Source organism: Chiloscyllium punctatum, chromosome 50 (genome assembly GCF_047496795.1).
Source record: "Chiloscyllium punctatum isolate Juve2018m chromosome 50, sChiPun1.3, whole genome shotgun sequence".
In the NCBI taxonomy this organism is placed as follows: Eukaryota; Metazoa; Chordata; class Chondrichthyes; order Orectolobiformes; family Hemiscylliidae; genus Chiloscyllium; species Chiloscyllium punctatum.
This window is the reverse complement of record NC_092788.1, coordinates 48,551,780-48,621,284: the sequence shown is the minus strand read 5'-3', so window position 1 is coordinate 48,621,284 and position 69,505 is coordinate 48,551,780.

The following is a 69,505-nucleotide window of genomic DNA, read 5'->3' as shown; positions in this document are numbered from 1 at the left end:
TCAGTCTGCTCTTCCCTGGGTGTGTTACATTGTCAGAGTAGGGTCGGTCTGCCCTTCCCTGTGTGTTTTACATTGACAGAGTGGGGTCAGTCTGCTCTTTACAGAGTGTGTTACATTGACAGAGTGGGGTCAGTCTGTTCTTCCATGTGTGTGTTACATTGACAGAGTTGGGTCAGTCTGCTCTTCCCTGGGTGTGTTACATTGACAGAGTGGGGTCAGTCTGCTCTTCCCTGTGTGTTACATTGACAGAGTGGGGTCAGTCTGCTCTTCCCTGGGGGTGTTACTTTGATAGAATGGGGTCAGTCTGCTCTTCCCTGGGTGTGTTATATTGACAGAGTTGGGTCAGTCTGCTCTTCCCTGGGGGTGTTACATCGACAGAGTGGGGTGAGTCTGCTCTTCCCTGGGGGTGTTTTATTGACAGAGTGGGGCCAGTCTGCTCTTCCCTGGGTGTGTTACATTGACAGAGTTCGGTCAGTCTGCTCTTCCCTGGGTGTGTTACATTGAAACAGTGGGGTCAGTCTGCTCTTCCCTGCGTGTGTTACATTGACAGAGTGGGGCCAGTCTGCTCTTCCCTGGGTGTGTTATATTGACAGAGTGGGGTCAGTCTGCTCTTCACTGGGTGTGTTACATTGACAGAGTGGGGTCAGTCTGCTCTTCCCTGGGTGTGTTACATTGACACAGTGGGGTCAGTCTGCTCTTTCCTGGTAGTGTTACATTGACAGAGTGGGGTCAGTCTGCTCTTTCCTGGGTGGGTTACATTGACAGAGAGGGGTCAGTGTGCTATTCCCTGTCGGTGTTACATTGACAGAGTGGGGTCAGTCTGCTCTTCCCTGGGTGTGTTACATTGATAGAGTGGGGTCAGTCTGCTCTTTCCTGGGTGGGTTACGTTGACAGAGTGAGGTCAGTCTGCCCTTCCCTGGGTGTGTTACATTGACAGAGAAGGGTCAGTCTGCTCTTCCCTTTGTGAGTTTCATTGACAGAGTGGGGTCAGTCTGCTCATCCCTGGGTGTGTTACATTGACACAGTGGGGTCAGTCTGCTCTTTCCTGGTAGTGTTACATTGACAGAGTGGGGTCAGTCTGCTCTTTCCAGGGTGGGTTACATTGACAGAGTGGGGTCAGTCTGCTCTTCCCTGGGTGTGTTACATTGACAGAGTGGGGTCGGTCTGCTCTTCCCTGGGTGTGTTACATTGACAGAGGGGGGTCAGTCTGCCCTTCCCTGGGTGTGTTACACTGACAGATTGGGGTCAGTCTGCTCTTCCCTGGGTCTGTTACATTGACAGAGTGGGGTCAGTCTGCTCTTCCCTGGGTGTGTTACATTGACAGATTGTGCTCTGTCTGCTCTTCCCTGGGGGTCTTACATTGACAGAGTGGAGTCAGTCTGCTCTTCCCTGGGGGGTGTTACATTGAAAGAGTGCGGTCAGTCTGCTCTTCCCTGGGAGTGTTAAATTGACAGAGTGAGGTCAGTCTGCTCTTCCGTGGGTGTGTTACAGTGACAGAGTGGGGTCAGTCTGCTCTTCCCTGGGTGTGTTACTTTGCTAGAATGGGGTCAGTCTGCTCTTCCCTGGTGGTGTTTTATTGACAGAGTGGGGCCAGTCTGCTCTTCCCTGGGTGTGTTATATTGACAGAGTGGGGTGAGTCTGCTCTTCCCTGGGTGTGTTACATTGACAGAGTGGGGTCAGTCTGCTCTTTACAGAGTGTGTTACATTGACAGAGTGGGGTCAGTCTGTTCTTCCATGTGTGTGTTACATTGACAGAGTTGGGTCAGTCTGCTCTTCCCTGGGTGTGTTACATTGACAGAGTGGAGTCAGTCTGTTCTTCCATGTGTGTGTTACATTGACAGAGTTGGGTCAGTCTGCTCTTCCCTGGGGGTGTTACTTTGATAGAATGGGGTCAGTCTGCTCTTCCCTGGGTGTGATACATTGACAGAGAAGGGTCAGTCTGCTCTTCCCTGGGTGGGTTACATTGACAGAGTGGGGTGAGTCTGCCCTTCCCTGGGTGTTTTATATCGACAGAGTGGAATCAGTTTGCTCTTCCCTGGGTGTGTTACATTAACAGTGTGGGGTCAGTCTGCTCTTCCCTTTGTGAGTTTCATTGACAGAGTGGGGTCAGTCTGCTTCTCCCTGGGTGTGTTACATTGACACAGTGGGGTCAGTCTGCTCTTTCCTGGTAGTGTTACATTGACAGAGTGGGGTCAGTCTGCTCTTTCCAGGGTGGGTTACATTGACAGAGGGGGGTCAGTCTGCCCTTCCCTGGGTGTGTTACACTGACAGATTGGGGTCAGTCTGCTCTTCCCTGGGTCTGTTACATTGACAGAGTGGGGTTAGTCTGCTCTTCCCTGGGTGTGTTACATTGACAGAGTGTGCTCAGTCTGCTCTTCCCTGGGTCTGTTACATTGAAAGAGTGGGGTCAGTCTGCTCTTCCCTAGGGGTGTTAAATTGACAGAGTGAGGTCAGTCTGCTCTTCCGTGGGTGTGTTACAGTGACCAAGTGCGGTCAGTCTGCTCTTCCCTGGGTGTGTTACTTTGCTAGAATGCGGTCAGTCTGCTCTTCCCTGGGTGTGTTATATTGACAGAGTTGGGTCAGTCTGCTATTCCCTGGGGGTGTTACATCGACAGAGTGGGGTGAGTCTGCTCTTCCCTGGGGGTGTTTTATTGACAGAGTGGGGCCAGTCTGCTCTTCCCTGGGTGTGTTATATTGACAGAGTGGGGTCAGTCTGCTCTTCCCTGTGTGTGTTACATTGACAGAGCGGGGTCAGTCTGCTCTTCCCTGTGTGTGTTACATTGACAGAGTGGGGTCAGTCTGCTCTTTCCTGGGTGGGTTCCATTGACAGAGTGGGGTCAGTGTGCTCAAACCTGGGTCTGTTACATTGACAGAGTGGTGTCAGTCTGCTCTTTGCAGGGTGTGTTACATTGACAGAGTTAGGTTGGTCTGCCCTTCCCTGTGTGTGTTACGTTGACAGAGTGGGGTCAGTGTGCTCAAACCTGGGTGCGTTAAATTGACAGAGTGGGGTCAGTCAGCTCTTACCTGTGTGTGTTACATTGACAGAGTGGGGTCAGTCTGCTCTTTACAGGGTGTGTTACATTGACATAGCGGGGTCAGTCTGTTCTTCCATGGGTGTGTTTCATTGACAGAGTTGTGTCAGTCTGCTCTTCCCTGGGTGAGTTACATTAACAGAGTGGGGTCAGTCTGCACTTCCCTGTGTGTGTTACATTGAAAGAGTGGGGTCAGTCTGCTCTTCCCTGGGGGTGTTAAATTAACAGAATGGGGTCAGTCTGCCCTTCCCTGGATGTGTTGCATTCACAGAGAAGGTTTAGTCTGCTCTTCCCTGGGGGTGTTACATTGTCAGAGTAGGGTCGGTCTGCCCTTCCCTGTGTGTTTTACATTGACAGAGTGGGGTCAGTCTGCTCTTTACAGAGTGTGTTACATTGACAGAGTGGGGTCAGTCTGTTCTTCCATGTGTTTGTTACATTGAGAATGTTGGGTCAGTCTGCTCTTCCCTGGGTGTGTTACATTGACAGAGTGGGGTCAGTCTGCTCTTCCCTGTGTGTTACATTGACAGAGTGGGGTCAGTCTGCTCTTCCCTGGGGGTGTTACTTTGATAGAATGGGGTCAGTCTGCTCTTCCATGGGTGTGTTATATTGACAGAGTTGGGTCAGTCTGCTCTTCCCTGGGGGTGTTACATCGACAGAGTGGGGTGAGTCTGCTCTTCCCTGGGGGTGTTTTATTGACAGAGTGGGGTCAGTCTGTTCTTCCATGTGTTTGTTACATTGAGAATGTTGGGTCAGTCTGCTCTTCCCTGGGTGTGTTACATTGACACAGTGGGGTCAGTCTGCTCTTCCCTGGGTGTGTTATATTGTCAGAGTGGGGTCAGTCTGCTCTTCACTGGGTGTGTTACATTGACAGAGTGGGGTCAGTCTGCTCTTCCCTGGGTGTGTTACATTGACACAGTGGGGTCAGTCTGCTCTTTCCTGGTAGTGTTACATTGACAGAGTGGGGTCAGTCTGCTCTTTCCTGGGTGGGTTACATTGACAGAGAGGGATCAGTGTGCTATACCCTGGGTGTCTTAAATTGACAGAGTGGGGTAAGTCTGCTCTTCCCTGGGTGTGTTACATTGACAGATTGGGGTCAGTCTGCTCTTCCCTGGGTGTGTTACATTGACAGAGTGGGGTCAGTCTGCTCTTCCCTGGGTGTGTTACATTGATAGAGTGGGGTCAGTCTGCTCTTTCCTGGGTGGGTTACGTTGACAGAGTGGGGTCAGTCTGCCCTTCCCTGGGTGTGTTACATTGAAAGAGAAGGGTCAGTCTGCTCTTCCCTTTGTGAGTTTCATTGACAGAGTGGGGTCAGTCTGCTCATCCCTGGGTGTGTAACATTGACACAGTGGGGTTTAGTCTGCTCTTTCCTGGTAGTGTTACATTGACAGAGTGGGGTCAGTCTGCTCTTCCCTGGGTGTGTTACATTGACAGAGTGGGGTCGGTCTGCTCTTCCCTGGGCGTGTTACATTGACAGAGGGGGGTCGGTCTGCCCTTCCCTGGGTGTGTTACACTGACAGATTGGGGTCAGTCTGCTCTTCCCTGGGTCTGTTACATTGACAGAGTGGGGTCAGTCTGCTCTTCCCTGGGTGTGTTACATTGACAGAGTGTGCTCAGTCTGCTCTTCCCTGGGGGTCTTACATTGACAGAGTGGAGTCAGTCTGCTCTTCCCTGGGGGTGTTACATTGAAAGAGTGCGGTCAGTCTGCTCTTCCCTGGGGGTGTTAAATTGACAGAGTGAGGTCAGTCTGCTCTTCCGTGGGTGTGTTACAGTGACAGAGTGGGGTCAGTCTGCTCTTCCCTGGGTGTGTTACTTTGCTAGAATGGGGTCAGTCTGCTCTTCCCTGGGTGTGTTATATTGACAGAGTTGGGTCAGTCTGCTCTTCCCTGGGGGTGTTACATCGACAGAGTGAGGTCAGTCTGCTCTTCCGTGGGTGTGTTACAGTGACAGAGTGGGGTCAGTCTGCTCTTCCCTGTGTGTGTTACTTTGCTAGAATGGGGTCAGTCTGCTCTTCCCTGGGTGTGTTATATTGACAGAGTGGGGTCAGTCTGCTCTTCCCTGGGTGTGTTACATTGACAGAGTGGGGGTCAGTCTGCTCTTTACAGAGTGTGTTACATTGACAGAGTGGGGTCAGTCTGTTCTTCCATGTGTGTGTTACATTGACAGAGTTGGGTCAGTCTGCTCTTCCCTGGGTGTGTTACATTGACAGAGTGGAGTCAGTCTGCTCTTCCCTGGGGGTGTTACATCGACAGAGTGGGGTGAGTCTGCTCTTCCCTGGGGGTGTTTTATTGACAGAGTGGGGCCAGTCTGCTCTTCCCTGGGTGTGTTATATTGACAGAGTGGGGTCAGTCTGCTCTTCCCTGTGTGTGTTACATTGACAGAGTGGGGTCAGTCTGCTCTTTGCAGGGTGGGTTACATTGACAGAGTTAGGTTGGTCTGCCCTTCCCTGTGTGTGTTACGTTGACAGAGTGGGGTCAGTGTGCTCAAACCTGGGTGCGTTAAATTGACAGAGTGGGGTCAGTCAGCTCTTCCCTGTGTGTGTTACATTGACAGAGTGGGGTCAGTCTGCTCTTTACAGGGTGTGTTACATTGACATAGTGGGGTCAGTCTGTTCTTCCATGGGTGTGTTTCATTGACAGAGTTGTGTCAGTCTGCTCTTCCCTGGGTGAGTTACATTAACAGAGTGGGGTCAGTCTGCACTTCCCTGTGTGTGTTACATTGAAAGAGTGGGGTCAGTCTGCTCTTCCCTGGGGGTGTTAAATTAACAGAATGGGGTCAGTCCGCCCTTCCCTGGATGTGTTGCATTCACAGAGAAGGTTCAGTCTGCTCTTCCCTGGGTGTGTTACATTGTCAGAGTAGGGTCGGTCTGCCCTTCCCTGTGTGTTTTACATTGACAGAGTGGGGTCAGTCTGCTCTTTACAGAGTGTGTTACATTAACAGAGTGGGGTCAGTCTGTTCTTCCATGTGTTTGTTACATTGACAGAGTTGGGTCAGTCTGCTCTTCCCTGGGTGTGTTACATTGACAGAGTGGGGTCAGTCTGCTCTTCCCTGTGTGTTACATTGACAGAGTGGGGTCAGTCTGCTCTTCCCTGGGGGTGTTACTTTGATAGAATGGGGTCAGTCTGCTCTTCCATGGGTGTGTTATATTGACAGAGTTGGGTCAGTCTGCTCTTCCCTGGGGGTGTTACATCGACAGAGTGGGGTGAGTCTGCTCTTCCCTGGGGGTGTTTTATTGACAGAGTGGGGCCAGCCTGCTCTTCCCTGGGTGTGTTACATTGACAGAGTTCGGTCAGTCTGCTCTTCCCTGGGTGTGTTACATTGACACAGTGGGGTCAGTCTGCTCTTCACTGGGTGTGTTACATTGACAGAGTGGGGTCAGTCTGCTCTTCCCTGGGTGTGTTACATTGACACAGTGGGGTCAGTCTGCTCTTTCCGGTAGTGTTACATTGACAGAGTGGGGTCAGTCTGCTCTTTCCTGGGTGGGTTACATTGACAGAGAGGGGTCAGTCTGCTCTTCCCTGGGTGTGTTACATTGACAGAGTGGGGTCAGTCTGCTCTTCCCTGGGTGTGTTACATTGATAGAGTGGGGTCAGTCTGCTCTTTCCTGGGTGGGTTACGTTGACAGAGTGGGGTCAGTCTGCCCTTCCCTGGGTGTGTTACATTGACAGAGAAGGGTCAGTCTGCTCTTCCCTTTGTGAGTTTCATTGACAGAGTGGGGTCAGTCTGCTCATCCCTGGGTGTGTAACATTGACACAGTGGGGTCAGTCTGCTCTTTCCTGGTAGTGTTACATTGACAGAGTGGGGTCAGTCTGCTCTTCCCTGGGTGTGTTACATTGACAGAGTGGGGTCGGTCTGCTCTTCCCGGGGCGTGTTACATTGACAGAGGGGGGTCAGTCTGCCCTTCCCTGGGTGTGTTACACTGACAGATTGGGGTCAGTCTGCTCTTCCCTGGGTTTGTTACATTGACAGAGTGGGGTCAGTCTGCTCTTCCCTGGGTGTGTTACATTGACAGAGTGTGCTCAGTCTGCTCTTCCCTGGGGATCTTACATTGACAGAGTGGAGTCAGTCTGCTCTTCCCTGGGGGTGTTACATTGAAAGAGTGCGGTCAGTCTGCTCTTCCCTGGGGGTGTTAAATTGACAGAGTGAGGTCAGTCTGCTCTTCCGTGGGTGTGTTACAGTGACAGAGTGGGGTCAGTCTGCTCTTTCCTGGGTGTGTTACTTTGCTCGAATGGGGTCAGTCTGCTCTTCCCTGGGTGTGTTATATTGACAGAGTTGGGTCAGTCTGCTCTTCCCTGGGGGTGTTACATCGACAGAGTGGGGTGAGTCTGCTCTTCCCTGGTGGTGTTTTATTGACAGAGTGGGGCCAGTCTGCTCTTCTCTGGGTGTGTTATATTGACAGAGTGGGTTCAGTCTGCTCTTCCCTGGGTGTGTTACATTGACAGAGTGGGGTCAGTCTGCTCTTTACAGAGTGTGTTACATTGACAGAGTGGGGTCAGTCTGTTCTTCCATGTGTGTGTTACATTGACAGAGTTGGGTCAGTCTGCTCTTCCCTGGGTGTGTTACATTGACAGAGTGGAGTCAGTCTGCTCTTCCCTGTGTGTTACATTGACAGAGTGGGGTCAGTCTGCTCTTCCCTGGGGGTGTTACTTTGATAGAATGGGGTCAGTCTGCTCTTCCCTGGGTGTGATACATTGACAGAGAAGGGTTAGTCTGCTCTTCCCTGTGTGGGTTACATTGACAGAGTGGGGTGAGTCTGCTCTTCCCTGGGTGTTTTATATCGACAGAGTGGAATCAGTTTGCTCTTCCCTGGGTGTGTTACATTAACAGAGTGTGGTCAGTCTGCTCTTCCCTTTGTGAGTTTCATTGACAGAGTGGGGTCAGTCTGCTCTTCCCTGGGTGTGTTACATTGACACAGTGGGGTCAGTCTGCTCTTTCCTGGTAGTGTTACATTGACAGAGTGTGGTCAGTCTGCTCTTTCCAGGGTGGGTTACATTGACAGAGTGGGGTCAGTCTGCTCTTCCCTGGGTGTGTTACATTGACAGAGTGGGGTCGGTCTGCTCTTCCCTGGGTGTGTTACATTGACAGAGGGGGGTCAGTCTGCCCTTCCCTGGGTGTGTTACACTGACAGATTGGGGTCAGTCTGCTCTTCCCTGGGTCTGTTACATTGACAGAGTGGGGTCAGTCTGCTCTTCCCTGGGTCTGTTACATTGACAGAGTGTGCTCAGTCTGCTCTTCCCTGGGTCTGTTACATTGAAAGAGTGGGGTCAGTCTGCTCTTCCCTGGGGGTGTTAAATTGACAGAGTGAGGTCAGTCTGCTCTTCCGTGGGTGTGTTACAGTGACCAAGTGGGGTCAGTCTGCTCTTCCCTGGGTGTGTTACTTTGCTAGAATGCGGTCAGTCTGCTCTTCCCTGGGTGTGTTATATTGACAGTGTTGGGTCAGTCTGCTATTCCCTGGGGGTGTTACATCGACAGAGTGGGGTGAGTCTGCTCTTCCCTGGGGGTGTTTTATTGACAGAGTGGGGCCAGTCTGCTCTTCCCTGGGTGTGTTATATTGACAGAGTGGGGTCAGTCTGCTCTTCCCTGGGTGTGTTACATTGACAGAGCGGGGTCAGTCTGCTCTTCCCTGTGTGTGTAACATTGACAGAGTGGGGTCAGTCTGCTCTTCCCTGGGTGTGTTACATTGACAGAGTGGGGTCGGTCTGCTCTTCCCTGGGCGTGTTACATTGACAGAGGGGGGTCGGTCTGCCCTTCCCTGGGTGTGTTACACTGACAGATTGGGGTAAGTCTGCTCTTCCCTGGGCGTGTTACATTGACAGAGTGGGGTCAGTCTGCTCTTCCCTGGGTCTGTTACATTGACAGAGTGTGCTCAGTCTGCTCTTCCCTGGGGGTCTTACATTGACAGAGTGGAGTCAGTCTGCTCTTCCCTGGGGGTGTTACATTGAAAGAGTGCGGTCAGTCTGCTCTTCCCTGGGGGTGTTAAATTGACAGAGTGAGGTCAGTCTGCTCTTCCGTGGGTGTGTTACATTGACACAGTGGGGTCAGTCTGCTCTTCCCTGGGTGTGTTACATTGACAGAGTGGGGCCAGTCTGCTCTTCCCTGGGTGTGTTATATTGACAGAGTGGGGTCTGTCTGCTCTTCACTGGGTGTGTTACATTGACAGAGTGGGGTCAGTCTGCTCTTCCCTGGGTGTGTTACATTGACACAGTGGGGTCAGTCTGCTCTTTCCTGGTAGTGTTACATTGACAGAGTGGGGTCAGTCTGCTCTTTCCTGGGTGGGTTACATTGACAGAGAGGGGTCAGTGTGCTATTCCCTGGGTGTCTTAAATTGACAGAGTGGGGTAAGTCTGCTCTTCCCTGGGTGTGTTACATTGACAGATTGGGGTCAGTCTGCTCTTCCCTGGGTGTGTTACATTGACAGAGTGGGGTCAGTCTGCTCTTCCCTGGGTGTGTTACATTGAGAGAGTGGGGTCAGTTTGCTCTTTCCTGGGTGGGTTACGTTGACAGAGTGGGGTCAGTCTGCCCTTCCCTGGGTGTGTTACATTGACAGAGAAGGGTCAGTCTGCTCTTCCCTTTGTGAGTTTCATTGACAGAGTGGGGTCAGTCTGCTCATCCCTGGGTGTGTAACATTGACACAGTGGGGTCAGTCTGCTCTTTCCTGGTAGTGTTACATTGACAGAGTGGGGTCAGTCTGCTCTTCCCTGGGTGTGTTACATTGACAGAGTGGGGTCGGTCTGCTCTTCCCGGGGCGTGTTACATTGACAGAGGGGGGTCAGTCTGCCCTTCCCTGGGTGTGTTACACTGACAGATTGGGGTCAGTCTGCTCTTCCCTGGGTTTGTTACATTGACAGAGTGGGGTCAGTCTGCTCTTCCCTGGGTGTGTTACATTGACAGAGTGTGCTCAGTCTGCTCTTCCCTGGGGGTCTTACATTGACAGAGTGGAGTCAGTCTGCTCTTCCCTGGGGGTGTTACATTGAAAGAGTGCGGTCAGTCTGATCTTCCCTGGGGGTGTTAAATTGACAGAGTGAGGTCAGTCTGCTCTTCCGTGGGTGTGTTACAGTGACAGAGTGGGGTCAGTCTGCTCTTCCCTGGGTGTGTTACTTTGCTAGAATGGGGTCAGTCTGCTCTTCCCTGGGTGTGTTATATTGACAGAGTTGGGTCAGTCTGCTCTTCCCTGGGGGTGTTACATCGACAGAGTGGGGTGAGTCTGCTCTTCCCTGGTGGTGTTTTATTGACAGAGTGGGGCCAGTCTGCTCTTCTCTGGGTGTGTTATATTGACAGAGTGGGTTCAGTCTGCTCTTCCCTGGGTGTGTTACATTGACAGAGTGGGCTCAGTCTGCTCTTTACAGAGTGTGTTACATTGACAGAGTGGGGTCAGTCTGTTCTTCCATGTGTGTGTTACATTGACAGAGTTGGGTCAGTCTGCTCTTCCCTGGGTGTGTTACATTGACAGAGTGGAGTCAGTCTGCTCTTCCCTGTGTGTTACATTGACAGAGTGGGGTCAGTCTGCTCTTCCCTGGGGGTGTTACTTTGATAGAATGGGGTCAGTCTGCTCTTCCCTGGGTGTGATACATTGACAGAGAAGGGTCATCTGCTCTTCCCTGTGTGGGTTACATTGACAGAGTGGGGTGAGTCTGCTCTTCCCTGGGTGTTTTATATCGACAGAGTGGAATCAGTTTGCTCTTCCCTGGGTGTGTTACATTAACAGAGTGGGGTCAGTCTGCTCTTCCCTTTGTGAGTTTCATTGACAGAGTGGGGTCAGTCTGCTCTTCCCTGGGTGTGTTACATTGACACAGTGGGGTCAGTCTGCTCTTTCCTGGTAGTGTTACATTGACAGAGTGGGGTCAGTCTGCTCTTTCCAGGGTGGGTTACATTGACAGAGTGGGGTCAGTCTGCTCTTCCCTGGGTGTGTTACATTGACAGAGTGGGGTCGGTCTGCTCTTCCCTGGGTGTGTTACATTGACAGAGGGGGGTCAGTCTGCCCTTCCCTGGGTGTGTTACACTGACAGATTGGTGTCAGTCTGCTCTTCCCTGGGTCTGTTACATTGACAGAGTGGGGTCAGTCTGCTCTTCCCTGGGTGTGTTACATTGACAGAGTGTGCTCAGTCTGCTCTTCCCTGGGTCTGTTACATTGAAAGAGTGGGGTCAGTCTGCTCTTCCCTGGGGGTGTTAAATTGACAGAGTGAGGTCAGTCTGCTCTTCCGTGGGTGTGTTACAGTGACAGAGTGTGGTCAGTCTGCTCTTCCCTGGGTGTGTTACTTTGCTAGAATGCGGTCAGTCTGCTATTCCCTGGGGGTGTTACATCGACAGAGTGGGGTGAGTCTGCTCTTCCCTGGGGGTGTTTTTTTGACAGAGTGGGGCCAGTCTGCTCTTCCCTGGGTGTGTTATATTGACAGAGTGGGGTCAGTCTGCTCTTCCCTGGGTGTGTTACATTGACAGAGCGGGGTCAGTCTGCTCTTCGTTGTGTGTGTTACATTGACAGAGTGGGGTCAGTCTGCTCTTTCCTGGGTGAGTTACATTGACAGAGTGGGGTCAGTGTGCTCAAACCTGGGTCTGTTACATTGACAGACTGGGGTCAGTCTGCTCTTTGCAGGGTGTGTTACATTGACAGAGTTAGGTTGGTCTGCCCTTCCCTGTGTGTGTTACGTTGACAGAGTGGGGTCAGTGTGCTCAAACCTGGGTGCGTTAAATTGACAGAGTGGGGTCAGTCAGCTCTTCCCTGTGTGTGTTACATTGACAGAGTGGTGTCAGTCTGCTCTTTACAGGGTGTGTTACATTGACATAGTGGGGTCAGTCTGTTCTTCCATGGGTGTGTTACATTGACAGAGTTGTGTCAGTCTGCTCTTCCCTGGGTGAGTTACATTAACAGAGTGTGGTCAGACTGCACTTCCCTGTGTGTGTTACATTGAAAGAGTGGGGTCAGTCTGCTCTTCCCTGGGGGTGTTAAATTAACAGAATGGGGTCAGTCTGCCCTTCCCTGGATGTGTTGCATTCACAGAGAAGGGTCAGTCTGCTCTTCCCTGGGTGTGTTACATTGTCAGAGTAGGGTCGGTCTGCCCTTCCCTGTGTGTTTTACATTGACAGAGTGGGGTCAGTCTGCTCTTTACAGAGTGTGTTACATTGACAGAGTGGGGTCAGTCTGTTCTTACATGTGTTTGTTACATTGACAGAGTTGGGTCAGTCTGCTCTTCCCTGGGTGTGTTACATTGACAGAGTGGGGTCAGTCTGCTCTTCCCTGTGTGTTACATTGACAGAGTGGGGTCAGTCTGCTCTTCCCTTTGTGAGTTTCATTGACAGAGTGGGGTTAGTCTGCTCATCCCTGGGTGTGTAACATTGACACAGTGGGGTCAGTCTGCTCTTTCCTGGTAGTGTTACATTGACAGAGTGGGGTCAGTCTGCTCTTTCCAGGGTGGGTTACATTGACAGAGTGGGGTCAGTCTGCTCTTCCCTGGGTGTGTTACATTGACAGAGTGTGGTCGGTCTGCTCTTCCCTGGGCGTGTTACATTGACAGAGGGGGGTCAGTCTGCCCTTCCCTGGGTGTGTTACACTGACAGATTGGGGTCAGTCTGCTCTTCCCTGGGTCTGTTACATTGACAGAGTGGGGTCAGTCTGCTCTTCCCTGGGTCTGTTACATTGACAGAGTGGGGTCAGTCTGCTCTTCCCTGGGTGTGTTACATTGACAGAGTGTGCTCAGTCTGCTCTTCCCTGGGTCTGTTACATTGAAAGAGTGCGGTCAGTCTGCTCTTCCCTGGGGGTGTTAAATTGACAGAGTGAGGTCAGTCTGCTCTTCCGTGGGTGTGTTACAGTGACAGAGTGGGGTCAGTCTGCTCTTCCCTGGGTGTGTTACTTTGCTAGAATGGGGTCAGTCTGCTCTTCCGTGGGTGTGTTATATTGACAGAGTTGGGTCAGTCTGCAATTCCCTGGGTTGTCGCATCGACAGAGTGGGGTGAGTCTGCTCTTCCCTGGGAGTGTTTTATTGACAGAGTGGGGCCAGTCTGCTCTTTCCTCAGTGTGTTACATTGCCACAGTGGGGTCAGTCTGCTCTTTCCTGGTAGTGTTACATTGACAGAGTGGGGTCAGTCTGCTCTTTCCTGGGTGGGTTATATTGACAGAGTGGGGTCAGTCTGCTCTTCACTGGGTGTGTTACATTGACAGAGTGGGGTCAGTCTCCTCTTTTCTCGGTGTGTTACATTGACACAGTGGGGTCAGTCTGCTCTTTCCTGGTAGTGTTACATTGACAGAGTGGGGTCAGTCTGCTCTTTCCTGGGTGGGTTACATTGACAGAGAGGGGTCAGTGTGCTATTCCCTGGGTGTGTTACATTGACAGAGTGTGCTCAGTCTGCTCTTCCCTGGGGGTCTTACATTGACAGAGTGGAGTCAGTCTGCTCTTCCCTGGGATTGTTACATTGAAAGAGAGCGGTCAGTCTGCTCTTCGCTGGGGGTGTTAAATTAACAGAGTGAGGTCAGTCTGCTCTTCCCTGGGTGTGTTACTTTGCTAGAATGGGCTCAGTCTGCTCTTCCCTGGGTGTGTTATATTGACAGAGTTGGGTCAGTCTGCTATTCCCTGGGGGTGTTACATCGACAGAGTGGGGTGAGTCTGCTCTTCCCTGGGGGTGTTTTAATGACAGAGTGGGGCCAGTCTGCTCTTCCCTGGGTGTGTTATATTGACAGAGTGGGGTCAGTCTGCTCTTCTCTGGGTGTGTTACATTGTCAGATTGGGGTCAGAATGCTCTTTACAGAGTGTGTTACATTGGCAGGGTGGGGTCAGTCTGTTCTTCCATGTGTGTGTTACATTGACAGTGTTGGGTCAGTCTGCTCTTCCCTGGGTGTGTTACATTGACAGAGTGGAGTCAGTCTGCTCTTCCCTGTGTGTTACATTGACAAGTGGGGTCAGTCTGCTCTTCCCTGGGGGTGTTACTTTGATAGAATGGGGTCAGTCTGCTCTTCCCTGGGTGTGATACATTGACAGAGAAGGGTCAGTCTGCTCTTCCCTGGGTGGGTTACATTAACAGAGTGGGGTGAGTCTGCTCTTCCCTGGGTGTTTTATATCGACAGAGTGGAAACAGTTTGCTCTTCCCTGGGTGTGTTACATTAACAGAGTGGGGTCAGTCTGCTCTTCCCTTTGTGAGTTTCATTGACAGAGTGGGGTCAGTCTGCTCTTCCCTGGGTGTGTTACATTGACACAGTGGGGTCAGTCTGCTCTTTCCTGGTAGTGTTACATTGACAGAGTGGGGTCAGTCTGCTCTTTCCAGGGTGGGTTACATTGACAGAGTGGGGTCAGTGTGCTCTTCCCTGGGTGTGTTACATTGACAGAGTGGGGTCGGTCTGCTCTTCCCTGGGTGTGTTACATTGACAGAGGGGGGTCAGTCTGCCCTTCCTTGGGTGTGTTACACTGACAGATTGGGGTCAGTCTGCTCTTCCCTGGGTCTGTTACATTGACAGAGTGGGGTCAGTCTGCTCTTCCCTGGGTGTGTTACATTGACAGAGTGTGCTCAGTCTGCTCTTCCCTGGGTCTGTTACATTGACAGAGTGGGGTCAGTCTGCTCTTCCCTGGGGGTGTTAAATTGACAGAGTGAGGTCAGTCTGCTCTTCCGTGGGTGTGTTACAGTGACAGAGTGTGGTCAGTCTGCTCTTCCCTGGGTGTGTTACTTTGCTAGAATGGGGTCAGTCTGCTCTTCCCTGCGTGTGTTATATTGACAGAGTTGGGTCAGTCTGCTATTCCCTGGGGGTGTTACATCGACAGAGTGGGGTGAGTCTGCTCTTCCCTGGGGGTGTTTTATTGACAGAGTGGGGCCAGTCTGCTCTTCCCTGGGTGTGTTATATTGACAGAGTTGGGTCAGTCTGCTCTTCCCTGGGTGTGTTACATTGACAGAGTGGCGTCAGTCTGCTCTTCCCTGTGTGTGTTACATTGACAGAGTGGGGTCAGTCTGCTCTTTCCTGGGTGGGTTACATTGACAGAGTGGGGTCAGTGTGCTCAAACCTGGGTCTGTTACATTGACAGACTGGGGTCAGTCTGCTCTTTGCAGGGTGTGTTACATTGACAGAGTTAGGTTGGTCTGCCCTTCCCTGTGTGTGTTACGTTGACAGAGTGGGGTCAGTGTGCTCAATCCTGGGTGCGTTAAATTGACAGAGTGGGGTCAGTCAGCTCTTCCCTGTGTGTGTTACATTGACAGAGTGGGGTCAGTATGCTCTTTACAGGGTGTGTTACATTGACAGAGTTAGGTTGGTCTGCCCTTCCCTGTGTGTGTTATGTTGACAGAGTGGGGTCAGTGTGCTCAAACCTGGGTGCGTTAAATTGACAGAGTGGGGTCAGTCAGCTCTTCCATGTGTGTGTTACATTGACAGAGTGGTGTCAGTCTGCTCTTTACAGGGTGTGTTACATTGACATAGTGGGGTCAGTCTGTTCTTCCATGTGTGTGTTACATTGACAGAGTTGTGTCAGTCTGCTCATCCCTGGGTGAGTTACATTAACAGAGTGGGGTCAGTCTGCACTTCCCTGTGTGTGTAACATTGAAAGAGTGGGGTCAGTCTGCTCTTCCCTGGGGGTGTTAAATTAACAGAATGGGGTCAGTCTGCCCTTCCCTGGATGTGTTTCATTCACAGAGAAGGGTCAGTCTGCTCTTTACAGAGTGTGTTACATTGACAGAGTAGGGTCGGTCTGCCCTTCCCTGTGTGTTTTACATTGACAGAGTTGGGTCAGTCTTCTCTTCCCTGGGTGTGTTACATTGACAGAGTGGGGTCAGTCTGCTCTTCCCTGTGTGTTACATTGACAGAGTGGGGTCAGTCTGCTCTTCCCTGGGGGTGTTACTTTGATAGAATGGGGTCAGTCTGCTCTTCCCTGGGTGTGTTATATTGACAGAGTTGGATCAGTCTGCTCTTCCCTGGGGGTGTTACATCGACAGAGTGGGGTGAGTCTGCTCTTCCCTGGGGGTGTTTTATTGACAGAGTGGGGCCGGTCTGCTCTTCCCTGGGTGGGTTACATTGACAGAGTTCGGTCAGTCTGCTCTTCCCTGGGTGTGTTACATTGACACATTGGGGTCAGTCTGCTCTTCCCTGGGTGTGTTACATTGACAGAGTGGGGTCAGTCTGCTCTTCCCTGGGTGTGTTACATTGACAGGGTGGGGTCAGTCTGCTCTTCCCTGGGTGTGTTACATTGACAGGGTGGGGTCAGTCTGCTCTTTCCTGGTAGTGTTACATTGACAGAGTGGGGTCAGTCTGCTCTTTCCTGGGTGGGTTACATTGACAGAGTGTGGTCAGTCTGCTCTTCCCTGCGTGTGTTACATTGACAGAGTGTGGTCAGTCTGCTCTTCCCTGGGTGTGTTACATTGACAGGGTGGGGTCAGTCTGCTCTTTCCTGGTCGTGTTACATTGACAGAGTGGGGTCAGTCTGCTCTATCCTGGGTGGGTTACATTGACAGAGAGGGGTCAGTGTGCTATTCCCTGGGTGTCTTAATTTGACAGAGTGGGGTCAGTCTGCTCTTCCCTGGGTATGTTACATTGACAGAGTGGGGTCAGTCTGCTCTTCCCTTTTTGAGTTACATTGACAGAGTGTGGTCAGCCTGCTCTTCCCTGGGTGTGTTAGATTGAGAGAGTGGGGTCAGTCTGCACTTCCCTGCGTGTGTTACATTGACAGAGTGTGGTCAGTCTGCTCTTCCCTGGGTGTGTTACATTGACAGAGTGGAGTCAGTCTGCTCTTCACTGGGTGGGTTACATTGACAGAGTGGGGTCAGTCTGCTCTTCCCTTTGTGAGTTACATTGACAGACTGGGGTCAGTCTGCTCTGCCCTGGGTGTGTTACATTGACAGAGTGGGGTCAGTCTGCTCTTCCCTGGGTGTGTTACATTGACAGAGTGGGGTCAGTCGGCTATGCCCTGGTGATGTTACTTTGACAGAGTCTGGTCAGTCTGCACTTCCCTGCGTGCGTTACATTGACAGAGTGTGGTCAGTCTGCTCTTCCCTGGGTGTGTTACATTGACAGATTGGAGTCAGTCTGCTCTTCCCTTTGTGAGATACATTGACAGAGTGGGGTCAGTCTGCTCTTCCCTGAGTGAGTTACATTGACAGAATGGGGTCAGTCTGCTCTTCCCAGGGGGTGTTACATTGACAGAGTGGGTTAAGTCGTATCTTCCCTTGGTGAGTTACATTGACAGAGTGGGGTAAGTCTGCAGTTCACTGTGTGAGTAACTTTGCAGAAGAGTTCATTCTGCTCTTCTCTGGGTGTGTTACAGTGACAGAGTGGGGTTAGTCTGCTCTTCCCAGGGTGTGGTACATTGACAGATTGGGGTCAGTCTGCTCTTCCCAGGGTGTGTTACATTGACAGAGTGGGGTCAGTCTGCTCTTCCCTGGGTGTGTTACAATGACAGAGTGGGGTCAATGTGCACTTCACTGGGTGGGTTACATTGACAGAGTGGGGTAAGTCTGCAGTTCACTGTGTGAGTAACTTTGCAGAAGATGTCATTCTGCTCTTCTCTGGGTGTGTTACAGTGACAGAGTGGGGTCAGTCTGCTCTTCCCAGGGTGTGGTACATTGACAGATTGGGGTCAGTCTGCTCTTCCCAGGGTGTGTTACATTGACAGAGTGGGGTCAGTCTGCTCTTCCCTGGGTGTGTTACATTGACAGAGTGCGGTCAGTGTGCTCTTCCCTGGGTGCGTGACATTGACAGAGTGGGGTCAGTCTGCTCTTCCCTGGGTGTGTTACATTGACAGAGTGGGGTCAGTCTGCTCTTCCCTGGGTGCGTGACATTGACAGAGTGGGGTCAGTCTGCTCTTCCCTGGGTGTTTTACATTGACAGATTGGGGTCAGTCTGCTCTTCCCTTTGTGAGATACATTGACAGATTGGAGTCAGTCTGCTCTTCCCTTTGTGAGATACATTGACAGAGTGGGGTCAGTCTGCTCTTCCCAGGGGGTGTTACATTGACAGAGTGGGTTAAGTCGTATCTTCCCTTGGTGAGTTACATTGACAGAGTGGGGTAAGTCTGCAGTTCACTGTGTGAGTAACTTTGCAGAAGAGTTCATTCTGCTCTTCTCTGGGTGTGTTACAGTGACAGAGTGGGGTTAGTCTGCTCTTCCCAGGGTGTGGTACATTGACAGATTGGGGTCAGTCTGCTCTTCCCAGGGTGTGTTACATTGACAGAGTGGGGTCAGTCTGCTCTTCCCTGGGTGTGTTACAATGACAGAGTGGGGTCAATGTGCACTTCACTGGGTGGGTTACATTGACAGAGTGGGGTAAGTCTGCAGTTCACTGTGTGAGTAACTTTGCAGAAGATGTCATTCTGCTCTTCTCTGGGTGTGTTACAGTGACAGAGTGGGGTCAGTCTGCTCTTCCCAGGGTGTGGTACATTGACAGATTGGGGTCAGTCTGCTCTTCCCAGGGTGTGTTACATTGACAGAGTGGGGTCAGTCTGCTCTTCCCTGGGTGTGTTACATTGACAGAGTGCGGTCAGTGTGCTCTTCCCTGGGTGCGTGACATTGACAGAGTGGGGTCAGTCTGCTCTTCCCTGGGTGTGTTACATTGACAGAGTGGGGTCAGTCTGCTCTTCCCTGGGTGCGTGACATTGACAGAGTGGGGTCAGTCTGCTCTTCCCTGGGTGTTTTACATTGACAGATTGGGGTCAGTCTGCTCTTCCCTGGGTGTGTTACATTGACAGATTGGGGTCAGTCTGCTCTTCCCAGGGTTTGTTACATTGACACAGTGGGGTCAGTCTGCTCTTCCCTGGGTGTGTTACATTGACAGAGTGCGGTCAGTGTGCTCTTCCCTGGGTGCGTGACATTGAAAGAGTGTGGTCAGTCTGCTCTTCCCTGGGTGTGTTACATTGACAGAGTGGGGTCAGTCTGCTCTTCCCTGGGTGCGTGACATTGACAGAGTGGGGTCAGTCTGCTCTTACCTGGGTGTTTTACATTGACAGTTTGGGGTCAGTCTGCTCTTCCCTGGGTGTGTTACATTGACAGAGTGGGGTCAGTCTGCTCTTCCCTGGGTGCGTGACATTGACAGAGTGGGGTCAGTCTGCTCTTCCCTGGGTGTTTTACATTGACAGATTGGGGTCAGTCTGCTCTTCCCTGGGTGTGTTACATTGACAGATTGGGGTCAGTCTGCTCTTCCCAGGGTTTGTTACATTGACACAGTGGGGTCAGTCTGCTCTTCCCTGGGTGTGTTACATTGACAGAGTGCGGTCAGTGTGCTCTTCCCTGGGTGCGTGACATTGAAAGAGTGGGGTCAGTCTGCTCTTCCCTGGGTGTGATACATTGACAGAGTGGGGTCAGTCTGCTCTTCCCTGGGTGCGTGACATTGACAGAGTGGGGTCAGTCTGCTCTTCCCTGGGTGTTTTACATTGACAGATTGGGGACAGTCTGCTCTTCCCTGGGTGTGTTACATTGACAGAGTGAGGTCAGTCTTCTCTACCCTGGGTATATTACATTGACAGAGTGGGGTCAGTCTACTCTTCCCTGGGTGTCTTACATTGACAGAGTGGGGTCAGTCTGCTCTTCCCTGGGTGAGTTACATTGACAGAGTGGAGTCAGTCTGCTCTTCCCTGGGTGTGATATACTGACAGAGTGGGGTCAGTCTGCTCTTCCCTGGGTGATTTAAATTGACAGAGTGGGGTCATTCCGCTCTACCCTGGGTGCGTTACATTGACAGAGTGGGGTCAGTCTGCTCTTCCCTGGGTGTGTTACATTGACAGAGTGGGGTCAGTCTGCTCTTCCCAGTGTGTGTTACATTGACAGAGTTGGGTCAGTCTGATCTTCCCTGGGTTTATAACGTTGAGAGAAAGGGGTCAGTCTGCTCTTCCCTGGGTGTGTTACATTGCCAGAGTGGTTTCAGTCTGCTCTTCCCTGGGTGTGTTACATTGACAGAGAGAGGTCAGTCTGCTCTTCCCTGGGTCTGTTACATTGACAGAGTGGGGTAAATCTGCTCTTCCCTGGGTGTGTTACATTGACAGAGATGGGTCAGTCAGCTCTTCCCTGGGTGTGTTACATTGACAGTGCGCGGTCAGTCTGCTCTACCCTGGGTGCGTGACATTGACAGAGTGGGGTCAGTCTGCTCTTCCCTGGGTGTGTTACATTGACAGAGTGGGGTCAGTCTGCCCTTCCCTGGGTGTGTTACATTGACAGAGAGGGGTCAGTCTGCTCTTCCCTGGATGTGTTACATTGACAGTGTGGGGTCAGTCTGCTCTTCCCTGGGTGTGTTACATTGACACAGTGGGGTCAGTCTGCTCTTCCCTGGGTGCGTGACATTGACAGAGTGCGGTCAGTCTGCTCTTCCCTGGGTGCGTGACATTGACAGAGTGGGGTCTGTCTGCTCTTCCCTGGGTGCGTTATATTGACAGGGTGGGGTCAGTCTGCTCTTCCCCGGGTGTGTTACATTGATGGAGTGGGGTCAGTCTGCTCTTCCCTGGGTGTGTTACATTGAAAGAGTGGGGTCAGTCTGCTCTTCCCTGGGTGAGTTACACGGAGGGAGAGGGGTCAGTCTGCTCCTCCCTGGGTGTGTTACATTGACAGAGTGGGTCAGTCTGCTCTTCCCTGGCTGTGTTACAATGACAGAGTGGGGTCAGTCTGCTCTCCCCTGGGTGTGATACATTGACAGAGTGGGGTCAGTCTGCCCTTCCCTGGAAGTGTTACATTCACAGAGTGGGGTCAGTCTGCTCTTCCCTGGGTGTGTTACATTGACAGAGTGGGGTCTGTCTGCTCTTCCCTGGGTGCGTTATATTGACAGGGTGGGGTCAGTCTGCTCTTCCCCGGGTGTGTTACATTGATGGAGTGTGGTCAGTCTGCTCTTCCCTGGGTGTGTTACATTGAAAGAGTGGGGTCAGTCTGCTCTTCCCTGGGTGAGTTACACGGAGGGAGAGGGGTCAGTCTGCTCCTCCCTGGGTGTGTTACATTGACAGAGTGGGGTCAGTCTGCTCTTCCCTGGGTGTGTTACATTGACAGAGTGGGGACAGTCTGCTCTTCCCTGGGTGTGTTACATTGACAGAGTGAGGTCAGTCTGCTCTTCCCTGAGTGTGTTACTTTGACAGAGTGGGAAGAGTCTGCTCTTCCCTGAGTGTGTTACTTTGACAGAGTGGGGTCAGTCTTTTCTTCCCTAGGTGAGTTATATTGATATAGAGGGGTCACTCTGGTCTCCCCTGGGTGTGTTACATTGACAGAGTTGGGTGAGTCTGCTCTTCCCTGGGTCTGTGATAATGACCGAGTGGGGTCAGTCTGCTCTTCCCTGGGTGGTTTACATTGACTGAGTGCAGTCAGTCTGCTCTTCCCTGGGTGGGTTACATTGACAGAATGGGGTCAGTCTGCTTTTCCCTGGGTGAGTTACATGGAGGGAGAGGGGTCAGTCTGCTCTTCACTGGGTGGGTAACATTGACAGAGTGGGGTCAGTCCGCCCTTCCCTGGGTGTGTTACATTGACAGAGTGGGGTCAGTCTGCTCTTCCCTGGGTGTGTTACACTGACAGAGTGGGGTCAGTCTGCTCTTCCCTGGGTGGGTTACATTGTCAGAGTGGGGTCAGTCTGCTCTTCCCTGGGTGTGTTGCATTGACAGTGTAGGGTCAGTCTGCTCTTCCCTGGGTGAGTTACATTGACAGAGGGGGGTCAGTCTGCTCTTCCCAGGGTCTGTGATATTGACAGATTGGGGTCAGTCTGCTCTTCCCTGGGTGTGTTACATTGACAGAGTTGGGTCAGTCTGCTTTTCCCTGGGTGTGTTACATTGACAGTGTGGGGTCAGTCTATCTTCCCTGGGTGAGTTACATGGAGAGAGAGGGGTCAGTCTGCTCTCCCCTGGGTGTGTTGCATTGACAGAGTGGGGTCTGTCTGCTCTTCCCTGGGTGTGTTACATTGAAAGAGTGGGGTCAGTCTGCTATTCCCTGGGTGAGTTACACGGAGGGAGAGGGGTCAGTCTGGTCTTCCCTGGGTGTGTTACATTGACAGAGTGGGGTCAGTCTGCTCTTCCCTGGGTGTGTTACATTGACAGAGTGGGGACAGTCTGCTCTTCCCTGGGTGTGTTACATTGACAGAGTGGGGTAAGTCTGCTCTCCCCTGGGTGTCTGACATTGACAGAGTGGGGTCAGTCTGTTCTTCCCTGGGTGTGTTACATTGACAGAATGGGGTCAGTCTGCTCTCCCCTGGGTGTGTTACATTGACAGAGTGGGGTCAGTCTGCTCTTCCCTGGGTCTGTTACATTGACAGAGTGGGGTAAATCTGCTCTTCCCTGGTTGTGTTACATTGACAGAGAGGGGTCAGTCTGCTCTTCCCTGGGTGGTTTACATTGACCGAGTGCGGTCAGTCTGCTCTTCTCTGGATGTGTTACATTAAAAGTGTGGGGTCTGTCTGCTCTTCCCTGGGTGCGTGACATTGACAGAGTGGGGTCAGTCTGCTCTTCCCTGGGTGTGTTACATTGACAGAGTGGGGTCAGTCTGCTCTTCCCTGGGTGTGTTACATTGACAGAGTGGGGTTAGTCTGCTCTTCCCTGGGTATGTTACATTGACCGAGTGAGGTCAATCTTCTGTTCCCTGGGTGAGTTACATTGACAGAGAGGGGTCAGTCTGCTCTTCCCTGGCTGTGTTACAATGACCGAGTGGGGTCAGACTGCTCTTCCTTGGGTGAGTTACATTGACAGGGTGGGTTCAGTCTGCTCTCCCCTGGGTGTGATACATTGACAGAGTGGGGTCAGACTGCTATTCCCTGAGTATGTTACATTGACAGAGTGGGGTCAGTCTCCCTTCCCTGGAAGTGTTACATTCTCAGAGTGGGGTCAGTCTGCTCTTCCCTGGGTGTGTTACATTGACAGAGTGGGGTCTGTCTGCTCTTCCCTGGGTGCGTTATATTGACAGGTTGGGGTCAGTCTGCTCTTCCCCGGGTGTGTTACATTGATGGAGTGGGGTCAGTCTGCTCTTCCCTGGGTGTGTTACATTGAAAGAGTGGGGTCAGTCTGCTCTTCCCTGGGTGAGATACACGGAAGGAGAGGGGTCAGTCTACTCTTCCCTGGGTGTGTTACATTGACAGAGTGGGGTCAGTCTGCTCTTCCCTGGGTGTGTTACATTGACAGAGTGGGGACAGTCTGCTCTTCCCTGGGTGTGTTACATTGACAGAGTGAGGTCAGTCTGCTCTTCCCTGAGTGTGTTACTTTGACAGAGTGGGAAGAGTCTGCTCTTCCCTGAGTGTGTTACTTTGACAGAGTGGGGTCAGTCTGCTCTTCCCTGGGTGTGTTGCATTGACAGTGTAGGGTCAGTCTGCTCTTCCCTGGGTGTGTTACATTGACAGAGGGGGGTCAGTCTGCTCTTCCCAGGGTCTGTGATAATGACAGAGTGGGGTCAGTCTGCTCTTCCCTGGGTGGGTTACATTGACTGAGTGCAGTCAGTCTGCTCTTCCCTGCGTGGGTTACATTGACAGAATGGGGTCAGTCTGCTTTTCCCTGGGTGAGTTACATGGAGGGAGAGGGGTCCGTCTGCTCTTCACTGGGTGGGTTACATTGACAGAGTGGGGTCAGTCCGCTCTTCCCTGGGTGTGTTACATTGACAGAGTGGGGTCAGTCTGCTCTTCCCTGGGTGTGTTACACTGACAGAGTGGGGTCAGTCTGCTCTTCCCTGGGTGTGTTACATTGACAGAGTGGGGTCAGTCTGCTCTTCCCTGGGTGGGTTACATTGTCAGAGTGGGGTCAGTCTGCTCTTCCCTGGGTGTGTTGCATTGACAGTGTAGGGTCAGTCTGCTCTTCCCTGGGTGTGTTACATTGACAGAGGGGGGTCAGTCTGCTCTTCCCAGGGTCTGTGATATTGACAGAGTGGGGTCAGTCTGCTCTTCCCTGGGTGTGTTACATTGACAGAGTGGGGTCAGTCTGCTTTTCCCTGGGTGTGTTACATTGACAGGGTGGGGCCAGTCTATCTTCCCTGGGTGAGTTACATGGAGAGAGAGGGGTCAGTCTGCTCTCCCCTGGGTGTGTTGCATGAACAGAGTGGTGTCAGTCTGCTCTTCCCTGGGTGTGTTACATTGAAAGAGTGGGGTCAGTCTGCTATTCCCTGGGTGAGTTACACGGAGGGAGAGGGGTCAGTCTGGTCTTCACTGGGTGTGTTCCATTGACAGAGTGGGGTCAGTCTGCTCTTCCCTGGGTGTGTTACATTGACAGAGTGGGGACAGTCTGCTCTTCCCTGGGTGTGTTACATTGACAGAGTGAGGTCAGTCTGCTCTTCCCTGAGTGTGTTACATTGACAGAGAGGGGTCAGTCTGCTCTTCCCTGGCCGTGTTACAATGACAGAGTGGGGTCAGACAGCTCTTCCTTGGGTGTGTTACATTGACAGAGTGGGGTCAGTCTGCTCTTCCCGCGGTGTGTAACATTGACAGAGTGAGGTCAGTCTGCTCTTCCCTGGGTGAGTTACATTGACAGGGTTGGTTCAGTCTGCTCTCCCCTGGGTGTGATACATTGACAGAGTGGGGTCAGACTGCTATTCCCTGAGTTTGTTACATTGACAGAGTGGGGTGTGTCTGCTCTTCCCTGGGTGTGTTACATTGACAGGGTGGGGTCAGTCTGCTCTTCCCTGGGTGTGTTACATTGACAGAGTGGGGTCAGTCTGCTCTTCCCTGGGTGTGTTGCATTGACAGAGTGGGGTCAGTCTGATCTTCCCTGGGTGTGATACATTGACAGAGTGCGGTCAGACTGCTATTCCCTGAGTGGGTTACATTGACAGAGTGGGGTCAGTCTGTTCTTCCCTGGTTGTGTTACTTTGACAGAGTGGGGTCAGTCTGCTCTTCCCTGAGAGTCTCACATTGACAGAGTGCGGTCAGTCTGCTCTTCCCTGAGAGTGTCACATTGACAGAGTGGGGTCAGTCTGCTCTTCACTGAGAGTGTCACATTGACAGATTGGGGTCAGTCTGCTCTTCCCTGGGTGTGTTACTTTGACAGAGTGGGGTCAGTCTGCTCTTCCCTGAGAGTCTCACATTGACAGAGTGCGGTCAGTCTGCTCTTCCCTGAGAGTGTCACATTGACAGAGTGGGGTCAGTTTGCTCTTCACTGAGAGTGTCACATTGACAGATTGGGGTCAGTCTGCCCTTCCCTGGGTGTGTGACATTGACAGAGTGCGGTCAGTCTGCTCTTCCCTGGGTGAGTTACATGGAGGGAGAGGGGTCAGTCTGCTCTTCACTGGGTGGGTTACATTGACAGATTGGGGTCAGTCCGCTCTTCTCTGGGTGTTTTACATTGACAGAGTGGGGTCAGTCTGCTCTTCCCTGGTTGTGTTGCATTGACAGAGTGGGGTCAGTCTGCTCTTCCCTGGGTGTGTTACATTGACAGAGTGGGGTCAGTCTGCTCTTCCCTGGGTGGGTTACATTGTCAGAGTGGGGTCAGTCTGCTCTTCCCTGGGTGTGTTGCATTGACAGTGTAGGGTCAGTCTGCTCTTCCCTGGGTGTGTTACATTGACAGAGGGGGGTCAGTCTGCTCTTCCCAGGGTCTGTGATATTGACAGAGTGGGGTCAGTCTGCTCTTCCCTGGGTGTGTTACATTGACAGAGTGGGGTCAGTCTGCTTTTCCCTGGGTGTGTTACATTGACAGGTTGGGGCCAGTCTATCTTCCCTGGGTGAGTTACATGGAGAGAGAGGGGTCAGTCTGCTCTCCCCTGGGTGTGTTGCATGAACAGAGTGGGGTCAGTCTGCTCTTCCCTGGGTGTGTTACATTGAAAGAGTGGGGTCAGTCTGCTATTCCCTGGGTGAGTTACACGGAGGGAGAGGGGTCAGTCTGGTCTTCACTGGGTGTGTTCCATTGACAGAGTGGGGTCAGTCTGCTCTTCCCTGGGTGTGTTACATTGACAGAGTGGGGACAGTCTGCTCTTCCCTGGGTGTGTTACATTGACAGAGTGAGGTCAGTCTGCTCTTCCCTGAGTGTGTTACATTGACAGAGAGGGGTCAGTCTGCTCTTCCCTGGCCGTGTTACAATGACAGAGTGGGGTCAGACAGCTCTTCCTTGGGTGTGTTACATTGACAGAGTGGGGTCAGTCTGCTCTTCCCGCGGTGTGTAACATTGACAGAGTGAGGTCAGTCTGCTCTTCCCTGGGTGAGTTACATTGACAGGGTTGGTTCAGTCTGCTCTCCCCTGGGTGTGATACATTGACAGAGTGGGGTCAGACTGCTATTCCCTGAGTTTGTTACATTGACAGAGTGGGGTGTGTCTGCTCTTCCCTGGGTGTGTTACATTGACAGGGTGGGGTCAGTCTGCTCTTCCCTGGGTGTGTTACATTGACAGAGTGGGGTCAGTCTGCTCTTCCCTGGGTGTGTTGCATTGACAGAGTGGGGTCAGTCTGATCTTCCCTGGGTGTGATACATTGACAGAGTGCGGTCAGACTGCTATTCCCTGAGTGGGTTACATTGACAGAGTGGGGTCAGTCTGTTCGTCCCTGGTTGTGTTACTTTGACAGAGTGGGGTCAGTCTGCTCTTCCCTGAGAGTCTCACATTGACAGAGTGCGGTCAGTCTGCTCTTCCCTGAGAGTGTCACATTGACAGAGTGGGGTCAGTCTGCTCTTCACTGAGAGTGTCACATTGACAGATTGGGGTCAGTCTGCTCTTCCCTGGGTGTGTTACTTTGACAGAGTGGGGTCAGTCTGCTCTTCCCTGAGAGTCTCACATTGACAGAGTGCGGTCAGTCTGCTCTTCCCTGAGAGTGTCACATTGACAGAGTGGGGTCAGTTTGCTCTTCACTGAGAGTGTCACATTGACAGATTGGGGTCAGTCTGCCCTTCCCTGGGTGTGTGACATTGACAGAGTGCAGTCAGTCTGCTCTTCCCTGGGTGAGTTACATGGAGGGAGAGGGGTCAGTCTGCTCTTCACTGGGTGGGTTACATTGACAGATTGGGGTCAGTCCGCTCTTCTCTGGGTGTTTTACATTGACAGAGTGGGGTCAGTCTGCTCTTCACTGGTTGTGTTGCATTGACAGAGTGGGGTCAGTCTGCTCTTCCCTGGGTGTGTTACATTGACAGAGTGGGTTCAGTCTGCCCTTCCCTGGTTGTGTTACATTGACAGAGTGGGGTCAGTCTGCTCTTCCCTGGGTGGGTTACATTGAAAGAATGGGGTCAGTCTGCTTTTCCCTGGGTGAGTTACATGGAGGGAGAGGGGTCCGTCTGCTCTTCACTGGGTGGGTTACATTGACAGAGTGGGGTCAGTCCGCTCTTCCCTGGGTGTTTTACATTGACAGAGTGGGGTCAGTCTGCTCTTCCCTGGGTGTGTAACACTGACAGAGTGGGGTCAGTCTGCTCTTCCCTGGGTGGGTTACATTGTCAGAGTGGGGTCAGTCTGCTCTTCCCTGGGTGTGTTGCATTGACAGTGTAGGGTCAGTCAGCTCTTTCCTGGGTGTGTTACATTGACAGAGGGGGGTCAGTCTGCTCTTCACAGGGTCTGTGATATTGACAGAGTGGGGTCAGTCTGCTCTTCCCTGGGTGTGTTACATTGACAGAGTTGGGTCAGTCTGCTTTTCCCCGGGTGTGTTACATTGACAGGGTGGGGTCAGTCTATCTTCCCTGGGTGAGTTACATGGCGAGAGAGGGGTCAGTCTGCTCTCCCCTGGGTGTGTTGCATTGACAGAGTGGGGTCAGTCTGCTCTTCCCTGGGTGTGTTACATTGAAAGAGTGGGGTCAGTCTGCTATTCCCTGGGTGAGTTACACGGAGGGAGAGGGGTCAGTCTGGTCTTCCCTGGGTGTGTTACATTGACAGAGTGGGGTCAGTCTGCTCTTCCCTGGGTGTGTTACATTGACAGAGTGGGGACAGTCTGCTCTTCCCTGGGTGTGTTACATTGACAGAGTGGCGTAAGTCTGCTCTCCCCTGGGTGTCTGACATTGACATAGTGTGGTCAGTCTGTTCTTCCCTGGGTGTGTTACATTGACAGAATGGGGTCAGTCTGCTCTTCCCTGGGTGTGTTACATTGACAGAGTGGGGTCAGTCTGCTCTTCCCTGGGTCTGTTACATTGACAGAGTGTGGTAAATCATCTCTTCCCTGGGTGTGTTACATTGACAGAGAGATGTCAGTCTGCTCTTCCCTGGGTGGTTTACATTGACCGAGTGCGGTCAGTCTGCTCTTCTCTGGATGTGTTACATTGAATGTGTGGGGTCAGTCTGCTCTTCCCTGGGTGCGTGACATTGACAGAGTGGGGTCAGTCTGCTCTTCCCTGGGTGTGTTACATTGACAGAGTGTGGTCAGTCTGCTCTTCCCTGGGTGTGTTACATTGACAGAGTGGGGTTAGTCTGCTCTTCCCTGGGTATGTTACATTGACCGAGTGAGGTCAATCTTCTGTTCCCTGGGTGAGTTACATTGACAGAGAGGGGTCAGTCTGCTCTTCCCTGGCTGTGTTACAATGACAGAGTGGGGTCAGACTGCTCTTCCTTGGGTGTGTTACATTGACAGAGTGGGGTCAGTCTGCTCTTCCCGCGGTGTGTTACATTGACAGAGTGAGGTCAGTCTGCTCTTCCCTGGGTGAGTTACATTGACAGGGTGGGGTCAGTCTGCTCTCCCCTGGGTGTGATACATTGACAGAGTGGGGTCAGACTGCTATACCCTGAGTATGTTACATTGACAGAGTGGGGTCAGTCTCCCTTCCCTGAAAGTGTTACATTCACAGAGTGGGGTCAGTCTGCTCTTCCCTGGGTGTGTTACATTGACAGAGTGGGGTCTGTCTGCTCTTCCCTGGGTGTGTTATATTGACAGGGTGGGGTCAGTCTGCTCTTCCCCGGGTGTGTTACATTGATGGAGTGGGGTCAGTCTGCTCTTCCCTGGGTGTGTTACATTGAAAGAGTGGGGTCAGTCTGCTCTTCCCTGGGTCAGTTACACGGAGGGAGAGGGGTCAGTCTGCTCTTCCCTGGGTGTGTTATATTGACAGAGTGGGGTCAGTCTGCTCTTCCCTGGGTGTGTTACATTGACAGAGTGGGGACAGTCTGCTCTTCCCTGGGTGTGTTACATTGACAGAGTGAGGTCAGTCTGCTCTTCCCTGGGTGTGTTACACTGACAGAGTGGGGTCAGTCTGCTCTTCCCTGGGTGTGTTACATTGACAGAGTGGGGTCAGTCTGCTCTTCCCTGGGTGGGTTACATTGTCAGAGTGGGGTCAGTCAACTCTTTTCTGGTTGTGTTGCATTGACAGTGTAGGGTCAGTCTGCTCTTCCCTGGGTGTGTTACATTGACAGAGGGGGGTCAGTCTGCTCTTCCCAGGGTCTGTGATATTGACAGAGTGGGGTCAGTCTGCTCTTCCCTGGGTGTGTTACATTGACAGGGTGGGGCCAGTCTATCTTCCCTGGGTGAGTTACATGGAGAGAGAGGGGTCAGTCTGCTCTCCCCTGGGTTTGTTGCATTAACAGAGTGGGGTTTGTCTGCTCTTCCCTGGGTGTGTTACATTGACAGAGGGGGGTCCGTCTGCTCTTCACTGGGTGTGTTACATTGACAGAGTGGGGTCAGTCTGCTTTTCCCTGGGTGTGTTACATTGACAGGGTGGGGCCAGTCTATCTTCCCTGGGTGAGTTACATGGAGAGAGAGGGGTCAGTCTGCTCTCCCCTGGGTTTGTTGCATTAACAGAGTGGGGTTTGTCTGCTCTTCCCTGGGTGTGTTACATTGAAAGAGTGGGGTCAGTCTGCTATTCCCTGGGTGAGTTACACGGAGGGAGAGGGGTCAGTCTGGTCTTCCCTGGGAGTGTTCCATTGACAGAGTGGGGTCAGTCTGCTCTTCCCTGGGTGTGTTACATTGACAGAGTGGGGACAGTCTGCTCTTCCCTGGCCGTGTTACAATGACAGAGTGGGGTCAGACTGCTCTTCCTTGGGTGTGTTACATTGTCAGAGTGGGGTCAGTCTGCTCTTCCCGCGGTGTGTAACATTGACAGAGTGAGATCAGTCTGCTCTTCCCTGGGTGAGTTACATTGACATTGTTGGTTCAGTCTGCTCTCCCCTGGGTGTGATACATTGACAGAGTGGGGTCAGACTGCTTTTCCCTGAGTATGTTACATTGACAGAGTGGGGTGTGTCTGCTCTTCCCTGGGTGTGTTACATTGACAGAGTGGGGTCAGTCTGCTCTTCCCTGGTGTGTTGCATTGACAGAGTGGGGTCAGTCTGATCTTCCCTGGGTATGTTGCATTGACAGAGTGGGGTCAGTCTGCTCTTCCCTGGTTGGGTTACATTGACAGAGTGGGGTCAGTCTGTTCTTCCCTGGGTGTGTTACTTTGACAGAGTGGGGTCAGTCTGCTCTTCCCTGAGAGTCTCACATTGACAGAGTGCGGTCAGTCTGCTCTTCCCTGAGAGTGTCACATTGACAGAGTGGGGTCAGTCTGCTCTTCACTGAGAGTGTCACATTGACAGATTGGGGTTTGTCTGCTCTTCCCTGGGTGTGTTACATTGACAGAGTGCGCTCAGTCTGCTCTTCCCTGGGTGAGTTACATGGAGGGGGATGGGTCAGTCTGCTCTTCACTGGGTGGGTTACATTGACAGAGTGGGGTCAGTCCGCTCTTCCCTGGGTGTGTTACATTGACAGTGTGGGGTCAGTCTGCTCTTCCCTGGGTGGGTTACATTGTCAGAGTGGGGTCAGTCTGCTCTTCCCTGGGTGTGTTGCATTGACAGTGTAGGGTCAGTCTGCTCTTCCCTGGGTGTGTTACATTGACAGAGGGGGGTCAGTCTGCTCTCCCCAGGGTCTGTGATATTGACAGAGTGGGGTCAGTCTGCTCTTCCCTGGGTGTGTTACATGGACAGAGTGGGGTCAGTCTGCTTTTCCCTGGGTGTGTTACATTGACAGGGTGGGGCCAGTCTATCTTCCCTGGGTGAGTTACATGGAGAGAGAGGTGTCAGTCTGCTCTCCCCTGGGTGTGTTGCATGAACAGAGTGGGGTCAGTCTGCTCTTCCCTGGGTGTGTTACATTGAAAGAGTGGGGTCTGTCTGCTATTCCCTGGGTGAGCTACACGGAGGGAGAGGGGTCAGTCTGGTCTTCACTGGGTGTGTTCCATTGACAGAGTTGGGTCAGTCTGCTCTTCCCTGGGTGTGTTACATTGACAGAGTGGGGACAGTCTGCTCTTCCCTGGGTGTGTTACATTGACAGAGTGAGGTCAGTCTGCTCTTCCCTGAGTGTGTTACATTGACAGAGAGTGGTCAGTCTGCTCTTCCCTGGCCGTGTTACAATGACAGAGTGGGGTCAGACAGCTCTTCCTTGGGTGTGTTACATTGACAGAGTGGGGTCAGTCTGCTCTTCCCGCGGTGTGTAACATTGACAGAGTGAGGTCAGTCTGCTCTTCCCTGGGTGAGTTACATTGACAGGGTTGGTTCAGTCTGCTCTCCCCTGGGTGTGATACATTGACAGAGTGGGGTCAGACTGCTATTCCCTGAGTATGTTACATTGACAGAGTGGGGTGTGTCTGCTCTTCCCTGGGTGTGTTACATTGACAGGGTGGGGTCAGTCTGCTCTTCCCTGGGTGTGTTACATTGACAGAGTGGGGTCAGTCTGCTCTTCCCTGGGTGTGTTGCATTGACAGAGTGGGGTCAGTCTGATCTTCCCTGGGTGTGATACATTGACAGAGTGCGGTCAGACTGCTATTCCCTGAGTGGGTTACATTGACAGAGTGGGGTCAGTCTGTTCTTCCCTGGTTGTGTTACTTTGACAGAGTGGGGTCAGTCTGCTCTTCCCTGAGAGTCTCACATTGACAGAGTGCGGTCAGTCTGCTCTTCCCTGAGAGTGTCACATTGACAGAGTGGGGTCAGTCTGCTCTTCACTGAGAGTGTCACATTGACAGATTGGGGTCAGTCTGCTCTTCCCTGGGTGTGTTACTTTGACAGAGTGGTGTCAGTCTGCTCTTCCCTGAGAGTCTCACATTGACAGAGTGCGGTCAGTCTGCTCTTCCCTGAGAGTGTCACATTGACAGAGTGGGGTCAGTTTGCTCTTCACTGAGAGTGTCACATTGACAGATTGGGGTCAGTCTGCCCTTCCCTGGGTGTGTGACATTGACAGAGTGCGGTCAGTCTGCTCTTCCCTGGGTGAGTTACATGGAGGGAGAGGGGTCAGTCTGCTCTTCACTGGGTGGGTTAAATTGACAGATTGGGGTCAGTCCGCTCTTCTCTGGGTGTTTTACATTGACAGAGTGGGGTCAGTCTGCTCTTCCCTGGTTGTGTTGCATTGACAGAGTGGGGTCAGTCTGCTCTTCCCTGGGTGTGTTACATTGACAAAGTGGGTTCAGTCTGCCCTTCCCTGGTTGTGTTACATTGACAGAGTGGGGTCAGTCTGCTCTTCCCTGGGTGGTTTACATTGAAAGAATGGGGTCAGTCTGCTTTTCCCTGGGTGAGTTACATGGAGGGAGAGGGGTCCGTCTGCTCTTCACTGGGTGGGTTACATTGACAGAGTGGGGTCAGTCCGCTCTTCCCTGGGTGTTTTACATTGACAGAGTGGGGTCAGTCTGCTCTTCCCTGGGTGTGTAACACTGACAGAGTGGGGTCAGTCTGCTCTTCCCTGGGTGGGTTACATTGTCAGAGTGGGGTCAGTCTGCTCTTCCCTGGGTGTGTTGCATTGACAGTGTAGGGTCAGTCAGCTCTTTCCTGGGTGTGTTACATTGACAGAGGGGGGTCAGTCTGCTCTTCCCAGGGTCTGTGATATTGACAGAGTGGGGTCAGTCTGCTCTTCCCTGGGTGTGTTACATTGACAGAGTTGGGTCAGTCTGCTTTTCCCCGGGTGTGTTACATTGACAGGGTGGGGTCAGTCTATCTTCCCTGGGTGAGTTACATGGCGAGAGAGGGTTCAGTCTGCTCTCCCCTGGGTGTGTTGCATTGACAGAGTGGGGTCAGTCTGCTCTTCCCTGGGTGTGTTACATTGAAAGAGTGGGGTCAGTCTGCTATTCCCTGGGTGAGTTACATTGACAGAGTGGGGTCAGTCTGCTCTTCCCTGGGTCTGTTACATTGACAGAGTGGGGTAAATCTGCTCTTCCCTGGGTGTGTTACATTGACAGAGAGATGTCAGTCTGCTCTTCCCTGGGTGGTTTACATTGACCGAGTGCGGTCAGTCTGCTCTTCTCTGGATGTGTTACATTGAATGTGTGGGGTCAGTCTGCTCTTCCCTGGGTGCGTGACATTGACAGAGTGGGGTCAGTCTGCTCTTCCCTGGGTGTGTTACATTGACAGAGTGGGGTCAGACTGCTCTTCCCTGGGTGTGTTACATTGACAGAGTGGGGTTAGTCTGCTCTTCCCTGGGTATGTTACATTGACCGAGTGAGGTCAATCTTCTGTTCCCTGGGTGAGTTACATTGACAGAGAGGGGTCAGTCTGCTCTTCCCTGGCTGTGTTACAATGACAGAGTGGGGTCAGACTGCTCTTCCCTGCGTGGGTTACATTGACAGAGTGGGGTCAGTCTGCTCTTCCCGCGGTGTGTTACATTGACAGAGTGAGGTCAGTCTGCTCTTCCCTGGGTGAGTTACATTGACAGGGTGGGGTCAGTCTGCTCTCCCCTGGGTGTGATACATTGACAGAGTGGGGTCAGACTGCTATACCCTGAGTATGTTACATTGACAGAGTGGGGTCAGTCTCCCTTCCCTGGAAGTGTTACATTCACAGAGTGGGGTCAGTCTGCTCTTCCCTGGGTGGGTTACATTGTCAGAGTGGGGTCAGTCTGCTCTTCCCTGGGTGTGTTGCATTGACAGTGTAGGGTCAGTCTGCTCTTCCCTGGGTGTGTTACATTGACAGAGGGGGGTCAGTCTGCTCTTCCCAGGGTCTGTGATATTGACAGAGTGGGGTCAGTCTGCTCTTCCCTGGGTGTGTTACATTGACAGAGTGGGGTCAGTCTGCTTTTCCCTGGGTGTGTTACATTGACAGGTTGGGGCCAGTCTATCTTCCCTGGGTGAGTTACATGGAGAGAGAGGGGTCAGTCTGCTCTCCCCTGGGTGTGTTGCATGAACAGAGTGGGGTCAGTCTGCTCTTCCCTGGGTGTGTTACATTGAAAGAGTGGGGTCAGTCTGCTATTCCCTGGGTGAGTTACACGGAGGGAGAGGGGTCAGTCTGGTCTTCACTGGGTGTGTTCCATTGACAGAGTGGGGTCAGTCTGCTCTTCCCTGGGTGTGTTACATTGACAGAGTGGGGACAGTCTGCTCTTCCCTGGGTGTGTTACATTGACAGAGTGAGGTCAGTCTGCTCTTCCCTGAGTGTGTTACATTGACAGAGAGGGGTCAGTCTGCTCTTCCCTGGCCGTGTTACAATGACAGAGTGGGGTCAGACAGCTCTTCCTTGGGTGTGTTACATTGACAGAGTGGGGTCAGTCTGCTCTTCCCGCGGTGTGTAACATTGACAGAGTGAGGTCAGTCTGCTCTTCCCTGGGTGAGTTACATTGACAGGGTTGGTTCAGTCTGCTCTCCCCTGGGTGTGATACATTGACAGAGTGGGGTCAGACTGCTATTCCCTGAGTTTGTTACATTGACAGAGTGGGGTGTGTCTGCTCTTCCCTGGGTGTGTTACATTGACAGGGTGGGGTCAGTCTGCTCTTCCCTGGGTGTGTTACATTGACAGAGTGGGGTCAGTCTGCTCTTCCCTGGGTGTGTTGCATTGACAGAGTGGGGTCAGTCTGATCTTCCCTGGGTGTGATACATTGACAGAGTGCGGTCAGACTGCTATTCCCTGAGTGGGTTACATTGACAGAGTGGGGTCAGTCTGTTCGTCCCTGGTTGTGTTACTTTGACAGAGTGGGGTCAGTCTGCTCTTCCCTGAGAGTCTCACATTGACAGAGTGCGGTCAGTCTGCTCTTCCCTGAGAGTGTCACATTGACAGAGTGGGGTCAGTCTGCTCTTCACTGAGAGTGTCACATTGACAGATTGGGGTCAGTCTGCTCTTCCCTGGGTGTGTTACTTTGACAGAGTGGGGTCAGTCTGCTCTTCCCTGAGAGTCTCACATTGACAGAGTGCGGTCAGTCTGCTCTTCCCTGAGAGTGTCACATTGACAGAGTGGGGTCAGTTTGCTCTTCACTGAGAGTGTCACATTGACAGATTGGGGTCAGTCTGCCCTTCCCTGGGTGTGTGACATTGACAGAGTGCAGTCAGTCTGCTCTTCCCTGGGTGAGTTACATGGAGGGAGAGGGGTCAGTCTGCTCTTCACTGGGTGGGTTACATTGACAGATTGGGGTCAGTCCGCTCTTCTCTGGGTGTTTTACATTGACAGAGTGGGGTCAGTCTGCTCTTCACTGGTTGTGTTGCATTGACAGAGTGGGGTCAGTCTGCTCTTCCCTGGGTGTGTTACATTGACAGAGTGGGTTCAGTCTGCCCTTCCCTGGTTGTGTTACATTGACAGAGTGGGGTCAGTCTGCTCTTCCCTGGGTGGGTTACATTGAAAGAATGGGGTCAGTCTGCTTTTCCCTGGGTGAGTTACATGGAGGGAGAGGGGTCCGTCTGCTCTTCACTGGGTGGGTTACATTGACAGAGTGGGGTCAGTCCGCTCTTCCCTGGGTGTTTTACATTGACAGAGTGGGGTCAGTCTGCTCTTCCCTGGGTGTGTAACACTGACAGAGTGGGGTCAGTCTGCTCTTCCCTGGGTGGGTTACATTGTCAGAGTGGGGTCAGTCTGCTCTTCCCTGGGTGTGTTGCATTGACAGTGTAGGGTCAGTCAGCTCTTTCCTGGGTGTGTTACATTGACAGAGGGGGGTCAGTCTGCTCTTCACAGGGTCTGTGATATTGACAGAGTGGGGTCAGTCTGCTCTTCCCTGGGTGTGTTACATTGACAGAGTTGGGTCAGTCTGCTTTTCCCCGGGTGTGTTACATTGACAGGGTGGGGTCAGTCTATCTTCCCTGGGTGAGTTACATGGCGAGAGAGGGGTCAGTCTGCTCTCCCCTGGGTGTGTTGCATTGACAGAGTGGGGTCAGTCTGCTCTTCCCTGGGTGTGTTACATTGAAAGAGTGGGGTCAGTCTGCTATTCCCTGGGTGAGTTACACGGAGGGAGAGGGGTCAGTCTGGTCTTCCCTGGGTGTGTTACATTGACAGAGTGGGGTCAGTCTGCTCTTCCCTGGGTGTGTTACATTGACAGAGTGGGGACAGTCTGCTCTTCCCTGGGTGTGTTACATTGACAGAGTGGCGTAAGTCTGCTCTCCCCTGGGTGTCTGACATTGACATAGTGTGGTCAGTCTGTTCTTCCCTGGGTGTGTTACATTGACAGAATGGGGTCAGTCTGCTCTTCCCTGGGTGTGTTACATTGACAGAGTGGGGTCAGTCTGCTCTTCCCTGGGTCTGTTACATTGACAGAGTGTGGTAAATCATCTCTTCCCTGGGTGTGTTACATTGACAGAGAGATGTCAGTCTGCTCTTCCCTGGGTGGTTTACATTGACCGAGTGCGGTCAGTCTGCTCTTCTCTGGATGTGTTACATTGAATGTGTGGGGTCAGTCTGCTCTTCCCTGGGTGCGTGACATTGACAGAGTGGGGTCAGTCTGCTCTTCCCTGGGTGTGTTACATTGACAGAGTGTGGTCAGTCTGCTCTTCCCTGGGTGTGTTACATTGACAGAGTGGGGTTAGTCTGCTCTTCCCTGGGTATGTTACATTGACCGAGTGAGGTCAATCTTCTGTTCCCTGGGTGAGTTACATTGACAGAGAGGGGTCAGTCTGCTCTTCCCTGGCTGTGTTACAATGACAGAGTGGGGTCAGACTGCTCTTCCTTGGGTGTGTTACATTGACAGAGTGGGGTCAGTCTGCTCTTCCCGCGGTGTGTTACATTGACAGAGTGAGGTCAGTCTGCTCTTCCCTGGGTGAGTTACATTGACAGGGTGGGGTCAGTCTGCTCTCCCCTGGGTGTGATACATTGACAGAGTGGGGTCAGACTGCTATACCCTGAGTATGTTACATTGACAGAGTGGGGTCAGTCTCCCTTCCCTGAAAGTGTTACATTCACAGAGTGGGGTCAGTCTGCTCTTCCCTGGGTGTGTTACATTGACAGAGTGGGGTCTGTCTGCTCTTCCCTGGGTGTGTTATATTGACAGGGTGGGGTCAGTCTGCTCTTCCCCGGGTGTGTTACATTGATGGAGTGGGGTCAGTCTGCTCTTCCCTGGGTGTGTTACATTGAAAGAGTGGGGTCAGTCTGCTCTTCCCTGGGTCAGTTACACGGAGGGAGAGGGGTCAGTCTGCTCTTCCCTGGGTGTGTTATATTGACAGAGTGGGGTCAGTCTGCTCTTCCCTGGGTGTGTTACATTGACAGAGTGGGGACAGTCTGCTCTTCCCTGGGTGTGTTACATTGACAGAGTGAGGTCAGTCTGCTCTTCCCTGGGTGTGTTACACTGACAGAGTGGGGTCAGTCTGCTCTTCCCTGGGTGTGTTACATTGACAGAGTGGGGTCAGTCTGCTCTTCCCTGGGTGGGTTACATTGTCAGAGTGGGGTCAGTCAACTCTTTTCTGGTTGTGTTGCATTGACAGTGTAGGGTCAGTCTGCTCTTCCCTGGGTGTGTTACATTGACAGAGGGGGGTCAGTCTGCTCTTCCCAGGGTCTGTGATATTGACAGAGTGGGGTCAGTCTGCTCTTCCCTGGGTGTGTTACATTGACAGGGTGGGGCCAGTCTATCTTCCCTGGGTGAGTTACATGGAGAGAGAGGGGTCAGTCTGCTCTCCCCTGGGTTTGTTGCATTAACAGAGTGGGGTTTGTCTGCTCTTCCCTGGGTGTGTTACATTGACAGAGGGGGGTCCGTCTGCTCTTCACTGGGTGTGTTACATTGACAGAGTGGGGTCAGTCTGCTTTTCCCTGGGTGTGTTACATTGACAGGGTGGGGCCAGTCTATCTTCCCTGGGTGAGTTACATGGAGAGAGAGGGGTCAGTCTGCTCTCCCCTGGGTTTGTTGCATTAACAGAGTGGGGTTTGTCTGCTCTTCCCTGGGTGTGTTACATTGAAAGAGTGGGGTCAGTCTGCTATTCCCTGGGTGAGTTACACGGAGGGAGAGGGGTCAGTCTGGTCTTCCCTGGGAGTGTTCCATTGACAGAGTGGGGTCAGTCTGCTCTTCCCTGGGTGTGTTACATTGACAGAGTGGGGACAGTCTGCTCTTCCCTGGCCGTGTTACAATGACAGAGTGGGGTCAGACTGCTCTTCCTTGGGTGTGTTACATTGTCAGAGTGGGGTCAGTCTGCTCTTCCCGCGGTGTGTAACATTGACAGAGTGAGATCAGTCTGCTCTTCCCTGGGTGAGTTACATTGACATTGTTGGTTCAGTCTGCTCTCCCCTGGGTGTGATACATTGACAGAGTGGGGTCAGACTGCTTTTCCCTGAGTATGTTACATTGACAGAGTGGGGTGTGTCTGCTCTTCCCTGGGTGTGTTACATTGACAGAGTGGGGTCAGTCTGCTCTTCCCTGGTGTGTTGCATTGACAGAGTGGGGTCAGTCTGATCTTCCCTGGGTATGTTGCATTGACAGAGTGGGGTCAGTCTGCTCTTCCCTGGTTGGGTTACATTGACAGAGTGGGGTCAGTCTGTTCTTCCCTGGGTGTGTTACTTTGACAGAGTGGGGTCAGTCTGCTCTTCCCTGAGAGTCTCACATTGACAGAGTGCGGTCAGTCTGCTCTTCCCTGAGAGTGTCACATTGACAGAGTGGGGTCAGTCTGCTCTTCACTGAGAGTGTCACATTGACAGATTGGGGTTTGTCTGCTCTTCCCTGGGTGTGTTACATTGACAGAGTGCGCTCAGTCTGCTCTTCCCTGGGTGAGTTACATGGAGGGGGATGGGTCAGTCTGCTCTTCACTGGGTGGGTTACATTGACAGAGTGGGGTCAGTCCGCTCTTCCCTGGGTGTGTTACATTGACAGTGTGGGGTCAGTCTGCTCTTCCCTGGGTGGGTTACATTGTCAGAGTGGGGTCAGTCTGCTCTTCCCTGGGTGTGTTGCATTGACAGTGTAGGGTCAGTCTGCTCTTCCCTGGGTGTGTTACATTGACAGAGGGGGGTCAGTCTGCTCTCCCCAGGGTCTGTGATATTGACAGAGTGGGGTCAGTCTGCTCTTCCCTGGGTGTGTTACATGGACAGAGTGGGGTCAGTCTGCTTTTCCCTGGGTGTGTTACATTGACAGGGTGGGGCCAGTCTATCTTCCCTGGGTGAGTTACATGGAGAGAGAGGTGTCAGTCTGCTCTCCCCTGGGTGTGTTGCATGAACAGAGTGGGGTCAGTCTGCTCTTCCCTGGGTGTGTTACATTGAAAGAGTGGGGTCTGTCTGCTATTCCCTGGGTGAGCTACACGGAGGGAGAGGGGTCAGTCTGGTCTTCACTGGGTGTGTTCCATTGACAGAGTTGGGTCAGTCTGCTCTTCCCTGGGTGTGTTACATTGACAGAGTGGGGACAGTCTGCTCTTCCCTGGGTGTGTTACATTGACAGAGTGAGGTCAGTCTGCTCTTCCCTGAGTGTGTTACATTGACAGAGAGTGGTCAGTCTGCTCTTCCCTGGCCGTGTTACAATGACAGAGTGGGGTCAGACAGCTCTTCCTTGGGTGTGTTACATTGACAGAGTGGGGTCAGTCTGCTCTTCCCGCGGTGTGTAACATTGACAGAGTGAGGTCAGTCTGCTCTTCCCTGGGTGAGTTACATTGACAGGGTTGGTTCAGTCTGCTCTCCCCTGGGTGTGATACATTGACAGAGTGGGGTCAGACTGCTATTCCCTGAGTATGTTACATTGACAGAGTGGGGTGTGTCTGCTCTTCCCTGGGTGTGTTACATTGACAGGGTGGGGTCAGTCTGCTCTTCCCTGGGTGTGTTACATTGACAGAGTGGGGTCAGTCTGCTCTTCCCTGGGTGTGTTGCATTGACAGAGTGGGGTCAGTCTGATCTTCCCTGGGTGTGATACATTGACAGAGTGCGGTCAGACTGCTATTCCCTGAGTGGGTTACATTGACAGAGTGGGGTCAGTCTGTTCTTCCCTGGTTGTGTTACTTTGACAGAGTGGGGTCAGTCTGCTCTTCCCTGAGAGTCTCACATTGACAGAGTGCGGTCAGTCTGCTCTTCCCTGAGAGTGTCACATTGACAGAGTGGGGTCAGTCTGCTCTTCACTGAGAGTGTCACATTGACAGATTGGGGTCAGTCTGCTCTTCCCTGGGTGTGTTACTTTGACAGAGTGGTGTCAGTCTGCTCTTCCCTGAGAGTCTCACATTGACAGAGTGCGGTCAGTCTGCTCTTCCCTGAGAGTGTCACATTGACAGAGTGGGGTCAGTTTGCTCTTCACTGAGAGTGTCACATTGACAGATTGGGGTCAGTCTGCCCTTCCCTGGGTGTGTGACATTGACAGAGTGCGGTCAGTCTGCTCTTCCCTGGGTGAGTTACATGGAGGGAGAGGGGTCAGTCTGCTCTTCACTGGGTGGGTTAAATTGACAGATTGGGGTCAGTCCGCTCTTCTCTGGGTGTTTTACATTGACAGAGTGGGGTCAGTCTGCTCTTCCCTGGTTGTGTTGCATTGACAGAGTGGGGTCAGTCTGCTCTTCCCTGGGTGTGTTACATTGACAAAGTGGGTTCAGTCTGCCCTTCCCTGGTTGTGTTACATTGACAGAGTGGGGTCAGTCTGCTCTTCCCTGGGTGGTTTACATTGAAAGAATGGGGTCAGTCTGCTTTTCCCTGGGTGAGTTACATGGAGGGAGAGGGGTCCGTCTGCTCTTCACTGGGTGGGTTACATTGACAGAGTGGGGTCAGTCCGCTCTTCCCTGGGTGTTTTACATTGACAGAGTGGGGTCAGTCTGCTCTTCCCTGGGTGTGTAACACTGACAGAGTGGGGTCAGTCTGCTCTTCCCTGGGTGGGTTACATTGTCAGAGTGGGGTCAGTCTGCTCTTCCCTGGGTGTGTTGCATTGACAGTGTAGGGTCAGTCAGCTCTTTCCTGGGTGTGTTACATTGACAGAGGGGGGTCAGTCTGCTCTTCCCAGGGTCTGTGATATTGACAGAGTGGGGTCAGTCTGCTCTTCCCTGGGTGTGTTACATTGACAGAGTTGGGTCAGTCTGCTTTTCCCCGGGTGTGTTACATTGACAGGGTGGGGTCAGTCTATCTTCCCTGGGTGAGTTACATGGCGAGAGAGGGTTCAGTCTGCTCTCCCCTGGGTGTGTTGCATTGACAGAGTGGGGTCAGTCTGCTCTTCCCTGGGTGTGTTACATTGAAAGAGTGGGGTCAGTCTGCTATTCCCTGGGTGAGTTACATTGACAGAGTGGGGTCAGTCTGCTCTTCCCTGGGTCTGTTACATTGACAGAGTGGGGTAAATCTGCTCTTCCCTGGGTGTGTTACATTGACAGAGAGATGTCAGTCTGCTCTTCCCTGGGTGGTTTACATTGACCGAGTGCGGTCAGTCTGCTCTTCTCTGGATGTGTTACATTGAATGTGTGGGGTCAGTCTGCTCTTCCCTGGGTGCGTGACATTGACAGAGTGGGGTCAGTCTGCTCTTCCCTGGGTGTGTTACATTGACAGAGTGGGGTCAGACTGCTCTTCCCTGGGTGTGTTACATTGACAGAGTGGGGTTAGTCTGCTCTTCCCTGGGTATGTTACATTGACCGAGTGAGGTCAATCTTCTGTTCCCTGGGTGAGTTACATTGACAGAGAGGGGTCAGTCTGCTCTTCCCTGGCTGTGTTACAATGACAGAGTGGGGTCAGACTGCTCTTCCTTGGGTGTGTTACATTGACAGAGTGGGGTCAGTCTGCTCTTCCCGCGGTGTGTTACATTGACAGAGTGAGGTCAGTCTGCTCTTCCCTGGGTGAGTTACATTGACAGGGTGGGGTCAGTCTGCTCTCCCCTGGGTGTGATACATTGACAGAGTGGGGTCAGACTGCTATACCCTGAGTATGTTACATTGACAGAGTGGGGTCAGTCTCCCTTCCCTGGAAGTGTTACATTCACAGAGTGGGGTCAGTCTGCTCTTCCCTGGGTGTGTTACATTGACAGAGTGGGGTCTGTCTGCTCTTCCCTGGGTGTGTTATATTGACAGGGTGGGGTCAGTCTGCTCTTCCCCGGGTGTGTTACATTGATGGAGTGGGGTCAGTCTGCTCTTCCCTGGGTGTGTTACATTGAAAGAGTGGGGTCAGTCTGCTCTTCCCTGGGTCAGTTACACGGAGGGAGAGGGGTCAGTCTGCTCTTCCCTGGGTGTGTTATATTGACAGAGTGGGGTCAGTCTGCTCTTCCCTGGGTGTGTTACATTGACAGAGTGGGGACAGTCTGCTCTTCCCTGGGTGTGTTACATTGACAGCGTGAGGTCAGTCTGCTCTTCCCTGAGTGTGTTACTTTGACAGAGTGGGAAGAGTCTGCTCTTCCCTGAGTGTGTTACTTTGACAGAGTGGGGTCAGTCTGCTCTTCCCTAGGTGAGTTACATTGATATAGAGGGGTCACTCTGGTCTCCCCTGGGTGTGTTACATTGACAGAGTTGGGTGAGTCTGCTCTTCCCTGGGTCTGTGATAATGACAGAGTGGGGTCAGTCTGCTCTTGCCTGGGTGGGTTACATTGACTGAGTGCAGTCAGTCTGCTCTTCCCTGGGTGGGTTACATTGACAGAATGGGGTCAGTCTGCTTTTCCCTGGGTGAGTTACATGGAGGGAGAGGGGTCCGTCTGCTCTTCACTGGGTGTGTTACATTGACAGAGTGGGGTCAGTCTGCTTTTCCCTGGGTGTGTTACATTGACAGGGTGGGGCCAGTCTATCTTCCTTGGGTGAGTTACATGGAGAGAGAGGGGTCAGTCTGCTCTCCCCTGGGTTTGTTGCATTAACAGAGTAGGGTTTGTCTGCTCTTCCCTGGGTGTGTTACATTGAAAGAGTGGGGTCAGTCTGCTATTCCCTGGGTGAGTTACACGGAGGGAGAGGGGTCAGTCTGGTCTTCCCTGGGTGTGTTCCATGGACAGAGTGGGGTCAGTCTGCTCTTCCCTGGGTGTGTTACATTGACAGAGTGGGGACAGTCTGCTCTTCCCTGGGTGTGTTACATTGACAGAGTGAGGTCAGTCTGCTCTTCCCTGAGTGTGTTACATTGACAGAGAGGGGTCAGTCTGCTCTTCCCTGGCCGTGTTACAATGACAGAGTGGGGTCAGACTGCTCTTCCTTGGGTGTGTTACATTGTCAGAGTGGGGTCAGTCTGCTCTTCCCGCGGTGTGTAACATTGACAGAGTGAGGTCAGTCTGCTCTTCCCTGGGTGAGTTACATTGACATTGTTGGTTCAGCCTGCTCTCCCCTGGGTGTGATACATTGACAGAGTGGGGTCAGACTGCTATTCCCTGAGTATGTTACATTGACAGAGTGGGGTGTGTCTGCTCTTCCCTGGGTGTGTTACATTGACAGAGTGGGGTCAGTCTGCTCTTCCCTGGTGTGTTGCATTGACAGAGTGGGGTCAGTCTGATCTTCCCTGGGTATGTTGCATTGACAGAGTGGGGTCAGTCTGCTCTTCCCTGGGTGGGTTACATTGACAGAGTGGGGTCAGTCTGTTCTTCCCTGGGTGTGTTACTTTGACAGAGTGGGGTCAGTCTGCTCTTCCCTGAGAGTCTCACATTGACAGAGTGCGGTCAGTCTGCTCTTCCCTGAGAGTGTCACATTGACAGAGTGGGGTCAGTCTGCTCTTCACTGAGAGTGTCACATTGACAGATTGGGGTTAGTCTGCTCTTCCCTGGGTGTGTTACATTGACAGAGTGCGGTCAGTCTGCTCTTCCCTGGGTGAGTTACATGGAGGGGGAGGGGTCAGTCTGCTCTTCACTGGGTGGGTTACATTGACAGAGTGGGGTCAGTCCGCTCTTCCCTGGGTGTGTTACATTGACAGTGTGGGGTCAGTCTGCTCTTCCCTGGGTGTGTTACATTCACAGAGTGGGGTCAGTCTGCTCTTCCCGCGGTGTGTTACATTGACAGAGTGAGGTCAGTCTGATCTTCCCTGGGTGAGTTACATTGACAGGGTGGGGTCATTTTCCCATCCCCTGGGTGTGATACATTGACAGAGTGCGGTCAGACTGCTATTCCCTGAGTATGTTACATTGACAGAGTGGGGTCAGTCTGCTCTTCCCTGGGTGGGTTACATTGTCAGAGTGGCGTCAGTCTGCTCTTCCCTGGGTGTGTTGCATTGACAGTGGAGGTTCAGTCTGCTCTTCCCTGGGTGTGTTGCATTGACAGAGTGGGGTCAGTCTGATCTTCCCTGGGTATGTTGCATTGACAGAGTGGGGTCAGTCTGCTCTTCCCTGGGTGTGTTACTTTGACAGAGTGGGGTCAGTCTGCTCTTCCCTGAGAGTCTCACATTGACAGAGTGCGGTCAGTCTGCTCTTCCCTGAGAGTGTCACATTGACAGATTGGGGTCAGTTTGCTCTTCACTGAGAGGGTCACATTGACAGATTGGGGTCAGTCTGCCCTTCCCTGGGCGTGTGACATTGACAGAGTGCGGTCAGTCTGCTCTTCCCTGAGTGAGTTCCATGGAGGGAGAGGGGTCAGTCTGCTCTTCACTGGGTGGGTTACATTGACAGATTGGGGTCAGTCCGCTCTTCTCTGGGTGTTTTACATTGACAGAGTGGGGTCAGTCTGCTCTTCTCTGGGTCTGTTACTTTGACAGAGTGGGGTCAGTCTGCTCTTCCCTGGGTGTGTTACATTGACAGAGTGGGGTCAGTCTGCTCTTCCCTGGTTGTGTTGCATTGACAGAGTGGGGTCAGTCTGCTCTTCCCTGGGTGTGTTTCATTGACAGAGTGGGTTCAGTCTGCCCTTCCCTGGTTGTGTTACATTGACAGAGTGGGGTCAGTCTGCTCTTCCCTGGGTGTGTTACATTGTCAGAGTGGGGTCTGTCTGCTCTTCCCTGGGTGCGTTACATTGACAGGGTGTGGTCAGTCTGCTCTTCCCCGGGTGTGTTACATTGATGGAGTGGTGTCAGTCTGCTCTTCTCTGGGTGTGTTACATTGAAAGAGTGGGGTCAGTCTGCTCTTCCATGGGTGAGTTACACGGAGGGAGAGGGGTCAGTCTGCTCTTCCCTGGGTGTGTTACATTGACAAAGTGGGGACAGTCTGCTCTTCCCTGGGTGTGTTACATTTTCAGAGTGAGGTCAGTCTGCTCTTCCCTGGGTGCGTGACATTGACAGAGTGGGGTCAGTCTGCTCTTCCCTGGGTGTGTTACATTGAAAGAATGGGGTTAGTCTGCTCTTCCCTGGGTATGTTACATTGACCGAGTGAGGTCAATCTTCTGTTCCCTGGGTGAGTTACATTGACAGAGAGGGGTCAATCTGCTCTTCCCTGGCTGTGTTACAATGACAGAGTGGGGTCAGACTGCTCTTCCTTGGGTGTGTTACATTGACAGAGTGGGGTCTGTCTGCTCTTCCCGCGGTGTGTAACATTGACAGAGTGAGGTCAGTCTGCTCTTCCCTGGGTGAGTTACATGGAGAGAGAGGGGTCGGTCTGCTCTCCCCTGGGTGTGTTGCATTAACAGAGTGGGGTCAGTCTGCTCTTCCCTGGGTGTGTTACATTGAAAGAGTGGGGTCAGTCTGCTATTCCCTGGGTGAGTTACACGGAGGGAGAGGGGTCAGTCTGGTCTTCCCTGGGTGTGTTCCATTGACAGAGTGGGGTCAGTCTGCTCTTCCCTGGGTGTGTTACATTGACAGAGTGGGGACAGTCTGCTCTTCCCTGGGTGTGTTACATTGACAGAGTGAGGTCAGTCTCCTCTTCCCTGAGTGTGTTACATTGACAGAGAGGGGTCAGTCTGCTCTTCCCTGGCCGTGTTACAATGACAGAGTGGGGTCAGACTGCTCTTCCTTGGGTGTGTTACATTGACAGAGTGGGGTCAGTCTGCTCTTCCCGCGGTGTGTAACATTGACAGAGTGAGGTCAGTCTGCTCTTCCCTGGGTGAGTTACATTGAAAGGGTTGGTTCAGTTTGCTCTCCCCTGGGTGTGATACATTGACAGAGTGGGGTCAGACTGCTATTCCCTGAGTATGTTACATTGACAGAGTGGGGTGTGTCTGCTCTTCCCTGGGTGTGTTACATTGACAGGGTGGGGTCAGTCTGCTCTTCCCTGGGTGTGTTACATTGACAGAGTGGGGTCAGTCTGCTCTTCCCTGGGTGTATTGCATTGACAGAGTGGGGTCAGTCTGATCTTCCCTGGGTATGTTGCATTGACAGAGTGGGGTCAGTCTGCTCTTCTCTGGGTGGGTTACATTGACAGAGTGGGGTCAGTCTGTTCTTCCCTGGGTGTGTTACTTTGACAGAGTGGTGTCAGTCTGCTCTTCCCTGAGAGTGTCACATTGACAGAGTGGGGTCAGTCTGCTCTTCACTGAGAGTGTCACATTGACAGATTGGGGTCAGTCTGCTCTTCCCTGGGTGTGTTACATTGACAGAGTGCGGTCAGTCTGCTCTTCCCTGGGTGAGTTACATGGAGGGAGAGGGGTCAGTCTGCTCTTCACTGGGTGGGTTACATTGACAGAGTGGGGTCAGTCCGCTCTCCTCTCGTGTGTTACTTTGACAGTGTGGGGTCAGTCTGCTCTTCCCTGGGTGTGTTACTTTGACAGAGTGGGAAGAGTCTGCTCTTCCCTGAGTGTGTTACTTTGACAGAGTGAGGTCAGTCTGTTCTTCCCTAAGTGAGTTACATTGATATAGAGGGGTCACTCTGGTCTCCCCTGGGTGTGTTACATTGACAGAGTTGGGTGAGTCTGCTCTTCCCTGGGTCTGTGATAATGACAGAGTGGGGTCAGTCTGCTCTTCCCTGGGTGGGTTACATTGACTGAGTGCAGTCAGTCTGCTCTTCCCTGGGTGGGTTACATTGACAGAATGGGGTCAGTCTGCTTTTCCCTGGGTGAGTTACATGGAGGGAGAGGGGTCCGTCTGCTCTTCACTGGGTGGGTTACATTGACAGAGTGGGGTCAGTCCGCTCTTCCCTGGGTGTGTTACATTGACAGAGTGGGGTCAGTCTGCTCTTCCCTGGGTATATTACACTGACAGAGTGGGGTCAGTCTGCTCTTCCCTGGGTGTGTTACATTGACAGAGTGGGGTCAGTCTGCTCTTCCCTGGGTGGGTTACATTGTCAGAGTGGGGTCAGTCTGCTCTTCCCTGGGTGTGTTGCATTGACAGAGTGGGGTCAGTCTGCTTTTCCCTGGGTGTGTTACATTGACAGGGTGGGGCCAGTCTATCTTCCCTGGGTGAGTTACATGGAGAGAGAGGGGTCGGTCTGCTCTCCCCTGGGTGTGTTGCATTAACAGAGTGGGGTCAGTCTGCTCTTCCCTGGGTGTGTTACATTGAAAGAGTGGGGTCAGTCTGCTATTCCCTGGGTGAGTTACACGGAGGGAGAGGGGTCAGTCTGGTCTTCCCTGGGTGTGTTCCATTGACAGAGTGGGGTCAGTCTGCTCTTCCCTGGGTGTGTTACATTGACAGAGTGGTGACAGTCTGCTCTTCCCTGGGTGTGTTACATTGACAGAGTGAGGTCAGTCTGCTCTTCCCTGAGTGTGTTACATTGATAGAGAGGGGTCAGTCTGCTCTTCCCTGGCCGTGTTACAATGACAGAGTGGGGTCAGACTGCTCTTCCTTGGGTGTGTTACATTGACAGAGTGGGGTCAGTCTGCTCTTCCCGCGGTGTGTAACATTGACAGAGTGAGGACAGTCTGCTCTACCCTGGGTGAGTTACATTGACAGGGTTAATTCAGTCTGCTCTCCCCTGGGTGTGATACATTGACAGAGTGGGGTCAGTCTGCTCTTCCCTGGGTGTGTTGCATTGACAGAGTGGGGTCAGTCTGCTCTTCCCTGGGTGTGTTACATTGAAAGAGTGGGGTCAGTCTGCTATTCCCTGGGTGAGTTACACGGAGGGAGAGGGGTCAGTCTGGTCTTCCCTGGGTGTGTTCCATTGACAGAGTGGGGTCAGTCTGCTCTTCCCTGGGTGTGTTACATTGACAGAGTGGGGACAGTCTGCTCTTCCCTGGGTGTGTTACATTGACAGAGTGAGGTCAGTCTCCTCTTCCCTGAGTGTGTTACATTGACAGAGAGGGGTCAGTCTGCTCTTCCCTGGCCGTGTTACAATGACAGAGTGGGGTCAGACTGCTCTTCCTTGGGTGTGTTACATTGACAGAGTGGGGTCAGTCTGCTCTTCCCGCGGTGTGTAACATTGACAGAGTGAGGTCAGTCTGCTCTTCCCTGGGTGAGTTACATTGAAAGGGTTGGTTCAGTTTGCTCTCGCTTGGGTGTGATACATTGACAGAGTGGGGTCAGACTGCTATTCCCTGAGTATGTTACATTGACAGAGTGGGGTGTGTCTGCTCTTCCCTGGGTGTGTTACATTGACAGGGTGGGGTCAGTCTGCTCTTCCCTGGGTGTGTTACATTGACAGAGTGGGGTCAGTCTGCTCTTCCCTGGGTGTATTGCATTGACAGAGTGGGGTCAGTCTGATCTTCACTGAGAGTGTCACATTGACAGATTGGGGTCAGTCTGCTCTTCCCTGGGTGTGTTACATTGACAGAGTGCGGTCAGTCTGCTCTTCCCTGGGTGAGTTACATGGAGGGAGAGGGGTCAGTCTGCTCTTCACTGGGTGGGTTACATTGACAGAGTGGGGTCAGTCCGCTCTCCTCTCGTGTGTTACTTTGACAGTGTGGGGTCAGTCTGCTCTTCCCTGGGTGTGTTACTTTGACAGAGTGGGAAGAGTCTGCTCTTCCCTGAGTGTGTTACTTTGACAGAGTGAGGTCAGTCTGTTCTTCCCTAAGTGAGTTACATTGATATAGAGGGGTCACTCTGGTCTCCCCTGGGTGTGTTACATTGACAGAGTTGGGTGAGTCTGCTCTTCCCTGGGTCTGTGATAATGACAGAGTGGGGTCAGTCTGCTCTTCCCTGGGTGGGTTACATTGACTGAGTGCAGTCAGTCTGCTCTTCCCTGGGTGGGTTACATTGACAGAATGGGGTCAGTCTGCTTTTCCCTGGGTGAGTTACATGGAGGGAGAGGGGTCCGTCTGCTCTTCACTGGGTGGGTTACATTGACAGAGTGGGGTCAGTCCGCTCTTCCCCTTTTTGTGTTACATTGACAGAGTGGGGTCAGTCTGCTCTTCCCTGGGTATATTACACTGACAGAGTGGGGTCAGTCTGCTCTTCCCTGGGTGTGTTACATTGACAGAGTGGGGTCAGTCTGCTCTTCCCTGGGTGGGTTACATTGTCAGAGTGGGGTCAGTCTGCTCTTCCCTGGGTGTGTTGCATTGACAGAGTGGGGTCAGTCTGCTTTTCCCTGGGTGTGTTACATTGACAGGGTGGGGCCAGTCTATCTTCCCTGGGTGAGTTACATGGAGAGAGAGGGGTCGGTCTGCTCTCCCCTGGGTGTGTTGCATTCACAGAGTGGGGTCAGTCTGCTCTTCCCTGGGTGTGTTACATTGAAAGAGTGGGGTCAGTCTGCTATTCCCTGGGTGAGTTACACGGAGGGAGAGGGGTCAGTCTGGTCTTCCCTGGGTGTGTTCCATTGACAGAGTGGGGTCAGTCTGCTCTTCCCTGGGTGTGTTACATTGACAGAGTGGTGACAGTCTGCTCTTCCCTGGGTGTGTTACATTGACAGAGTGAGGTCAGTCTGCTCTTCCCTGAGTGTGTTACATTGATAGAGAGGGGTCAGTCTGCTCTTCCCTGGCCGTGTTACAATGACAGAGTGGGGTCAGACTGCTCTTCCTTGGGTGTGTTACATTGACAGAGTGGGGTCAGTCTGCTCTTCCCGCGGTGTGTAACATTGACAGAGTGAGGACAGTCTGCTCTTCCCTGGGTGAGTTACATTGACAGGGTTAATTCAGTCTGCTCTCCCCTGGGTGTGATACATTGACAGAGTGGGGTCAGTCTGCTCTTCCCTGGGTGTGTTGCATTGACAGAGTGGGGTCAGTCTGATCTTCACTGAGAGTGTCACATTGACAGATTGGGGTCAGTCTGCTCTTCCCTGGGTGTGTTACATTGACAGAGTGCGGTCAGTCTGCTCTTCCCTGGGTGAGTTACATGGAGGGAGAGGGGTCAGTCTGCTCTTCACTGGGTGGGTTACATTGACAGAGTGGGGTCAGTCCGCTCTCCTCTCGTGTGTTACTTTGACAGTGTGGGGTCAGTCTGCTCTTCCCTGGGTGTGTTACTTTGACAGAGTGGGAAGAGTCTGCTCTTCCCTGAGTGTGTTACTTTGACAGAGTGAGGTCAGTCTGTTCTTCCCTAAGTGAGTTACATTGATATAGAGGGGTCACTCTGGTCTCCCCTGGGTGTGTTACATTGACAGAGTTGGGTGAGTCTGCTCTTCCCTGGGTCTGTGATAATGACAGAGTGGGGTCAGTCTGCTCTTCCCTGGGTGGGTTACATTGACTGAGTGCAGTCAGTCTGCTCTTCCCTGGGTGGGTTACATTGACAGAATGGGGTCAGTCTGCTTTTCCCTGGGTGAGTTACATGGAGGGAGAGGGGTCCGTCTGCTCTTCACTGGGTGGGTTACATTGACAGAGTGGGGTCAGTCCGCTCTTCCCCTTTTTGTGTTACATTGACAGAGTGGGGTCAGTCTGCTCTTCCCTGGGTATATTACACTGACAGAGTGGGGTCAGTCTGCTCTTCCCTGGGTGTGTTACATTGACAGAGTGGGGTCAGTCTGCTCTTCCCTGGGTGGGTTACATTGTCAGAGTGGGGTCAGTCTGCTCTTCCCTGGGTGTGTTGCATTGACAGAGTGGGGTCAGTCTGCTTTTCCCTGGGTGTGTTACATTGACAGGGTGGGGCCAGTCTATCTTCCCTGGGTGAGTTACATGGAGAGAGAGGGGTCGGTCTGCTCTCCCCTGGGTGTGTTGCATTCACAGAGTGGGGTCAGTCTGCTCTTCCCTGGGTGTGTTACATTGAAAGAGTGGGGTCAGTCTGCTATTCCCTGGGTGAGTTACACGGAGGGAGAGGGGTCAGTCTGGTCTTCCCTGGGTGTGTTCCATTGACAGAGTGGGGTCAGTCTGCTCTTCTCTGGGTGGGTTACATTGACAGAGTGGGGTCACTCTGTTCTTCCCTGGGTGTGTTACTTTGACAGAGTGGGGTCAGTCTGCTCTTCCCTGAGAGTCTCACATTGACAGAGTGCGGTCTGTCTGCTCTTCCCTGAGAGTGTCACATTGACAGAGTGGGGTCAGTCTGCTCTTCACTGAGAGTGTCACATTGACAGATTGGGGTCAGTCTGCTCTTCCCTGGGTGTGTTACAATGACAGAGTGCGGTCAGTCTGCTCTTCCCTGGGTGAGTTACATGGAGGGGGAGGGGTCAGTCTGCTCTTCACTGGGTGGGTTACATTGACAGAGTGGGGTCAGTCCGCTCTTCTCTGGGTGTGTTACTTTGACAGTGTGGGGTCAGTCTGCTCTTCCCTGGGTGTGTTACACTGACAGAGTGGGGTCAGTCTGCTCTTCCCTGGGTGTGTTACATTCAGAGAGTGGGGTCAGTCTGCTCTTCCAGCGGTGTGATACATTGACAGAGTGAGGTCAGTCTGCTCTTCCCTGGGTGAGTTACATTGACAGGGTGGGGTCAATCTGCTCTCCCCTGGGTGTGATACATTGACAGAGTGCGGTCAGACTGCTATTCCCTGAGTATGTTACATTGACAGAGTGGGGTCAGTCTGCTCTTCCCTGGGTGGATTACATTGTCAGAGTGGCGTCAGTCTGCTCTTCCCTGGGTGTGTTGCATTGACAGTGTAGGGTCAGTCTGCTCTTCCCTGGGTGTGTTGCATTGACAGAGTGGGGTCAGTCTGATCTTCCCTGGGTATGTTGCATTGACAGAGTGGGGTCAGTCTGCTCTTCCCTGGGTGTGTTACTTTGATTGAGTGGGGTCAGTCTGCTCTTCCCTGAGAGTCTCACATTGACAGAGTGCGGTCAGTCTGCTCTTCCCTGAGAGTGTCACATTGACAGATTGGGGTCAGTCTGCCCTTCCCTGGGTGTGTGACATTGACAGAGTGCGGTCAGTCTGCTCTTCCCTGGGTGAGTTACATGGAGGGAGAGGGGTCAGTCTGCTCTTCACTGGGTGGGTTACATTGACAGATTGGGGTCAGTCCGCTCTTCTCTGGGTGTTTTACATTGACAGAGTGGGGTCAGTCTGCTCTTCTCTGGGTCTGTTACATGACAGAGTGGGGTCAGTCTGCTCTTCCCTGGGTGTGTTACATTGACAGAGTGGGGTCAGTCTGCTCTTCTCTGGGTCTGTTACTTTTACAGAGTGGGGTCAGTCTGCTCTTCCCTGGGTGTGTTACATTGACAGAGTGGGGTCAGTCTGCTCTTCCCTGGTTGTGTTGCATTGACAGAGTGGGGTCAGTCTGCTCTTCCCTGGGTGTGTTTCATTGACAGAGTGGGTTCAGTCTGCCCTTCCCTGGTTGTGTTACATTGACAGAGTGGGGTCAGTCTGCTCTTCCCTGGGTGTGTTACATTGACAGAGTGGGGTCTGTCTGCTCTTCCCTGGGTGCGTTACATTGACAGGGTGTGGTCAGTCTGCTCTTCCCCGGGTGTGTTACATTGATGGAGTGGGGTCAGTCTGCTCTTCCCTGGGTGTGTTACATTGAAAGAGTGGGGTCAGTCTGCTCTTCCATGGGTGAGTTACACGGAGGGAGAGGGGTCAGTCTGCTCTTCACTGGGTGTGTTACATTGACAGAGTGGGGACAGTCTGCTATTCCCTGGGTGTGTTACATTGACAGAGTGAGGTCAGTCTGCTCTTCCCTGGGTGCGTGACATTGACAGAGTGGGGTCAGTCTGCTCTTCCCTGGGTGTGTTACATTGAAAGAATGGGGTTAGTCTGCTCTTCCCTGGGTATGTTACATTGACCGAGTGAGGTCAATCTTCTGTTCCCTGGGTGAGTTACATTGACAGAGAGTGGTCAATCTGCTCTTCCCTGGCTGTGTTACAATGACAGAGTGGGGTCAGACTGCTCTTCCTTGGGTGTGTTACATTGACAGAGTGGGGTCAGTCTGCTCTTCCCGCGGTGTGTAACATTGACAGAGTGAGGTCAGTCTGCTCTTCCCTGGGTGAGTTACATTGACAGGGTTGGTTCAGTCTGCTCTCCCCTGGGTGTGATACATTGACAGAGTGGGGTCAGTCTGCTCTTCCCTGGGTGGGTTACATTGACAGAGTGGGGTCAGTCTGTTCTTCCCTGGGTGTGTTACTTTGATAGAGTGGGTTCAGTCTGCTCTTCCCTGAGAGTCTCACATTGACAGAGTGCGGTCAGTCTGCTCTTCCCTGAGAGTGTCACTTTGACAGAGTGGGGTCAGTCTGCTCTTCACTGAGAGTGTCACATTGACAGATTGGGGTCAGTCTGCTCTTCCCTGGGTGTGTTACATTGACAGAGTGCGGTCAGTCTGCTCTTCCCTGGGTGAGTTACATGGAGGGAGAGGGGTCAGTCTGCTCTTCACTGGGTGGGTTACATTGACAGAGTGGGGTCAGTCCGCTCTCCTCTCGTGTGTTACTTTGACAGTGTGGGGTCAGTCTGCTCTTCCCTGGGTGTGTTACACTGACAGTGTGGGGTCAGTCTGCTCTTCCCTGGGTGTGTTACATTGACAGAGTGGGGTCAGTCTGTTCTTCCCTGGGTGTGTTACATTGACAGAAAGGGGTCTGTCTGCTCTTCCCTGGGTGTGTTACATTGACAGAGTGGGGTCAGTCTGCTCTTCCCTGGGTGTGTTACATTGACAGATTGGGGTCAATCTGCTCTTCCCTGGGTGTGTTACATTGACAGAGTGGGGTAAGTCTGCTCTCCCCTTGGTGTCTGACATTGACAGAGTGGGGTCAGTCTGTTCTTCCCTGGGTGTGTTACATTGACAGAATGGGGTCAGTCTGCTCTTCCCTGGGTGTGTTACATTGACAGAGTGGGGTCAGTCTGCACTTCCCTGGGTCTGTTACATTGACAGAGTGGGGTAAATCTGCTCTTCCCTGGGTGTGTTACATTGACAGAGAGGGGTCAGTCTGCTCTTCCCTGGGTGGTTTACATTGACCGAGTGCGGTCAGTCAGCTCTTCTCTGGATGTGTTACATTGAAAGTGTGGGGTCAGTCTGCTCTTCCCTGGGTGCGTGACATTGACAGAGTGGGGTCAGTCTGCTCTTCCCTGGGTGTGTTACATTGACAGAGTGGGGTTAGTCTGCTCTTCCCTGGGTGTGTTACATTGACAAAGTGGGGTTAGTCTGCTCTTCCCTGGGTATGTTACATTGACCGAGTGAGGTCAATCTTCTGTTCCCTGGGTGAGTTACATTGACAGAGAGGTGTCAGTCTGCTCTTCCCTGGCTGTGTTACAATGACAGAGTGGGGTCAGACTGCTCTTCCTTGGGTGTGTTACATTGACAGAGTGGGGTCAGTCTGCTCTTCCCGCGGTGTGTTACATTGACAGAGTGAGGTCAGTCTGCTCTTCCCTGGGTGAGTTACATTGACAGGGTGGGGTCAGTCTGCTCTCCCCTGGGTGTGATACATTGACAGAGTGGGGTCAGACTGCTATTCCCTGAGTATGTTACTTGGACAGAGTGTGGTCAGTCTGCCCTTCCCTGGAAGTGTTACATTCACAGAGTGGGGTCAGTCTGCTCTTCCCTGGGTGTGTCACATTGACAGAGTGGGGTCTGTCTGCTCTTCCCTGGTTGCGTTATATTGACAGGGTGGGGTCAGTCTGCTCTTCCCCGGGTGTGTTACATTGATGGAGTGGGGTCAGTCTGCTCTTCCCTGGGTGTGTTATATTGAAAGAGTGGGGTCAGTCTGCTCTTCCCTGGGTCAGTTACACGGAGGGAGAGGGGTCAGTCTGCTCTTCCCTGGGTGTGCTACATTGACAGAGTGGGGTCAGTCTGCTCTTCCCTGGGTGTGTTAAATTGACAGAGTGGGGACAGTCTGCTCTTCCCTGGGTGTGTTACATTGACAGAGTGAGGTCAGTCTGCTCTTCCCTGAGTGTGTTACTTTGACAGAATGGGAAGAGTCTGCTCTTCCCTGAGTGTGTTACTTTGACAGAGTGGGGTCAGTCTGTTCTTCCCTAGGTGAGTTACATTGATATAGAGGGGTCACTCTGGTCTTCCCTTGGGTGTGTTACATTGACAGAGTTGGGTGAGTCTGCTCTTCCCTGGGTCTGTGATAATGACAGAGTGGGGTCAGTCTGCTCTTCCCTGGGTGGGTTACATTGACTGAGTGCGGTCAGTAAGCTCTTCCCTGGGTGGGTTACATTGTCAGAATGGGGTCAGTCTGCTTTTCCCTGGGTGAGTTACATGGAGGGAGAGGGGTCCGTCTGCTCTTCACTGGGTGGGTTACATTGACAGAGTGGGGTCAGTCCGCTCTTCCCTGGTTGTGTTACATTGACAGAGTGGGGTCAGTCTGCTCTTCCCTGGGTGTGTTACACTGACAGAGTGGGGTCAGTCTGCTCTTCCCTGGGTGTGTTACATTGACAGAGTGGGGTCAGTCTGCTCTTCCCCGGGTGTGTTGCATTGACAGTGTAGGGTCAGTCTGCTCTTCCCTGGCTGTGTTACAATGACAGAGTGGGGTCAGTCTGCTCTTCCCTGGGTGTGTTACATTGATAGAGTGGGGACAGTCTGCTCTTCCCTGGGTGTGTTACATTGACAGAGTGCGGTCAGTCTGCTCTTCCCTGGGTGCGTGACATTGACAGAGTGGGGTCAGTCTGCTCTTCCCTGGGTGTGTTACATTGACAGAGTGGGGTCAGTCTGCTCTTCCCTGGGTATGTTACATTGACCGAGTGAGGTCAATCTTCTGTTCCCTGGGTGAGTTACATTGACAGAGAGGGGTCAATCTGCTCTTCCCTGGCTGTGTTACAATGACAGAGTGGGGTCAGACTGCTCTTCCTTGGGTGTCTTACATTGACAGAGTGGGGTCAGTCTGCTCTTCCCGCGGTGTGTAACATTGACAGAGTGAGGTCAGTCTGCTCTTCCCTGGGTGAGTTACATTGACAGGGTTGGTTCAGCCTGCTCTCCCCTGGGTGTGATACATTGACAGAGTGGGGTCAGTCTGCTCTTCCCTGGGTGTGTTACTTTGACAGAGTGGGGTCAGTCTGCTCTTCCCTGAGAGTCTCACATTGACAGATTGCGGTCAGTCTGCTCTTCCCTGAGAGTCTCACATTGACAGAGTGCGGTCAGTCTGCTCTTCCCTGAGAGTGTCACATTGACAGAGTGGGGTCAGTCTGCTCTTCCCTGAGAGTGTCACAATCACAGATTGGGGTCAGTCTGCTCTTCCCTGGGTGTGTTACATTGACAGAGTGCGGTCAGTCTGCTCTTCCCTGGGTGAGTTACATGGAGGGAGAGGGGTCAGTCTGCTCTTCACTGGGTGGGTTACATTGACAGAGTGGGGTCAGTCCGCTCTTCTCTCGTGTGTTACTTTGACAGTGTGGGGTCAGTCTGCTCATCCCTGGGTGTGTTACATTGACAGAGTGGGGTCAGTCTGTTCTTCCCTGGGTGTGTTACATTGACAGAACGGGGTCTGTCTGCTCTTCCCTGGGTGTGTTACATTGACAGAGTGGGGTCAGTCTGCTCTTCCCTGGGTGTGTTACATTGACAGATTGGGGTCAATCTGCTCTTCCCTGGGTGTGTTACATTGACAGAGTGGGGTAAGTCTGCTCTCCCCTGGGTGTCTGACATTGACAGAGTGGGGTCAGTCTGTTCTTCCCTGGGTGTGTTACATTGACAGAATGGGGTCAGTCTGCTCTTCCCTGGGTGTTTTACATTGACAGAGTGGGGTCAGTCTGCTCTTCCCTGGGTCTGTTACATTGACAGAGTGGGGTAAATCTGCTCTTCCCTGGGTGTGATACATTGACAGTGTAGGGTCAGTCTGCTCTTCCCTGGCTGTGTTACAATGACAGAGTGGGGTCAGTCTGCTCTTCCCTGGGTGTGTTGCATTGACAGTGTAGGGTCAGTCTGCTCTTCCCTGGCTGTGTTACAATGACAGAGTGGGGTCAGTCTGCTCTTCCCTGGGTGTGTTACATTGATAGAGTGGGGACAGTCTGCTCTCCCCTGGGTGTGTTACATTGACAGAGTGAGGTCAGTCTGCTCTTCCCTGGGTGCGTGACATTGACAGAGTGGGGTCAGTCTGCTCTTCCCTGGGTGTGTTACATTGAAAGAATGCGGTTAGTCTGCTCTTCCCTGGGTATGTTACATTGACCGAGTGAGGTCAATCTTCTGTTCCCTGGGTGAGTTACATTGACAGAGAGGGGTTAATCTGCTCTTCCCTGGCTGTGTTACAATGACAGAGTGGGGTCAGACTGCTCTTCCTTGGGTGTGTTACATTGACAGAGTGGGGTCAGTCTGCTCTTCCCGCGGTGTGTAACATTGACAGAGTGGGGTCAGTCTGCTCTTCCCTGGGTGAGTTACATTGACAGGGTTGGTTCAGTCAGCTCTCCCCTGGGTGTGATACATTGACAGAGTGGGGTCAGTCTGCTCTTCCCTGGGTGTGTTACTTTGACAGAGTGGGGTCAGTCTGCTCTTCCCTGAGAGTCTCACATTGACAGATTGCGGTCAGTCTGCTCTTCCCTGAGAGTCTCACATTGACAGAGTGCGGTCAGTCTGCTCTTCCCTGAGAGTGTCACATTGACAGAGTGGGGTCAGTCTGCTCTTCCCTGAGAGTGTCACATTCACAGATTGGGGTCAGTCTGCTCTTCCCTGGGTGTGTTACATTGACAGAGTGCGGTCAGTCTGCTCTTCCCTGGGTGAGTTACATGGAGGGAGAGGGGTAAGTCTGCTCTTCACTGGGTGGGTTACATTGACAGAGTGGGGTCAGTCCGCTCTTCTCTCGTGTGTTACTTTGACAGTGTGGGGTCAGTCTGCTCTTCCCTGGGTGTGTTACATTGACAGAGTGGGGTCAGTCTGTTCTTCCCTGGGTGTGTTACATTGACAGAACGGGGTCTGTCTGCTCTTCCCTGGGTGTGTTACATTGACAGAGTGGGGTCAGTCTGCTCTTCCCTGGGTGTGTTACATTGACAGATTGGGGTCAATCTGCTCTTCCCTGGGTGTGTTACATTGACAGAGTGGGTTAAGTCTGCTCTCCCCTGGGTGTGTTACATTGACAGAGTGGGGTCAGTCTGCTCTTCCCGCGGTGTGTTACATTGACAGAATGGGGTCAGTCTGCTCTTCCCTGGGTGTTTTACATTGACAGAGTGGGGTAAATCTGCTCTTCCCTGGGTGTGATACATTGACAGAGTGGGGTCAGACTGCTATTCCCTGAGTATGTTACATTGACAGAGTGGGGTCAGTCTGCCCTTCCCTGGAAGTGTTACATTCACAGAGTGGGGTCAGTCTGCTCTTCCCTGGGTGTGTTACATTGACAGAGTGGGGTCTGTCTGCTCTTCCCTGGGTCTGTTACATTGACAGAGTGGGGTAAATCTGCTCTCCCCTGGGTGTGATACATTGACAGAGTGGGGTCAGACTGCTGTTCCCTGAGTATGTTACATTGACAGAGTGGGGTCAGTCTGCCCTTCCCTAGAAGTGTACATTCACAGAGTGGGGTCAGTCTGCTCTTCCCTGGGTGTGTTACATTGACAGAGTGGGGTCTGTCTGCTCTTCCCTGGGTGCGTTATATTGACAGGGTGGGGTCAGTCTGCTCTTCCCCGGGTGTGTTACATTGATGGAGTGGGGTCAGTCTGCTCTTCCCTGAGTGTGTTACATTGAAAGAGTGGGGTCAGTCTGCTCTTCCCTGGGTCAGTTACACGAAGGGAGAGGGGTCAGTATGCTCTTCCCTGGGTGTGTTACATTGACAGAGTGGGGTCAGTCTGCTCTTCCCTGGGTGTGTTACATTGACAGAGTGGGGACAGTCTGCTCTTCCCTGGGTGTGTTACATTGACAGAGTGAGGTCAGTCTGCTCTTCCCTGAGTGTGTTACTTTGACAGAGTGGGAAGAGTCTGCTCTTCCCTGAGTGTGTTACTTTGACAGAGTGGGGTCAGTCTGTTCTTCCCTAGGTGAGTTACATTGATATAGAGGGGTCACGCTGGTCTCCCCTGGGTGTGTTACATTGACAGAGTTGGGTGAGTCTGCTCTTCCCTGGGTCTGTGATAATGACAGAATGGGGTCAGTCTGCTTTTCCCTGGGTGAGTTACATGGAGGGAGAGGGGTCAGTCTGCTCTTCACTGGGTGGGTTACATTGACAGAGTGGGGTCAGTCCGCTCTTCCCTGGGTGTGTTACATTGACAGAGTGTGGTCAGTCTGCCCTTCCCTGGAAGTGTTACATTCACAGAGTGGGGTCAGTCTGCTCTTCCCTGGGTGTGTCACATTGACAGAGTGGGGTCTGTCTGCTCTTCCCTGGTTGCGTTATATTGACAGGGTGGGGTCAGTCTGCTCTTCCCCGGGTGTGTTACATTGATGGAGTGGGGTCAGTCTGCTCTTCCCTGGGTGTGTTATATTGAAAGAGTGGGGTCAGTCTGCTCTTCCCTGGGTCAGTTACACGGAGGGAGAGGGGTCAGTCTGCTCTTCCCTGGGTGTGCTACATTGACAGAGTGGGGTCAGTCTGCTCTTCCCTGGGTGTGTTAAATTGACAGAGTGGGGACAGTCTGCTCTTCCCTGGGTGTGTTACATTGACAGAGTGAGGTCAGTCTGCTCTTCCCTGAGTGTGTTACTTTGACAGAATGGGAAGAGTCTGCTCTTCCCTGAGTGTGTTACTTTGACAGAGTGGGGTCAGTCTGTTCTTCCCTAGGTGAGTTACATTGATATAGAGGGGTCACTCTGGTCTTCCCTTGGGTGTGTTACATTGACAGAGTTGGGTGAGTCTGCTCTTCCCTGGGTCTGTGATAATGACAGAGTGGGGTCAGTCTGCTCTTCCCTGGGTGGGTTACATTGACTGAGTGCGGTCAGTAAGCTCTTCCCTGGGTGGGTTACATTGTCAGAATGGGGTCAGTCTGCTTTTCCCTGGGTGAGTTACATGGAGGGAGAGGGGTCCGTCTGCTCTTCACTGGGTGGGTTACATTGACAGAGTGGGGTCAGTCCGCTCTTCCCTGGTTGTGTTACATTGACAGAGTGGGGTCAGTCTGCTCTTCCCTGGGTGTGTTACACTGACAGAGTGGGGTCAGTCTGCTCTTCCCTGGGTGTGTTACATTGACAGAGTGGGGTCAGTCTGCTCTTCCCCGGGTGTGTTGCATTGACAGTGTAGGGTCAGTCTGCTCTTCCCTGGCTGTGTTACAATGACAGAGTGGGGTCAGTCTGCTCTTCCCTGGGTGTGTTACATTGATAGAGTGGGGACAGTCTGCTCTTCCCTGGGTGTGTTACATTGACAGATTGCGGTCAGTCTGCTCTTCCCTGGGTGCGTGACATTGACAGAGTGGGGTCAGTCTGCTCTTCCCTGGGTGTGTTACATTGACAGAGTGGGGTCAGTCTGCTCTTCCCTGGGTATGTTACATTGACCGAGTGAGGTCAATCTTCTGTTCCCTGGGTGAGTTACATTGACAGAGAGGGGTCAATCTGCTCTTCCCTGGCTGTGTTACAATGACAGAGTGGGGTCAGACTGCTCTTCCTTGGGTGTCTTACATTGACAGAGTGGGGTCAGTCTGCTCTTCCCGCGGTGTGTAACATTGACAGAGTGAGGTCAGTCTGCTCTTCCCTGGGTGAGTTACATTGACAGGGTTGGTTCAGCCTGCTCTCCCCTGGGTGTGATACATTGACAGAGTGGGGTCAGTCTGCTCTTCCCTGGGTGTGTTACTTTGACAGAGTGGGGTCAGTCTGCTCTTCCCTGAGAGTCTCACATTGACAGATTGCGGTCAGTCTGCTCTTCCCTGAGAGTCTCACATTGACAGAGTGCGGTCAGTCTGCTCTTCCCTGAGAGTGTCACATTGACAGAGTGGGGTCAGTCTGCTCTTCCCTGAGAGTGTCACAATCACAGATTGGGGTCAGTCTGCTCTTCCCTGGGTGTGTTACATTGACAGAGTGCGGTCAGTCTGCTCTTCCCTGGGTGAGTTACATGGAGGGAGAGGGGTCAGTCTGCTCTTCACTGGGTGGGTTACATTGACAGAGTGGGGTCAGTCCGCTCTTCTCTCGTGTGTTACTTTGACAGTGTGGGGTCAGTCTGCTCATCCCTGGGTGTGTTACATTGACAGAGTGGGGTCAGTCTGTTCTTCCCTGGGTGTGTTACATTGACAGAACGGGGTCTGTCTGCTCTTCCCTGGGTGTGTTACATTGACAGAGTGGGGTCAGTCTGCTCTTCCCTGGGTGTGTTACATTGACAGATTGGGGTCAATCTGCTCTTCCCTGGGTGTGTTACATTGACAGAGTGGGGTAAGTCTGCTCTCCCCTGGGTGTCTGACATTGACAGAGTGGGGTCAGTCTGTTCTTCCCTGGGTGTGTTACATTGACAGAATGGGGTCAGTCTGCTCTTCCCTGGGTGTTTTACATTGACAGAGTGGGGTCAGTCTGCTCTTCCCTGGGTCTGTTACATTGACAGAGTGGGGTAAATCTGCTCTTCCCTGGGTGTGATACATTGACAGTGTAGGGTCAGTCTGCTCTTCCCTGGCTGTGTTACAATGACAGAGTGGGGTCAGTCTGCTCTTCCCTGGGTGTGTTGCATTGACAGTGTAGGGTCAGTCTGCTCTTCCCTGGCTGTGTTACAATGACAGAGTGGGGTCAGTCTGCTCTTCCCTGGGTGTGTTACATTGATAGAGTGGGGACAGTCTGCTCTCCCCTGGGTGTGTTACATTGACAGAGTGAGGTCAGTCTGCTCTTCCCTGGGTGCGTGACATTGACAGAGTGGGGTCAGTCTGCTCTTCCCTGGGTGTGTTACATTGAAAGAATGCGGTTAGTCTGCTCTTCCCTGGGTATGTTACATTGACCGAGTGAGGTCAATCTTCTGTTCCCTGGGTGAGTTACATTGACAGAGAGGGGTTAATCTGCTCTTCCCTGGCTGTGTTACAATGACAGAGTGGGGTCAGACTGCTCTTCCTTGGGTGTGTTACATTGACAGAGTGGGGTCAGTCTGCTCTTCCCGCGGTGTGTAACATTGACAGAGTGGGGTCAGTCTGCTCTTCCCTGGGTGAGTTACATTGACAGGGTTGGTTCAGTCAGCTCTCCCCTGGGTGTGATACATTGACAGAGTGGGGTCAGTCTGCTCTTCCCTGGGTGTGTTACTTTGACAGAGTGGGGTCAGTCTGCTCTTCCCTGAGAGTCTCACATTGACAGATTGCGGTCAGTCTGCTCTTCCCTGAGAGTCTCACATTGACAGAGTGCGGTCAGTCTGCTCTTCCCTGTGTGTGTTACACTGACAGAGTGGGGTCAGTCTGCTCTTCCCTGGGTGTGTTACATTGACTGAGTGCGGTCAGTCTGCTCTTCCCTGGGTGGGTTACATTGTCAGAGTGGGGTCAGTCTGCTCTTCCCTGGGTGTGTTGCATTGACAGTGTAGGGTCAGTCTGCTCTTCCCTGGGTGTGTTACATTGACAGAGGGGGGTCAGTCTGCTCTTCCCAGGGTGTGTTACATTGACAGAGTGGGGTCAGTCTGCTCTTCCCTGGGTGTGTTACATTGACAGAGTGGGGTCAGTCTGCTTTTCCCTGGGTGTGTTACATTGACAGGGTGGGGTCAGTCTATCTTCCCTGGGTGGTATACATGGAGAGAGAGGGGTCAGTCTGCTCTCCCCTGGGTGTGTTGCATTGACAGAGTGGGGTCAGTCTGCTCTTCCCTGGGTGTGTTACATTGACAGAGTGGGGACAGTCTGCTCTTCCCTGGGTGTGTTACATTGACAGGGTGAGGTCAGTCTGCTCTTCCCTGAGTGTGTTACATTGACAGAGTGGGGTCAGTCTGCTCTTCCCTGAGAGTGTCACATTCACAGATTGGGGTCAGTCTGCTCTTCCCTGGGTGTGTTACATTGACAGAGTGCGGTCAGTCTGCTCTTCCCTGGGTGAGTTACATGGAGGGAGAGGGGTAAGTCTGCTCTTCACTGGGTGGGTTACATTGACAGAGTGGGGTCAGTCCGCTCTTCTCTCGTGTGTTACTTTGACAGTGTGGGGTCAGTCTGCTCTTCCCTGGGTGTGTTACATTGACAGAGTGGGGTCAGTCTGTTCTTCCCTGGGTGTGTTACATTGACAGAACGGGGTCTGTCTGCTCTTCCCTTGGATGTGTTACATTGACAGAGTGGGGTCAGTCTGCTCTTCCCTGGGTGTGTTACATTGACAGATTGGGGTCAATCTGCTCTTCCCTGGGTGTGTTACATTGACAGAGTGGGTTAAGTCTGCTCTCCCCTGGGTGTGTTACATTGACAGAGTGGGGTCAGTCTGCTCTTCCCGCGGTGTGTTACATTGACAGAATGGGGTCAGTCTGCTCTTCCCTGGGTGTTTTACATTGACAGAGTGGGGTAAATCTGCTCTTCCCTGGGTGTGATACATTGACAGAGTGGGGTCAGACTGCTATTCCCTGAGTATGTTACATTGACAGAGTGGGGTCAGTCTGCCCTTCCCTGGAAGTGTTACATTCACAGAGTGGGGTCAGTCTGCTCTTCCCTGGGTGTGTTACATTGACAGAGTGGGGTCTGTCTGCTCTTCCCTGGGTCTGTTACATTGACAGAGTGGGGTAAATCTGCTCTCCCCTGGGTGTGATACATTGACAGAGTGGGGTCAGACTGCTGTTCCCTGAGTATGTTACATTGACAGAGTGGGGTCAGTCTGCCCTTCCCTAGAAGTGTACATTCACAGAGTGGGGTCAGTCTGCTCTTCCCTGGGTGTGTTACATTGACAGAGTGGGGTCTGTCTGCTCTTCCCTGGGTGCGTTATATTGACAGGGTGGGGTCAGTCTGCTCTTCCCCGGGTGTGTTACATTGATGGAGTGGGGTCAGTCTGCTCTTCCCTGAGTGTGTTACATTGAAAGAGTGGGGTCAGTCTGCTCTTCCCTGGGTCAGTTACACGAAGGGAGAGGGGTCAGTATGCTCTTCCCTGGGTGTGTTACATTGACAGAGTGGGGTCAGTCTGCTCTTCCCTGGGTGTGTTACATTGACAGAGTGGGGACAGTCTGCTCTTCCCTGGGTGTGTTACATTGACAGAGTGAGGTCAGTCTGCTCTTCCCTGAGTGTGTTACTTTGACAGAGTGGGAAGAGTCTGCTCTTCCCTGAGTGTGTTACTTTGACAGAGTGGGGTCAGTCTGTTCTTCCCTAGGTGAGTTACATTGATATAGAGGGGTCACGCTGGTCTCCCCTGGGTGTGTTACATTGACAGAGTTGGGTGAGTCTGCTCTTCCCTGGGTCTGTGATAATGACAGAATGGGGTCAGTCTGCTTTTCCCTGGGTGAGTTACATGGAGGGAGAGGGGTCAGTCTGCTCTTCACTGGGTGGGTTACATTGACAGAGTGGGGTCAGTCCGCTCTTCCCTGGGTGTGTTACATTGACAGAGTGTGGTCAGTCTGCTCTTCCCTGTGTGTGTTACACTGACAGAGTGGGGTCAGTCTGCTCTTCCCTGGGTGTGTTACATTGACTGAGTGCGGTCAGTCTGCTCTTCCCTGGGTGGGTTACATTGTCAGAGTGGGGTCAGTCTGCTCTTCCCTGGGTGTGTTGCATTGACAGTGTAGGGTCAGTCTGCTCTTCCCTGGGTGTGTTACATTGACAGAGGGGGGTCAGTCTGCTCTTCCCAGGGTGTGTTACATTGACAGAGTGGGGTCAGTCTGCTCTTCCCTGGGTGTGTTACATTGACAGAGTGGGGTCAGTCTGCTTTTCCCTGGGTGTGTTACATTGACAGGGTGGGGTCAGTCTATCTTCCCTGGGTGGTTTACATGGAGAGAGAGGGGTCAGTCTGCTCTCCCCTGGGTGTGTTGCATTGACAGAGTGGGGTCAGTCTGCTCTTCCCTGGGTGTGTTACATTGACAGAGTGGGGACAGTCTGCTCTTCCCTGGGTGTGTTACATTGACAGGGTGAGGTCAGTCTGCTCTTCCCTGAGTGTGTTACATTGACAGAGAGGGGTCAGACTGCTCTTCCTTGGGTGTGTTACATTGACAGAGTGGGGTCAGTCTGCTCTTCCCGCGGTGTGTAACATTGACAGAGTGAGGTCAATCTTCTGTTCCCTGGGTGAGTTACATTGACAGAGTGGGGTCAGTCTGCTCTTCCCTGGGTCAGTTACACGGAGGGAGAGGGGTCAGTCTGCTCTTCCCTGGGTGTGTTACATTGACAGAGTGGGGTCAGTCTGCTCTTCCCTGGGTGTGTTACATTGACAGAGTGGGGACAGTCTGCTCTTCCCTGGGTGTGTTACATTGACAGAGTGAGGTCAGTCTGCTCTTCCCTGAGTGTGTTACTTTGACAGAGTGGGAAGAGTCTGCTCTTCCCTGAGTGTGTTACTTTGACAGAGTGGGGTCAGTCTGTTCTTCCCTAGGTGAGTTACATTGATATAGAGGGGTCACTCTGGTCTCCCCTGGGTGTGTTACATTGACAGAGTTGGGTGAGTCTGCTCTTCCCTGGGTCTGTGATAATGACAGAGTGGGGTCAGTCTGCACTTCCCTGGGTGGGTTACATTGACAGAATGGGGTCAGTCTGCTTTTCCCTGGGTGAGTTACATGGAGGGAGAGGGGTCAGTCTGCTCTTCACTGGGTGGGTTACATTGACAGAGTGGGGTCAGTCCGCTCTTCCCTGGGTGTGTTACATTGACAGAGTGTGGTCAGTCTGCTCTTCCCTGGGTGTGTTACACTGACAGAGTGGGGTCAGTCTGCTCTTCCCTGGGTGTGTTACATTGACTGAGTGCGGTCAGTCTGCTCTTCTCTGGGTGGGTTACATTGTCAGAGTGGGGTCAGTCTGCTCTTCCCTGGGTGTGTTGCATTGACAGTGTAGGGTCAGTCTGCTCTTCCCTGGGTGTGTTACATTGACAGAGGGGGGTCAGTCTTCTCTTCCCAGGGTGTGTTACATTGACAGAGTGGGGTCAGTCTGCTCTTCCCTGGGTGTGTTACATTGACAGAGTGGGGTCAGTCTGCTTGTCCCTGGGTGTGTTACATTGACAGGGTGGGGTCAGTCTATCTTCCCTGGGTGGTTTACATGGAGAGAGAGGGGTCAGTCTGCTCTCCCCTGGGTGTGTTACATTGACAGGGTGAGGTCAGTCTGCTCTTCCCTGAGTGTGTTACATTGACAGAGAGGGGTCAGTCTGCTCTTCCCTGGTTGTGTTACAATGACAGAGTGGGGTCAGACTGCTCTTCCTTGGGTGTGTTACATTGACAGAGTGGGGTCAGTCTGCTCTTCCCGCGGTGTGTAACATTGACAGAGTGAGGTCAGTCAGCTCTTCCCTGGGTGAGTTACATTGACAGGGTTGGTTCAGTCTGCTCTCCACTGGGTGTGATACATTGACAGAGTGGGGTCAGACTGCTATTCCCTGAGTATGTTACATTGACAGAGTGCGGTCAGTCTGCTCTTCCCTGGGTGAGTTACATGGAGGGAGAGGGGTCAGTCTGCTCTTCACTGTGTGGGTTACATTGACAGAGTGGGGTCAGTGCGCTCTTCTCTGGGTGTGTTACATTGACAGAGTGGGGTCCGTCTGTTCTTCCCTGGGTGTGTTACATTGACAGAACGGGGTCTGTCTGCTCTCCCTGGGTGTGTTACATTGACAGAGTGGGGACAGTCTGCTCTTCCCTGGGTGTGTTACATTGACAGAGTGATGTCAGTCTGCTCTTCCCTGGGTGTGTTACATTGACAGAGAGGGGTCAGTCTGCTCTTCCCTGGGTGGTTTTCATTGACCGAGTGCGGTCAGTCTGCTCTTCTCTGGATGTGTTACATTGAAAGTGTGGGGTCAGTCTGCTCTTCCCTGGGTGCGTGACATTGACAGAGTGGGGTCAGTCTGCTCTTCCCTGGGTGTGTTACATTGACAGAGTGGGGTCAGTCTGCTCTTCCCTGGGTGAGTTACATTGACAGAGAGGGGTCAGTCTGCTCTTCCCTGGCTGTGTTACAATGACAGAGTGGGGTCAGACTGCTCTTCCTTGGGTGTGTTACATTGACAGAGTGGGGTCAGTCTGCTCTTCCCGCGGTGTGTTACATTGACAGAGTGAGGTCAGTCTGCTCTTCCCTGGGTGAGTTACATTGACAGGGTGGGGTCAGTCTGCTCTCCCCTGGGTGTGATACATTGACAGAGTGGGGTCAGACTGCTATTCCCTGAGTATGTTACATTGACAGAGTGGGGTCAGTCTGCCCTTCCCTGGAAGTGTTACATTCACAGAGTGGGGTCAGTCTGCTCTTCCCTGGGTGTGTTACATTGACAGAGTGGGGTCTGTCTGCTCTTCCCTGGGTGCGTTATATTGACAGGGTGGGGTCAGTCTGCTCTTTCCCGGGTGTGTTACATTGATGGAGTGGGGTCAGTCTGCTCTTCCCTGAGTGTGTTACATTGAAAGAGTGGGGTCAGTCTGCTCTTCCCTGGGTCAGTTACACGGAGGGAGAGGGGTCAGTCTGCTCTTCCCTGGGTGTGTTACATTGACAGAGTGGGGTCAGTCTGCTCTTCCCTGGGTGTGTTACATTGACAGAGTGGGGACAGTCTGCTCTTCCCTGGGTGTGTTACATTGACAGAGTGAGGTCAGTCTGCTCTTCCCTGAGTGTGTTACTTTGACAGAGTGGGAAGAGTCTGCTCTTCCCTGAGTGTGTTACTTTGACAGAGTGGGGTCAGTCTGTTCTTCCCTAGGTGAGTTACATTGATATAGAGGGGTCACTCTGGTCTCCCCTGGGTGTGTTACATTGACAGAGTTGGGTGAGTCTGCTCTTCCCTGGGTGGGTTACATTGACTGAGTGCAGTCAGTCTGCTCTTCCCTGGGTGGGTTACATTGACAGAATGGGGTCAGTCTGCTTTTCCCTGGGTGAGTTACATGGAGGGAGAGGGGTCAGTCTGCTCTTCACTGGGTGGGTTACATTGACAGAGTGGGGTCAGTCCGCTCTTCCCTGGGTGTGTTACATTGACAGAGTGGGGTCAGTCTGCTCTTCCCTGGGTGTGTTACACTGACAGAGTGGGGTCAGTCTGCTCTTCCCTGGGTGTGTTACATTGACTGAGTGCGGTCAGTCTGCTCTTCCCTGGGTGGGTTACATTGTCAGAGTGGGGTCAGTCTGCTCTTCCCTGGGTGTGTTGCATTTTCAGTGTAGGGTCAGTCTGCTCTTCCCTGGGTGTGTTACATTGACAGAGGGGGGTCAGTCTGCTCTTCCCAGGGTGTGTTACATTGACAGAGTGGGGTCAGTCTGCTCTTCCCTGGGTGTGTTACATTGACAGAGTGGGGTCAGTCTGCTTTTCCCTGGGTGTGTTACATTGACAGGGTGGGGTCAGTCTATCTTCCCTGGGTGGTTTACATGGAGAGAGAGGGGTCAGTCTGCTCTCCCCTGGGTGTGTTGCATTGACAGAGTGGGGTCAGTCTGCTCTTCCCTGGGTGTGTTACATTGACAGAGTTGGGACAGTCTGCTCTTCCCTGGGTGTGTTACATTGACAGGGTGAGGTCAGTCTGCTCTTCCCTGAGTGTGTTACATTGACAGAGAGGGGTCAGTCTGCTCTTCCTTGTGTGTGTTACATTGACAGAGTGGGGTCCGTCTGCTCTTCCCGCGGTGTGTAACATTGACAGAGTGAGGTCAATCTTCTGTTCCCTGGGTGAGTTACATTGATAGAGTGGGGTCAGTCTGCTCTTCCCTGGGTCAGTTACACGGAGGGAGAGGGGTCAGTCTGCTCTTCCCTGGGTGTGTTACATTGACAGAGTGGGGACAGTCTGCTCTTCCCTGGGTGTGTTACATTGACAGAGTGAGGTCAGTCTGCTCTTCCCTGGGTGTGTTACATTGACAGAGTGGGGACAGTCTGCTCTTCTCTGGGTGTGTTACATTGACAGAGTGAGGTCAGTCTGCTCTTCCCTGAGTGTGTTACTTTGACAGAGTGGGAAGAGTCTGCTCTTCCCTGAGTGTGTTACTTTGACAGAGTGGGGTCAGTCTGTTCTTCCCTAGGTGAGTTACATTGATATAGAGGGGTCACTCTGGTCTCCCCTGGGTGTGTTACATTGACAGAGTTGGGTGAGTCTGCTCTGAAAGTTGCCACCCAGGTAAATAGTGCAGTGAAGAAGGCATATGGCGTACTGGCTTTTATTGGTAGAGGAATTGAGTTCCGGAGTCCTGAGGTCATGCTGCAGTTGTATAAGACTCTGGTGCGGCCGCTTCTGGAATATTGTGTGCAGTTTTGGTCGCCATACTATAGGAAGGATGTGGAGGCACTGGAACGGGTGCAGAGGAAGTTTACCAGGATGTTGCCTGGCATGGTAGGAAGATCCTATGAGGAAAGGCTGAGGCACTTGGGGTTGTTTTCTTTGGAGAAAAGAAGGTTTAGGGGTGATTTGATAGAGGTGTACAAGATGATTAGGGGGTTAGATAGGGTTGACAGTGAGAACCTTTTTCCGCGTATGGAGTCAGCTATTACAAGGGGGCATAGCTTTAAATTAAGGGGGGGTAGATATAGGACTGATGTTAGGGGTAGGTTCTTCACTCAGCGAGTCGTAAGATCATGGAATGCCCTGCCAGTAGCAGTAGTGGACTCTCCCTCTTTATGGGTATTTAAGCGGGCATTGGATAGGTATATGGAGGATAGTGGGTAGTGTAGGTTAGGTGGGCTTTGATCGGCGCAACATCGAGGGCCGAAGGGCCTGTACTGCGCTGTATTGTTCTATGTTCTATGTTCTATGTTCCCTGGATCTGTGATAATGACAGAGTGGGGTCAGTCTGCTCTTCCCTGGGTGGGTTACATTGACAGAATGGGGTCAGTCTGCTTTTCCCTGGGTGAGTTACATGGAGGGAGAGGGGTCAGTCTGCTCTTCACTGGGTGGGTTACATTG